The sequence below is a fragment of the Vicugna pacos genome, chromosome 14, assembly GCF_048564905.1.
Source record: "Vicugna pacos chromosome 14, VicPac4, whole genome shotgun sequence".
NCBI lineage: Eukaryota > Metazoa > Chordata > Mammalia > Artiodactyla > Camelidae > Vicugna > Vicugna pacos.
This window is the reverse complement of record NC_133000.1, coordinates 7,815,264-7,870,394: the sequence shown is the minus strand read 5'-3', so window position 1 is coordinate 7,870,394 and position 55,131 is coordinate 7,815,264. Positions and strand designations below refer to the sequence as shown.

Genomic DNA, 55,131 nt, shown 5'->3' with positions numbered 1-55,131 from the left:
GTGATACATGAGAAACAACATGAACTTAGAAATTTGCAAAATAATATTTTGGTGTAATAATTTTACATAATGTAATAAATGCTCATACTTATTCATGTGGTATCCAGATTGAGCATCAGATATTTTTTTCTGGCTCACTTTTCTGCAAAACTTTTTAATTAGATGATCAATTTCTATACTTTTAGCAACTTTATTTTTAGTAGATATACTTGAAAGCAACATTGGTTCCTCTTGCAAATGCAAGATTACAAACACTTTTTGATAATTTTCAACTTTGAAAAGGAGCTTTCTGTGTATGCAACTGTTATTGGAGCTATTAAGAGTAATTTAGAGGCTATGATAGCTTTGTGGGGATTATTTTGGGATATTCTACTGGGATAAATTTCTGATAAATTATATCAAAATATCTTTTATTACATTAGAACTGATGATTGTTGAGGAATAATTTTTCTAAAAGATTTTACTCTCTGTACAAATGCATTTCACATAAGTGTGAGGTTCACTTTGCATTAATGGATTTACATAAGGCCACTTTAGTTATTTCCTCTGACATTTCCCTCAACATATGGAGTTGCCCATTGCCCCTTCTGCTCCTGGCGCCACCAACTAAGTGGCCCCAGGTCCTGTCCTGGCCACCCCGTCAGGAACTCTAAACTGCCCGAGTCACGCACAAGGGTCCTGGGCCAGTGGCGAGCGAGGAGCCTGCACTGCCCACTGGGCGCCAACCACCACATGTGTGCGCTGCTTACTGGCGCATCTTGCTGCCCTTGTGGGCATCACACTGTGCCATCAGCATCATCACAAACCACAAGTTCAAACGTAAAATTATATTAAGAATTTCAAGACAGTCAGAGAAGAACATTAAACCAAGCACAGGGCCCTTCTCAACACAGACCCTGCCTGGGAGTCCCGACACATAGCAATGATGATTTCTGGTTTTCCACCCACTAGTGGTTTGGACTGGAGTATTTAATGCACTTTTTATTGCCAATCTAGTAAGTAATTTGTCTTATAAACCTGCCATTTACAGTCCCTCCTTCCAGAGGCTTTCTGCAGCTCTCTAAGCCGGCAGTTGTCTCTCTTCTTGTAAATCAGTTGGCACCTTTTCTAGGAAACCAATGTAAACTGAACTCTAAAAAGTCATAATGACTTAAATTAGTTGCTGGCTCTTTCTGAGCCCCTAATGTTCCCAGGACTGATTAGCTTGGGCACAGGGAAGCTATGGACTCATTCAGCCATTTAGAACAAGATGAACACAACTTCCATCCATAGCATAACTCAGGGTGCAGGTCCTGCAATGACCCTGCCTGTTCAAACCACCCCCCAATTCCCTGCTGTGAGCCTTAGGCATGTTATTAACCTCTGCGGGCCTCAGTTTTCTCACTTATACAACAGGGATAATAGCATACCTGCAGAGATAGGGTTTGACAAGTGTTTATTATTGTTATTCAATTCTAGATAAATGAGGCTCAATTTCTAAGCTTATAGCAGTGACGTTCCTAAGAGGACAGAAATGCTAGCTCTGACTCATAAATGTTTTTGGTAAAATGTAGAGGACGTTCACTACTGCTTTCTGAAGGAGCCGACCAAGGTGCAGAAACAGAATCCAGTTCAGTGGGGCCATTCAGAAAGTACAGCTGGGTGAAGGCCGCTGTAGGATCAGCTAAGGGTGTGTGAGTGAGTGCGTGTGTGTGTGTGTGAAAGAAGGGCTCTGAGTCTGCATGTGTTCAGCCCTGTGCTGACTTGAACTTGGGCTTCGAGTGTCCACGTATACAGCCCACAAACCAAACACACGTGACTACACGGCTTCCGTCTGATGACCCGGGTTGCTCCCCTGGGTCCCAGGGCGGCTGTCAGCAGCGCTCCGGTGCGACAGCACTCGCAAGTCACACAGATCAGAGCCCCACCTCTTCCCCGCACAAGACAAAGAACAAGCATTTTCTGAAGTTGGCTTCTTTTTTTAACTGGGATGAGGCTTTTGAAACACCTGCTGTTTGGTCGTGAATTTGAAGCATAAAACATCAGGGTTTGGAAAAAAGGAATTCTGAATTGAAAAAGAAATTCACATTTAGGTGTCTTCCACTTTTAGTATTGGTAGGTACTAAAAGGTTAATCAGGGCTGATTAACCAACCCTGTAGACAAATAGATAGGCATCAAGTAAAAAAGTTCGCTTCTTCCCTGATGGATTTCATAGAAGTATGACCTATTACAAGGTAATTAAATCTTCAAAATGATGAAATTAGAGCATTTCATTAAATTCTCCCATGAGGTGTGGTGTTGAGGCCATCTGAAGGTGTCTCTGCTGCTGAGTGAGCAGCCTTAGAAACGGCCACCCCGCCCTCCCCACTCTCCCCTCGCCACTCGCTGGGCCCCTTCTGCCCTCCCAGCCAGGACCGGGGCTGGCTGTCCAAGGTTGCCCCATTCTGTGCATAATTCACTTTCCCTGTCTTCACTGCCAGCTGTCTTAGTCAAGGTCCCCTGAAAACCAGCACAAGGGAAAGAGGAACCACTTTGATATTTTACTGCAGAGGGGATGTCATGTAAAGAGTTGGTTCCAGGGGCACCGGAAGAGCTGAGAAGCCAACAGAGGACGATGACGAAAGTCAGCATGTAGCAACAGCAGAAGCCACTGCCTCCTCTGAGCTGCAGGATAAAGGAGAGGCTGGCAGGCCCACCCAGTGGGCACTGGGGCAAAGAAAGAGACACTGGGCAACGCCCCAGACCAGTTAAGCCAGAATCCCTGCAAATGGGACCAGGCATCAGTGGTTTTTTTAAAACTCCCCGGGGGAGTCCAATTCATAACCACACATGAGAACTCGGGCCTGAAGCATCTAGTAGAATCTGTATTGCTACGATTATATGTACCCCAGACTGAGAAATGCTGGGAGAAGTGCTTCTGACACACCACTGCTCAATGTCCAGAAGCAGAGACCGAAGACACCACTAAATCAGGATGCCAAGCAGCTCTACAACCTTTAAAGGAATATCCAAGAACTGGACTTGATTTACAGGACTTGGCTTCATAGGTAAATTTTAGTAATTGCTCTCTAAAATAGACTATTTTAAAGAGCCATATTTTGCTTAATCTCTACTGAAAAAAATTGATTAAATATTACACTATGTGCCAATTCCAGTAAACCATTACCTAGCACAACTGATGCACAAGGCATTTCAAAATATATAAATTGCCTACAGTAGAATATCCTGCTTAATAACTCCATTAACGTGCACATATTAAGTGTGTGCTAATTATTTGTTGAATGAACTAATCATCAAAGGAAGATTAGTGTTCAATGTGATATTACTGTGATTTTTAATTGTATTTTAATTCTTTTCTAATGGAAAATCCATGATGATACATATAATGAATCTGTTAACTAGAAACAAACATCTTAATATGATCTTTTAAATGACTGAGAAGGCATTTCAAGATTTTGTACAGCCCTGGGGTAATCGTTATGAACACCAGTTATCACAAATATTGCTAAGGAGAAGTCCAGTTGGCAAATCTCCAGGTGACAGAGTTCAACTGAGCTTCAGTAACTGAAAAAAAGAGTTAGCTCTTTTGACAGAACCATCTGTAGTTTCTACCCCTCTTCATTAAGCATTTAATCACACAAGAAATGTTTCTTAAGCAATTAATATACATTCTAGAGAAAGACAAGACAACTATGATGAGGTCCCCTCCGAGAGCACTTACATAATTGAGTGGAAGACACTGGACAACCACGCCAGTCTAGACAGGAGAGAGTGGGTGCTGATTCTAACGTTCAGTGAGGTTGAGGGTGAACAGGCCAGAGGACATGAGAATGGAGACATGAGAGCAAACATCAGCTGATTGTGGGGAGTGGGGACACGCATTAAAAGTGTTTGAGGAGAGGAGTGACCGAATCCAAATAGCACTTGATGTGCAGAATGGACACACGCCAGAAAGCCATTTAGAGATTACCAGAAAAATCAAAGTGGAAGGTTCAAAAGAGGACAATGGCAGTCAGTATACAAATGAGGGGTGGATGCTAACGATATTAGAATGAAAAAAAATCCATAGAATTTGATGACTGAATGTCTCCAAGGGCTGACTGGAGAAAAGTCAGGAAACAGAAGGAAGAGTTATGAAGGGAAAGATAATGAATATCCCGCGAGACATCCGCCATGAATGCACTGACAACTCTCACTGTTTGCAAAGTCGTTTTACGAGGATGTTGTCATTGCATAACTGTATCCAGAAATAAAACACTCACTTGTCATTCGTATTCCAAAATGTTGTGAACAAAAATATAAATTCCTGTGTTAACACAATACTCTTAAAGACTTTCAAAAATAGCAGTGCAAGTCATCTTTACATGCATCAGATACGTGCTGTTTCCACTTCACTTTAACAAAACCATGATGGTGAATCATGATGATGTTATCCAGCCTTATAGGTTGATGTTGAAGAGAACCAGATCCAACTGTTCAAAAGTCCATCATATAAACAGTTGTAAGCCTTGGCGGACTTTGTAGATTTGTGCTTTACTGAAGAGACCACTGAGGTGTGAGAGATTAAGTTTTGCAATGGTATTGCAGTTGGGTTGACAGCAGCCCCACAGTTTGTTTTATAAGCACGACAGCGTTTCATTGTCTCTTCCCTTCATGTCTCTAGCTCTTTAGCGGTGATGAGCTGGAAGTCATCACTCCGTCCTAACAACAAGTAAAGAGCTGAACAGACTAAAAAAATCAACAGTTATTCTTGGGTCCACGAGAGGGGAGGACACAGGACAAACTGCTGCCCCCCAGCTGGAGCGGCAGAGAGACAAGTGCAGGGAGTCAGGACTTACCCAGGCCAAGACTCATGAGTGGACACCGCACCAGGAACCAGTGCCAGGGCAGGAAAACCTGAACTACAACTCACAGGTTGCAAGAGGCTCAGTGTGGACAACTCTGAGAACTAAAACTCCAGGAGGACCCAGTCATAGGGGAGTCCCCACTATTTTGTGAGATTTACCTCCAGGAGCTCCACCAGGAACTATCAGAGAAAAATCCCCCCATGATTCTGGCAGGGAGAGGAGAAAATAAACCATTTTGAAATATTCCAGAGCACTCTGCTCTTCTTAACAAAGCCTGTCCTCAGGAGAAACTAGTTAACCCGAGCCTAAGCTACTGGGGTATTACCAAAGCCTAACTAACCTGGGGTAAGAGAAGTACCCAACTCCAGTCAACTGTACACTTCCACATGGGATAAGGAAACATGCACCTCCATCTCACGCTCTCCATCCCGTCCCACCTCAGTCAGGAGAAAAAACTCAGAAACGCTTATGAAGTTCACAGCCCAGGGGCACAGACTCAATGAAAGACTGAGATCTAATCACAGGCCATAGATTGTGTCCCGTCCCCTACACCTCACCACCGCTTGACTAAAGACCTATTTACAGCAGTTCCTTTTACCCAGCACATCATGCCCAGCCATCAAGGAAAAATTACAAAGTATACCAAAAGGCAAAAAACATCATTGGAAGAGACAGAACAAGCATCAGAACCAGACATGGCAGGAATTTTTGGAATTATCAGAACAGGAATTTAAAACAACTATAATTAATATGCTGAGAACTCTCGGGGATAAAGAAGACAGCACAGAAGGACAGATGGATGACGTAAGCAGAGAGATGCAAATCCTAAGAAGGAAGCAAATAGAAATGCTAGAGATAAAAAGCACTGCAACAGAAATGAAGACTGCCTCTGATGCGCTTCTAAGCAGACTGGACAGAGCTAAGGAGAAAACCTCTGAGCTTGACGATATCTCAATAGAAACCTCCAAAACTGAGAACCAAAGACAAAAAACAAACAAATAGAACAGAACAGAACAGAACAGAATATCCAAAAGACTATGGGATAACATAAAAGGTAAAATGTGTGCACACTGGGAATACCAGAAGGAGAAGAAAGAAAGGAAAAGAAAAAATATTTGAAACAATGACTGAGAATTTTCACAAATTAATGTCAGACACTAAACAATAGATCCAGGAATCTCAGAGAGCACCAAGCAGAATAAGTGCAAACAAAAAGAAAACACACCAGACAGAGAATACAGACTTGTGGTTACCAGCGGGGTGGAGGGTGGGAAGGGATAGACTGGGGTTTTAAAATTGTAGAATAGATAAACAAGATTACACTTTATAGCACAGGGAAATATACACAAAATGTTATGATAACTCACAGAGAAAAAAAAATGTGACGATGAGTGTGTATATGTCCATGAATGTCTGAAAAATTGTGCTGAACACTGGAATTTGACACAACATTGTAAAATGATTATAAATCAATAAAAAATGTTAAAAAAAAACACACCAAAAAAAAAAAACAAAAAACAAAAAAACCCCACTCCAGAAAAAGAAAAAAAAATAAAATAAAAACAAAACAAAACAAAAAAAACCCCACTCCATCTAGGCATTTCATTTTCAAAGCACATAAAATCAAAAGTAAAGAAAAAATGCTCAAAGAAGTCAGAGGAAACAACCACTTTACCTACAGAGGTGCAAAGACAAGAATTACATCCAGCGTCTCCTCAGAAACATATGAGAAAAGAGTGAAGCGATACATTTAAAGTGTTGAGAGAAAAAACCCACCAACCTAGAATTCTGTAACCTGCAAAATTATCCCTCAAAAGTGAAGGAGAAATACTTCCTCAGACAAACAAAAAGTGAGGGAATTTGTTGCCAAGAGACCTGCTTAACAAGAAATGTTTAAAAAATTTCTTTAGAGAGAAGGAAAATAACATAGGTTCGAAACTCAGGTAAAGAAAGGAAGAGCATCAGAGCAGGAATTAGCGAGGGAAAAATTAAAGTTTTTATTTTTCTTATTCTTAATTGTTCTAACAGGTAACAGTTTGTTCAAAATAATAATAGAAACAATATATTTGATTATGTGTGCTTATGTGTATCTCATATATGCTTGAATGCTTATACATAAGTGAAATAATGACAACAATAATACAAGGATTGGACAGAAGAATTGAGATTATTTTGTTACTATAATGTATTCACACTACCTGTGAAGTGGTTTAGTGATATTTGAATGTGGACTTGAAAATGTACATTGCAGACTCTAGGACAACCACTAAAAAAGTTTTAAAAAATTAAGCATAACTGATATGCTAAGACAGGAGTGAAAATGCAATCAAAATAAAATGCTCAGTTAAAACCACAAAAGGCAGAAAAAGATTGGAAAACAAAAATGGGAACAAAGTATAAGGACTCTGAATAGAAAACAGTAACAAATATAGTAGATATTAATCTAATTATATCAATAATCACTTCCAATCTTAATGGTCTAAATGCACCCATTAAAAGACAGAGATTGTCAGAGTGGATCAAAAAACAAGACCCATCTATATGTTGCCTATAAGAAACCCACTTTAAATATATAAATATAGATTAAAAGTAAATAATGGAGGAATATATACAATGCTAATACTAATCAAAAGAAAGCAAGAAGAGCTGTATTAATTTCAGGTAGAGCATATTTCAAAAAAAGGAAAGTTATCAAAGATAAAGAAAGGCATGGAGGGGTCGACTCTCCAGGAAGACACAACAACCCTTAACATCACCTCACAACAGAGTATCAAAATATGTGAGGCAAAAACTAACAGAACAGCAAGGAGAAATAGTCGAATCCACTATCGTAGTTGGAGACTTCAACACTCTTCTTTCAGAGACAGCCAGATCCAGCAGGCAGAAAATCAGGACGAAGTTGAACTGAATAGCACCATCCATCAATTGGATGTAACTGACATCAATAGACCACTACATTCAACAACAGCCGAATACACATTCTTCTCAAGTTCACATGGAACATTCACCACGCAGACCACGTTGAGGCCATAAAAAAACCTAACAAATTTAAAATAGAAATCATACAATGTCTGCTTTCAGACCACAACAGAATCAAGCTAGAAATCAGAAACATAAGGATAATTGGAAAATACCAAAATACACAGAGCTTAAGTGAACACACCTCCAAATAACACATGGGTCAGAGAAGAAATCTCGAGAGAAATTTTTAAATATTTTGAATGAAATGAAATTGAAAACACAACTTGCCAAATTTGTGGACTACAGCAAAAGCAGTGCCTAGGAGGAAATTCATAGCATTGAATGTGTATTAGAAAAGAAGAAAGATTTAAAATCAATAATCAAAGTTCCCACCTTAGGAAACTAGGGGAAAAAAAGAATAAATCCAAAGTAAGGAGAAAAAAAGAAAGAAGAATTAGAGCAGAAATCAATGAAGGTGAAAACAGGAAACCAATACAGAAAATCAATGAAACCCAAAGCTGGTTCTTTGAAATATCAATAAAATTGACGGTGATCTAGCCAGGCTAACAAAGAAAAAAAGAGAGAGGAACACAGATTACTAATCTGAAAAATGAAAGGAGAAACAGCACTATATATCTCAAGGACATTAAAAGGATAATAAAAGAATACTATGAACTCTGTGCCCACAAATGTGATAATCTAGACGAAACAGATTAATTTCTCAAAAGACACAATTTGCCAGAACTCACATAAGAAGAACTAGACAACCTGAAAAGACCTGTATCTATTTAAAAATTTAATCAATAATCTTCCAAAACAGAAAGTACCAGTCCAGATTGACATTGTATATCGACTATACTTCAATAAAAAATAAGAATTAAAAATAGTTATTTAGATCTAGAATTTCTGTTTCAAAAATTATTATGCATTTAAAGTGAGACTCTTTTATTGGAACATTGTATCTGAAAATTCTGATTATGACAGCCTTAAATTGGCACCATGGTACCACTCTGTTTTGTTCTGGCCCTTTCCACCATTCTAGCAAAAATAGTTCTTTTCTCTCTCTCTCTCAGTATCCCCATTAGAACAAACAGTATCCGTCCCTCAATCATAGAGGATCCTCCTTTCCAACAGCTGTTAAGCCAGTTAGTAAGAATCCCCTTAGCCGTGGTACCTCCTGTTAGCATCCGGTGACCCCCTTCACTCTGCTTGATGGCTATGACACCCTGGCTTTTTCATGTATTTGGAGTTGAGCCCAGTCTCAGTCCACTATTGCAACTGTCATGACCCCTAGTCATTTGTCTTTAATAAAGTCTTCTTTACTATTAAAAAAACAAAATAAAAATAAAGTTGGAGAGGTACTGATTTAGATTACTGATTCATTTATAGCTTCCCATTATGATCACCTGGTAGTTTTAAAAAATGCCACTGCCTGGATCCCACCCCAAGAGAATCTGAGTTAATTAGCTGAGAGATTTTTTAAAGCTGCCACATGATTCTAATATGTAACCAAGGTTGAAACCTACTGGCCTTCATTAACTCCCTCTCTGTACAGACAAGAACAAAAAGACTCCACAGGCTTGGGGACTTGCTTCAGGTTATAATGCAAATTTGAGAGCAGAACTAGACATCAGAAAAGCCCAATCTGGTTTGAGATCTTCTATGAGAACTCTTCCCTTCCACAATTGAGGCCTCTGTTTCCGCTCAGTAGCGGGCACAATCCTTGCTCCTCGGAGCCATTTCCATTCACCTGTTTCTGTTCCTCATCTCAGGGATGTTCTGATTTCTGGACACACCTTCATGACTCATACTTCTCATCCATGTTTTGCATCCCTCCCCTTCTCCACTGGGCCCACCCTCATAAGTGCTGAAGTCATCTTTAGCCTGTCCAGCCTCAGTGTAATGCCCTTCCCTGGACCCTGGACTAACACTCTCCAGGCTTCATCACCTCCGATGGCTTTGCTTCTTCACCCAGCCCTCCTATACAAACTGAAAATGCTTCATCTTGAATTCTGACATTCCAGTTCCTGGCCCAATCCCTTTGTCCTTCCATCTTCCGCACCTTCTCGCATCCACTGAATCTGTCCTTGACCACATCTGCGTAACCCCACAGTTGTCAATGAGCACCCATCAGAATCTCTCAGGAGAGCCCCCTGCCAAACCTTAAGTGTTGCAGCCATCTCCCCAAGGGCACCTCGGAGGGTGCGGACGGGAAGAAAAGGCCTGGTTATCTGCATTTTGAAATCACACCTCAGGGCCCCCCAGTCCTGAGCCCTGCTCCACCACCCATGGGTGCGCCAAGGCCTTCCTGTGCTTCCTGGCTTCCCTCGCCTCAGCTTCCCTTCCCTCCTGGTGAACCGCTGCAGCCAAGTCCCTGCACTGCCGGAAGCTTGCAGCTCTAATCTTGTCAGTTTGATGGACCAGTAACCCCAACGGTGTTTGTTTTGCTGGCTTGTTAGCTTCACGACAGGCACCAATAAAATAAGGACATTTCAGAATGGTACCAATTTGGAAGGAAATCTGGTTCCTTTTTCATCTTGTTGTTTTTTTACTAATGGAATCTTTTCACCTGACCTGGCAATCATTAGCTCTAATTATATCTCCATTTCACTGCTCCAAGGCTTTCTACTACTGCCCCTGTCGATTGAAATGTTTTATTTTGAAGCCTTTGGGCTACTTACCAGAGACTCATATACTCATAATTTAAAGAGGGAAAAAAGTTATAAAACCTTCATGTCTTAAATGCAACAGCATGGCCCTGAAACACCATGGAACTTGCAATTTAATAACTTGGAACTAAATTAGCAAAAGCTTTGATTCACTAGGAGATCAAAACAGGTTGAAATGCAGCACATTTATGCTTAAGGCCATAATTAGACAACTGCTACAATATTGAAAGGAAAATGAATTTTACAAACTAATCAACTGAGACTTAAAAAAGGAAAAAGGTCAGCTTATTCTAGTAATTTATTACGGGACAATGTTTCAGTTACAAATAATTTATATCAAATAAAAAACTTATTTAAAATGAATTGGCTTTACCATAAAATAGGCATATTGAAAGATTATACCAAAATCAGAAACTCTACCAAAGATTTTTGAATCACAAAAAAATTTAGTTAATAGGCCTTTAATTATTTACCAACTAAATAACAAATATACAAATTTCAGTGTTTTGTCTGTCATTAGATGATTTCAAAAGAGCAGATGGTGCAACATACTGATATAGAAACATCTTCTGCCAAATTATGTTCAGGATTCTATCTATCCAACATTTGTGAAATTTGAATCCTTGAAAATAATCTAGTATTATTAAGTAAATGTGGGGATTGATTTGTTGTTGTTGTTTAGGACAGACTGTGAAGAACAGACTATGAAGATGTATATTCAAAACCACAATTAAATAACTAATGGGGTTCTGGGTAAATCATTTGACTATAATAGTCCCTGATTTTATGTTACTGAGCTCTAAAAATTTGATTAACAAGATATCATATGCACATTAAGAGTAAGCGGACTTAGTCTAGGAAAAAATACATCTAGGGTAGGTGCTTTATTTACTGAATACTTACTATGTTCAGCACTGCACTATGATGGACGTTACTTCCATTTCATAGATGAGGAAATTGAGGCTCAGCAACATTTTGAACTTGGGTCTTGCTGACTCTTTTCTCTATGCCTTTCTGACTCCAGTAATATGTAGATTGAAATTTTTTTCTTCTCTAACCTATCGGATCAAAAAAGGGGCTGAATATCAGTCACCAAGTCTTTGCCGGTCTGTAGCAATCATGTAATGAAACAGGAATTCATCATATTTTAGGCATCCTGTTACAGTCATTAGTGACATTTCCACTCTTTACTCAAGTTTCCTTGTGGGTTTTCTTGACATTTTTCTCCTTAATATCAAACAGTGGGGGTTTACCAGAAATGTATGTGACAAAAATGGTTCAGAAAATGTACTATGACAAACAAAACTCCAACAATATTTAATAGTTATAAAAATGGAAAAAGGTACTGGGTCTGAGCAAAAAGCTACATGTTTTAGGAAATTATATTTGGAGATGATATAAAGGGATTCTTTCTAGATGAGTTTCCTGTTTTTATTTGCAGATAAAGAACTTGACCCAATAACAAGTCTTGCAAACAAAAAAATCACTGACTAGTTGAGGGACACTGTGAATAATGAAGAAAAGAGTTGTAATCCTCTCAGTGATTAATCGAGAGAGGTGATGATGGAACAGCAGTTTCCTGCCTTGCAACCTAGAAAGGCAGGTTATCAAAGGTTATTATCTGTATGTTATCATTCCTTCCTCTGAATACACAGAATTGAGCTGTCTGGCACCTAATACACAGCAGTTTCTGATTCTTAATGGTCCATCCCTACTAAATCAGTCTCTGGACAAAGGTGGTGTCAGTGAGCTAAGTCTGTTCATTCATTTATTCCATTATCCATTCCCACATTTATTGAACTAATTAACATTTATTAAATAATTTTTTATATCAGACACTGGGTTAAATACTCAAAACAAAACAGACATGGCTTCTGTTTTCCTCTCTAGAACCAAGGCCCTCCTGTCAATATTGATGCATGTCACCCAAACTAACATTTTCCTTCCCAGGCAGAAATTCTGAGCATCATTGTTCAATATTAAATATTAAATGGACATGTTATAGATGGAACGATACAATAATTGCTCTATTAATTCAGGAAGAGCAAAGAATGAGTTATAGGCTATGTAAAAAGAAAAGTAATTTAATTCCAGCACCTGAATTACGATATTCAGAATTGTAGAATTCTTCTGTTCACGCGAGTCCTTGAAACATTTGTTTTAATCAATAGTTTTGGTTTAATAATAAACTTAAATGCCAGTTATTTCTATGGATTTATAGAGCTTAGAAGATTCTTAAAAAACTGTTTATTCTTCTAATTTAAATATTTTGGATATCTCAAGTATGCAGTTAATTTACTTAGCAGAACAAGCCTTTCTTTATAGACCTGCACTGTCCAATACAGAAGCCATTACCCATAAGTGGGTACATACAGTGTAGCTAGTCCAAACTGAGCACAAGATGTGTTATAAGTAATGGTAAACACACACCAGATTTCTAAGGCTCAGTGCCCAAAAGTAGTATGTAAAAATCACGATCATTTTTATATTGATTACATGTTGAAATTATAATATTTTGGATATGTTAGGGAAAATAAAATATAGTATTAAGCTTTATTTTCTGTGCCTTTTAATTTTTTTAATGTGACTACTAGAAAACTTAAAATACATGACTTACATTGTATCTCTGTTGGAGGGCACTGTAATAAATAATATAAAGAAATGTTTCCAAAGCATTAGTAGATTCTAATTACTCTCTGTGGAAGTCAAAAAATAAAACGAAGACTGTCCCTGAATGAATCCAAAAAACCATCCTTCCAAACTAAGGCAAAATGAACGGGCATAAGTGTTTGGCCACCCAGCCCCCACCCCAACCCCGCACTCCCATCCCTTCCCCTCCCACCTCACCACCCCTGATTCAAGGAACCCTGAATGTAGAGCAAATGCAAATATGGCAGAATTAACCCAGAGGCCTGGGAACCACAGCTTACCACTTAATGCCCCTGTAGAGCTGGCCCCACAATGGACTAAGATGTAGGAGTCCCAGGGGAACGGTCTCTATATTTTTAAAAAATATGTGTAAAGCAGTGAAAAATCCTGAATTCATGAGAGTAAAGTGTCAATGGAAAAACAGAAAGCCCTGGAAGTGGGTAAAGAAAAGGGGACCCATAAAGTCCCATCTTTCTAGCCCCTCCCGCTGCCCGCTTCCCAGCAGAGTTCCCGGAGGGACCCGAGAGGCACCCTCTCTCTTCCATAGGACTGTGGCAACTCAAAGTTAGCGTGAGCTCACCAGATAACTTCGCTGAATGGTTCAGAGGTGTCAATTCTCTTGGGTTCTTTGGCGTCTCTTGTCTGTTTCAGTGTCTGAAATTCCCTCTCAGCTCAACCGTAGGGACTTAGCCTGGGGCACCCTCCCTCAAAGTTCACTCCTTCTGCTGTCAGACCCCTTTCTTCACCACTCAGATCACAGTCTACATGGTTTAATCAACTCAAAAGAAAAACAAAATTAAGAAATGTATCCAGTCATTTGATTATGAAAGAAGACAAAGTTGCAGGTAGATTTATTACATACAATACTTTATCAAGGGACAGAATTACTTCTACACTAAAGGAAATTAAAAATTGTAGTAAGAAAATAATTTTTAAACAACATCCACTGTTCATTATTTAACAGTAATTAACAAAAAGAAAGTAGTCCAACAAATAGCAATGGTTAAATAAGTTGTGATAAATAAGTTGTGATAAATTTGTTGGAAAGTAGTCCAAAAAATAGGAATGGTTAAATAAGTTGTGATAAATAGTAGAATTATTCTACAACTATTAAAATTCATGCCTTTGAAGATTAATGACAAAGGAAAGGTACACAATGAAAATTAATAAAGACATTACTTATAATATGATCTCACTCACTTATTATGTAAAATAAATTACATAGGCTAAGTTAATAATGGCTACCTCAAGGTGGTGAAATTACAGGTAATTTTTTTCTTTACATATACCTTCTGTGTTTTTAAATTTTTACAATGAATATATATTACTATTATAATCAGAAAACATATATACATAAAATAAACTATTATTCTCTGGTTTGCACTTTTTGAGAGAGTACCACTAAAAGCCTATCTTTCGTGGAAAAAAAATCATGCCACCTCTGATACATAATATAGTACAGTATTTTTATCTTGCCTGATACAATGTTGGCTTATCTATAAAACAAACATTAGGCTCATCCTCAACTCCAGTGTCATAGACTTCCCTATCAGAAAACCAGCAAGACTTATTTAAGGGGCATAAAGGATAAGACCTAATTAGCCCTTTGTAAAAATAAGTAGCATGTTTCAGTGTAAAAGTTCAAAACAAAACTCGTTCAAAGCTAGTTCCACAGAAGTAGCAGCAAAAATATAAAATAGACCTCAGCAATCACAGAAATGAGTTTTCCAGTGTTATCAGCCCAAAAGCTTTTGACCCTATTAAGTATTTTTAAAACTCAATTCAAAGAAATTGTGGCACATTCTAAAGAACGGAAAGTGGAGTCATTCCTCTTGAAATGAGTTATTATTTCATTCTTACTCTCTCAGGAAAGGTCACCTTATTCATTCCAAGGTCTGCTCTAAATAAAAGAGTTTATAGTCAAATTAATCATAATGTTGCTCATAACAAGTACTTTTCCCTCCTTTCTGCCTCCTCCAGCCACTGCAGTATAATGCATTTCACAGTCGATTTATGCTTCCTCAAGGGCGCAACATTGCATGATTCATGCTTATTTTTCTGTACACATTTAGTGAAGATTATGTGCAGGCCCTCGACAAGACCCCAGTGACACAAAGCCCTGAAGGACCTGGGGTTTAGAGAGCACTTCAAAATATAAAGAAATATTCTGTATATTTATCTAAAATATAGAGTTCTATAATTTGATCTGCTAAGCATATCATTAACCAGATATGTAAATTAATATTAGCAGCATTTGACAGAAACACTGCTTTTCAAAGAAGCATTCCAGCCTACAGCCTTTTGTCATCTGTTCTCTATTCTGCCATCTTCTTTTTTAAGAGAAATTTGATTCAACAGAGACCATTAGGCATATTATGGCATTTGAGAGATGGTTACTTGAGACTTAACTTTTGATTCCAACACTTGCAATTATGACAAGATAAAGATTACACTTAGGACTGGGCACAGATAAAAATATTCCTAACCTTGCCATTCAATTTCTGTAAAAATGTTAAAGAATGGTTCCCATTTCTCGTACTTTTTTACAGAATGTGTTACAGAAATGATGGCCCCTGTCAGTTTTTTTTATCATATCCATCCCCGCCCCGCAAAAGAACAAATCCAGGCACTATCCACATTATTCAGTATTTTTCAATCACCTATACTCATTTCAAAACCTCTGTCATAAGCCACAAAAATGTTTTCTGAAAGTCAAATATATAAAATCTACAGTTTCACAACACTGAGAAGTACAAATAGTTAACAGCTGATGAGTGTGCATAATTGAATAGGAAAAATTTCAGGACTATTTGTAACTTCTTCTGCCTTTCTTAGAGTAGTAAAAAATAAGAGAAAGAGAAATAACAAAAGCAAAAAGTAGAAAAGCTATGAAAGCTAGTAAAGACTTTCGGGCGTGAAAAAAGCTACACTCATTACACAGGGTGAATTCTTCTGGACAAAATCTTCCCAGACTTTCGGGACCTGGGAAGCCATTGTTGTCAATAATTTTCCTGTAATGTTTCATGGATGGTTTGGGCACAAACTGATTTGCAGCGTAACGATAGAGGCCAAACTTCGGAGCTGTGCGATCATTAAATGAATAAGCAAAGTATCCACAAAGATTGATACCATCCAATATGTAGGCTAGAAAAACAAAAGGACAGGAGAAAAGTTAAAACATTTTGTGCACAACACTTCACTTTTACATAGCTCTGCTTCATCAGAGAGACTTTCAGTACCATTTAATAAAACTTCAGATTAAATTAGACTTAATCAGAAAAGGCTTCTTTTATCTGAAAACAGAGACAAATACCAAGACAAATATTGAGCTACCTTTAGCATAGTAGGTGTTACATAATTAAACCTACTCCGATGCACGTGGGTTAAATCTTTAAGCACCTGAAGCAAGCAAGACTGCCGTGAAGTCATCTGAGACCTAGGACATAGTCTGGCCTTTCTCCACCCAGAGCAGCTGCTAGGGATTGTCTGTCTTCCACTTTTAACCAAATGCCTTTATCCCTGGGGAAAGTACTAGGTAGCGCTTGTACTTTGTCCCTGTGGCTAGAAATGGTCAGCACTTGTTCTGAGGGCAACAGTGTGTGTGTATGTCGGAGAGCTTCTATCAGATGTCGTGCCCTCAAGGTGTCAACCTTCAAGAGGCCGCTGTTCTGGGGGCTCCTTACCTTTCAGCGCCTCGTTTACGTAATTCTGCATGTAATACATCCTCAACTTGTCTTGGGCTGCGTGCGGATCGTCGTCAATGCCGTTGGATATGATATACACGGGGAGGTCTCCGTACTTGGACCTCAGCCAGTTCAGCACCTTGCGTAACCCCCAGGGCACCACGGCCACCTGACCGGGGGAGTTGAGCCAGGTGATGTCGGTCATTTCTTGCACTGCCAGGTAATCGTTGTATTTTACCGGATCTTCTTTTTCCCAGTCTACAAGGATGGTGGTGTAATGGCTTAAAGCCAAAAAGTCAGAGGAACCCCGGATTAGCTTTTTTTCCTCGTCAGTGAAATAAGGCAGGAGGAAGCTGTTTCTCTGGTTCAGCCAGTCCCTCATCACACGGGGATAGTCCCCGGAACCGAAAATGGGCTCGGCCAGCCAGCCGATGTCAAACTCCAGAACTCGCTCGGCCACCTCTTGGTCCTTCGGGGAGGACGGGCAGGCCGGTTCTATCCAATCCGCCTGCAAGGCGATGGCTATTCTGCCGTTCTGAGCGCGCCTGAACCTCTCGTCGTAGGCGCGCCAGGCCAGCGCGTGGGCCTTCAGGAGGTTGTGCCCCGCGCTGTACGTCATGTTCCGCGTGGACGGCTCGTTCATGGTGATCCAGAACTTGACGTGCTGGCCCAGCTCTGCGAAGCACAGGCTGGCGTACTCCGCGAACGCCCGCGCGGTGCGGGGGTTCTCCCAGCCGCCGTGCCGGGCCAGCGGGCGCGGCAGGCCCTGGTGCGGGGCGGCGGGCCGCCACAGGGCCACCACCGGCGTGATGTTGGCGCGCACCAGCTCGCTGGCCACGCAGCGGTAGTAGCGCAGGACCGTGCGGTTGACCTGGGACTGGTTCCCCAGGGGCAGGATCTGCGCCCAGTCCAGGGAGAAGTGGAAATGCGAAACGTGCATTTCCTGGAGTAGGGCGATCTGGGGCCGGATGGCCGCGAAGTCAACGCAATAGGATTTCCTCTTCTTGGCCACAACCCCGTCCACCTTTATAAGCCTTTTACTGCGGTGGACGTCCCACAGGTAGACGCTGGGGTCGGTAAACTGAGACAGAGTGGTGTCCACCTGGCAGGAGGAAAGTAACTGTTAGCCTACAATGGATAGTCCTAGAAAAGTCGTTCTATGCGGGTCTGTCAACAAAGCCAGCCAGCAAGATGAGCAAAAGTAGAAACCTTTCTAGCTGAATTTTTAAACTATTTTTCATAAATAGTAAGTTTCTGGGGAAGAAAACATTCCACTTTGATGCACATTTGTTTTACCCGTAGTCCTCTCTAACGCTGGAACTCTACTTAAACATTAAAAAAAAATCTGAATTTTTGGGTTCACTTCAGATGACTAACGTTAATGATCCTCACATATCTCTGGTCTGTGTTAAGCAAGCAAAGTATCTTGGATGTTTTTCATTTAACATAAGAAATCACTAATGTTATGAGACTTTCAAATAAAAAACTAGACCAAAAAATGATAAAGCTTAAAACCTGAGAGTCAGAAAATGAGATGGTATTTAAAATCAAATTGTGCTTCTTTGGGAGGGGAGGGGTGATTAGGTTTATTTATTTTTTCAATGGAGGTGCTGGGGATTTAACTCAGGACCTCATACATGCTAAGCAGGCACTCTATCACTGAGCTACACCCTTCCCCTAAATTAGGCTTTTTAAAATCATGTTCTAATTGAATTTTGCTCTAGGTAAAGGAAATGCGAAATAAGGATAACTCTTGCCTTTTATTGGCAAGAGTATCAGTCACAGAGTTCAGCAAATTCAGGCTGACTGATAGCAGAAAGTGATAGAGAATGTGGAAACAATATTATCATCCACTCATAATGGGACGTTTCAACATAGCTTTTTAAAAATCTCTGAATTATTTTCCTGTGATGATCATGACAATAATGGTTCTCAAGATCTCTGAGCTATAAGCCTCCAAAATGAAAATAGGCGTTTTGGAAAAGTGAGCAGATTGCAAAATCAGTCACAAACTCCTCTCCACGTGCAAACTATGACAGGAATGGAAACTGCAAGTTCATCCCAAAGACCTGCCGCCAGAGCCAGTTTTCTCCTCACATAATCCTGTTATGGTTCCTGGGTTTGACCCTCTATGGGGTCAAAACTCCAGTTTTGAATCTCTAGCAGAGGTTTCCTTGCATTTTTCAGGCCTGTTGCAAATGAGCTTCTGCTCCTCCAGAGGGGTCAGTGATGTGTTTATAAAGGAAAGGAATAAAAAACAGCATGTCAGAGGGAAGTTACTTTTTCTGGAGACCTGTCCCTTGTTGATCACGCATGCGCACATTTCCTCTAACGCTGTGGGAATGCTGTCTGCAGTACTTTTCCACTGTGATGCACCCACAAATCATGTTTCCTCAGCTTTGCAAGAGAAAATATTCGCATGCTCTTTTGAAGTGAAAGTGTTCATAGCTTGAAGGACTTCTTTCAATTATTTTTCTAGCACTCTGAGTTGACTAAATTTTTAACTTTTCTACCATAATTGTTTCAGAACAACAGCTTTTATTCAGCCCATTGAAAACAAGTATGAGAGACTAAAGTATAATTTCTGAGAAAAAAAATCTATTTCTTAAAAATACAGGACATTTAGAAATAGGTGTTTAGGCAAAATTCTATATAACCTCCATTAACTTGTTGACTTATTTCTTAATAAAAAAGAAATAATAAAGTTGAAGCCTTCAGAAGAAATGAGTACAATGTATGCATTCAGTATATTATAGAAGAAACTTTCCCCTAACAGTGGCCAATATTAAAAAAAAAAAAAAAAAACAAGGCTCTACATCTTGTATTTACCATGGTTATGGGAAAACAAACTTCTCACCTAGGAAATTAGGTCCAAGGACAATGACAATCCATGTGAATAAGCCTAAGGTCAGACTGCCAACAGCTGGTGTATTAATGGGATATTATTTTTAAAGTTTTTCAGGTGAAATGCATGCCTCATTCATATCGGGGGTTTGAAATACTAGCCAGAAGTGAAGAGGTAAATTTCAGTAGTTAACATTCACTTCTCAGGATTCTAACACATGAAAAGTATAGAGACCTACTTATAAATTAACACATGCACATATGCTCCTTAGAACTGCCCTAACAGAAAACCTGTTTTTACTTTGTCAGTTAGGAAGTTAGCTTGGGAGGGGCACTACCAAAACAGTGCAAAGCCCAAGGTTAAAAGCAGGGAGAACAAAATAGCAATTGCAGCCTCTTCCCACTAGAGAGCTTCTGGGGGAGTTCACGTCCATGGTGGGTTTGCATCTGGCTAGGTCAGCACAGGAAAAGACCGGAGGCTCTGCGAGGAGGGGACGCAGCAACCCTGAGCTGATGAGGGGAAAAGGCAGTGCATCCTGAGAGAAGAGATGGCTGACACCAGAGCAAAGTCTAAACACCTGCTTCCAAGGAGCAGAAAAAGGATTCTCTCCCATCCCCCTTCCTGTCCGCTGCCATACTTGCTGCATCTGACCAGCGTCTCTTCTCTCTCGAGGAAATAGGATGTACTCCTAAAACTTTCTCACTACTGACCAGTTCCAAAGCAAACACAGCCCCTGGATGGGAACAGAGCAGGAGTGAAAGGGCTCCCCGCAGCATCCCCACTGCTCCCCGAGTTCACACTGTCTGCACATAGATGCTGATGGAGGCGTCTCTTCTCAAAGGACTAAGCTGGGAACTAGCCGCCCAGGCTGGGCTGCTATCAGAGATCCAGGTGGAGGACAAGCCCGCAACGACTAGGGGCTCAGGGCCCAGCAGGAAGCAGGGCTCGGCAGAGGGTCAAGACACAGAACAAGGACCAGAGAGCCACCCGCCCCAGCACAATTGAAGGGAGGAAGAAGCACGGACCCCGGGCTGGCCTTTCCCCTTTGTCCCTCCCTCCTTCAGATCCCGCTCGAACTCCACTGTGGATCCCACTTACAGGAGAAAAATTAGGATGGGGAGGTTCCAAATAGCAGTGGTTTGAGGCAGAATGGGAGATGGAGCAGCAAGGAAAACCCCAAACTGAGCAGAGCGGAGCTAGGAAACCATGTTATTGGGCTCAGACGTTCTTGGGAGCACAGCATTCCTCACTGCCTTTTAAATGTAAGGAAGGGATGGAAGACCAGACTGTCCCTACAGCTAGCTGGAGGTCTGAAAAAGGAGTAAAAATAATGCAACTCAGCAAAAGAAGCATGAAGGATGGTGTTGATTTATTTCCTTATAAATCAAAGATTTCAATTTGGTATTTACCAAAAAGCAGCAACCCATTTCAACTATAAGGTCTTTCCTCAGATCCAAGCATTCTTCCAAATACTTCTTTTGAACTGAAGGGTCACAGAATGCACTGCCCTAGAAGTTCAGGGCATGCACAGAATGCACATGCCCTAGGAGTTCAGGGCATGCCTCCTCAAAATCTGCCCCTCCAGCATATTGATTATTTTGAGCTGCAGGCACTTGAAAAAAAAAAAAAAACAGCAAATGCAAGGGAAAGGCTTCCTCTGAACTCCCCTTATCTGCCTCCAAAGATAGACAGATCCTCCAAAAGGAACTCAGAAGGGCTGTCATAAATCCCTTCATGGGAGTTTCATCAACCGGGGAAGATCAACCCTCGTCAGAGGAGAGGAGATTGGAAGCCAACATCACACTCAGGCAAACTTTGTCACAAACTAGCATAGCTCCCATCTGTTCTTCTAAGGGCGCATTCATCTTTCCTAAAAATCATTCACCTTTCCTAAAAAGCACTGACTTTCCCTTCCCTTTTCCCTATTAAGATGGCATTTAAGCCTGAATGCTAAGCCACCTCAGGAACTTACTCATTTTTCTCAGAGTATCTCCCATGTACACATGAGGTATACATATTAATAGACTTCTGTTTGTTTTTCTCATGTTAATCTATCTTTCATGACAGGGGTCTCAGCTAAGAACTCAGCAGGGTAAGAGGAAAAGTTATTTTTCCTCCCCTAGAGAAGTAATGGATTGGCTAGAAGCACCCAACATGCTAAACCCCATTGCTCTTCAATGGATACCGAATTTGGTCTCTATTTTCACACTCAGACTCTGTTCCCACCGCCACCCTGCTCAGTTACACCATGCTCTGTTCACTCTGTTACTTCTTTTGTGTATCCATCATTTTCCCTCAAGAGACTCCTTTGAAAGCAGGGCTCATATCTGCCTCATGTCAGTGTGCACTCTCCTCAACGGAGCACCCCCAGCAATTAACACAGGGCTTTGTACACACTAAGCATCCAGGAAGTGCTCGCTAAAGTATTCAAACTTCAGAAAATAAATTCCTTTGAAATTGAGAAAATTAAAGATAATATTGAGGACCAATATTAGACAGAGATTAATCCGTCTCTAATATCAATGCAGAGCAGGTGCCCAATAAAAATTGGTTGACCGTTTTTAAGAACTTCCTTACCATTTCAATGACCATTGCTAGAAAGGGCATTCTGATCAGTGAATCACTGAGCAAAGTTTTCACGCTGGAGGTGTTTCTGAAAGCTCAGGTTTTCACGGCGTCATGCCCCAGGAGGGCTCTGCCTAATGCCCCTGCCTCAGCCTCGGCAGCTCCACTGAGGCCTCAGATGACCTGGAGTCTGTCCTGTATCTTGTTCATGGGAGAACTCAGCAGCTTTAAAAAGTATTGAAAAACCACTGCATTGAAAGAGAATGTTTTATCTTTTTACTAAAATCTTATGAGAACTTAAAGATTCATATATTTTTAATTTGTTCCCCTTTGGAGCTGATTTAAAATAAAGTGCAAGAGGAAGCTAGAAAGATTTTTGGAGAGAAGGGGGCAGCATTCCAAACCGCGCCCTTAATGTGCTCATTAAGGCAGCGTGTTTGGCCTGAAGAGTGGCCCATATGCCATGACACCTAATAAGGAAGCTCTACTTACTAGTGAGAGGGCTTGGTGAGACTGCTGATTGGTTTTGTCAGCTGACTTACTTGAATGTAGTTGTCAACAATTCCCCAAGCAAAGTCACAGGGAAATGTCCCTTCTAGGGGTTGGTTTTCAGGTAAAGGAGGGAAGCCATTTTTCTCTATCAGCTTTTGGTAGAACAAGGCTGAAGACTTCGGCAACAGCTTCTTGTCCTGGCTGAGGAAGTCGATGTAGAAGAGTCCACGTCGGATGCTGTAGCCTCTGTGCCACTCGAAGCCATCCATGAGGGACCACGCCGTGTACCCGATCACGTCCACGCCGTCCAGCCTGATGGCTGCAAAGGAAAGAGGACAGGAGCAACGTGACCCTACGCTGGCCTCACAGCTCAAGAGCATTTGAGGGTTTTACTACTCTAGGAAATAAGTTATGTATAATGCTTACTTTGGGGTAATCCACTGAACTTCCTCACTGACAAAACGCTCATATCAAACCTAGAGAGCTCTATAAATAAATGTCTTCACAAATAGGCTTGTCTCCAATTATGTTTTTATTTGGACTTCCCTTATTTATAGTGTGTGCTCTTCAGGCCAGGATGTCTTGTTCTACCTTCTAGCCTAAGTACCCAGCCTTGTGCCTGATGCAATAAATGAATTGTCTTTAAAGGAATGAACGACTTACTCTTTTCTTACGTGGATGTTCCTTTGTTTTAAAGTGTTTTACTCAGTACAAGCAATAAGAACCCCAAAACTTGTACAGGGATCTAGATATCTTGGGATTTACTTAATCTTTAATACAATCTAAAAACCTAGAGTAGTAACTATGCAAGTAATTTTAAACATTATAGCCCAGTTTCTCATTTACAAAATGAGTTTTTAAAATTAATTTAAGTTCCTCAAGGCCTCAAATGAGAAAGGTTGGTACATAAATGCCTTTCTACTATTGCCAAAATGAATTTCCATATTCCAATTAAAAACTATAAATTCACATGGTTTATTACAGATCATCTTAAAGATTGTTTTTCCAGTGGATTTTGGCAGGAAATTAAAATTTTATACGCAATCCTACCTTTTAATGTTTCCATTATGAATTTTTTGAGGTAATACATAGATTTGGCGTCATCTCTCTTGGTGGTCCCTGAAACAAACCAGCCATTTTCCACAATAAATATTTGAGGATGGTTATATTCAAGGTCAATCCAGGAAAGGAGTTGTCGCAGGCTGGGAGATTCCAATTGGTGGAACTTCATGTGAGGGTCCAGCAGTTGAAAACTCAAGGTTGGTCCAAAGGAAAGAGCAAAAAAGTCAGCTGTTCCCTTGATGGACTTTTTCTCAGATTCAGTAAATTCAGGCAGAAGAGAGGAAAGGTTATTCTTCATGCTCTCAGGATAGTCCCCATCAATAAATATGGGTTTGGCAAACCAGCCTAGGACAAAGTCAAGCGATTTTTGACATTCTTTGATGCTGTGGTCGGTCATTCTTCGAGGACTGATCCAGTGGGAGCTTAAGGCAATGGATACCTGGCCTCCCTGAGTGGGGCGGAAAGAAGTATTGTAGAGATGCCAGATTTTAGCATGAGCCTATAAGGAGAAAAACCACAGTGAATTTCTCTCTGATTGTGAGGAGAAATACAGCGCATGTTTGAATCCCCAATTTTTGTTGTGTCTGTTTCTCATCAAGCCTGAACGAATGACTAACCCCACGGTGTACAAGTCATCTGGAACCAATAAATAATTCCCGAGGTAAGTCAGCCCACGGTGAGCTGCTACCATGACGGGAGTTATTTCCATTGTTTTTCAGCAGCCAGTGGAAAAACGTGAATTTCTCATGTTTAATGTGTAGTTATTATTCATACTTTGAAAATTCATGAAATAAGTATTTGTTATAGCATCTTACTACTTAATTGACTTTGGATTATGTACTTTTTTAATTAATAAGCTTCATGGAAAGAACCAATCCTTCATCTGTGATTACACCAGGAATTTCTAAGTAGGATTATATTTTTTTATCCTAAGAGACTGGGAGTTTTCAAGTTGATTCCAGTTGTTGGAGTCAACTTAATATTTTGTATTTATCTCTCATAACTAAAATTCTAGCACATGCTCTCACAATTTTTGTTCTCTACAGTGCAATAAATTAAAGAACCAACTCCAATATCTAAACTTGGCCCACCCTCCAGAACTCTGGGACACTGCTGGCTTCCCGCCGGACACAGGGTGCAAGATAGAAGCCAAGAGCAAAAAGCTTAAACGTAGCTTCGAGGAGATCAGATGTCCACAGTTAGCGCTCAGCTGGGAGTTTCCTACAGCAGTGAAATAGGCTCTGCTTCCATAAAATCAACTTTAGACTCCTATAAAATCTTACTGACTTCTGATGTCTTACTTTCATTTGTTTCTTTTCTATTTACAAAGAATAGTGGGGTTTTTTCCTCCCTTAGTTGAATTACGTTTCTCTTTACTTTTAAATTCCTTGATTTACTCTCCCTGTTTTTCTCCAAATACAAGAGCTGTTTATCGGCCTTTTGCTCTCCTAATATATTGTCTTTGCAAACTTCTCTGTTTGACTCATATTCTCCCAATGATCATGCCAATTTTCATTCCACTCCCTCGGCCTGAAGAAGCTCTTGCACTCTGTATGCCAAACATCCTCTTTCTATTTCCTTAATATTCTTCCCTTGGTTCATTTCAGTGCAAGTGTCCAAGAATGGCCTCATCATCATTCTTACGCGTTCAGCCAAACATTTCAATAGAATAAAGTAGTGCATGTCTTTCATTTTTAGTTTCTTAGTAAACGACTACTAGGTTTCATTGCACTGAATGTTTTTTTTTCATGACCTGAAGCATCTATATATAGCATAGAAGGAAATGGAGAATAAAATACTGATCAGAAGAACAGTGGCATTTGCCCATATGATTCAAGAAACTGGGGCTTAATTGTGCTATGCTGCTGGCTTTGTGATGTCTCCCCCGTCTCTGTGTCCCTCACCTCCACGACCCTATCTCTCCCTTCCCCGTCAACAAGAAATCTCTTCAGTGAACAGTTAAGCAGAAAAGAAAGGGAGCAGCCCAGACTAGTACTCAGGACATCAGACCAGGGGACTTTCCCAATTCAGCCCACGTGAGGTCTACAGAGTCAGGTCCTAACCTAACAGACATATCCCTACAGAACAAGTACCATGATGGGGAGAGTCAGGGTGCCAGGCAAGAGAGTGGGAGCAACCAAGAACTTCCTGACCTGGGTCAGTTTTGCATGTAGCTGAAGTCAGAGTCATCCAGTAGAACCGTCTGCAATCACAGACCAGTCTTCTAACTTTGAGGACTTGGACATGGCTCAGAGGAGATCTGGCAAGGAACAAATGACCTTGGCTATAAGGAAGTGCACACGTGGTGTTTGATGTTAGATAAAATTCCTGCTCCATCACTTTGTGCGTCTTGGACCACATTACTTAACCTGGGCAGGTAAGACTAACTTTCCTGTGTCTCTCACAGGGCTGTAAGGAGGATCAAACAAGATACATTTTGTGAAATACCTAACAGAGTTTCCACACGGTAGGGTCTCCATGAAGCTCATTCCTTCTCTCCCTAAAGGATCAAAAGACCAAAAAGGAAAACACAGCATGTAAAGGAGACACCACTTGCTAAGGAATTCAGCCCATAGCAGTGATGTGATGTAGTGATCCAACTTGGAGTTTGGATTAGAAGAATCTTAAATTTGGATCCCAAATCCTCTATCTATTACCCATGTAAGCTTCAGGTAATTCTTTGTACAAAAGGGGATGGCATCTATTCTCCTGCAGGGACATTGCAAGGATTAAATGATATGATGCAAGTGAAAGCGGTTATCAAGTAGTCAGTTATTTGGGGGGAGTTCAGTATAAGTTTGTAGCAGTGGAAAGTATGTAGATTCATTTTATGCGTCAGCTCGACTGGGCTAAGGGACCCCACTCCAGATGGCTGGTAAACCGTTTGTCAAGAGTTTACCTAAGCTACTCCATCGTGTTCTGCCTTGGCATCCGTCTCTTGTGTCCTATGTGTCTGGCAGGGCCCTTGAACTGACAGTCGTCCCCTCATGAAGCACGTCCCCTGGAGGACAGCCTGCAGTCACAAGCAGTGTAAGTGACTGATCTGACTTCCTCTACAGTCTTTTGTGGTCAACAGGTCACTCCTGCTTCTTAGCAGCTATATGCCTTACGTACCCCTAAGATAAGACCCCTGTGGGGCTTACCAGGAAAACCCTCTTTTGGTTTGAAGTGATCAATCTGGACCTGGCCCAGAAACACCAGAGCACTCACACACGGGCCCTATTAAAGGTAAGCGTCCTGGGTCCTGTCTCTGTCCACCGCCTTGACCTCCCTGTGTGGTCCTTCAAGGTGTGCCATGTACTTCCTCCAGGACCTGTGAGTGACAAGCTTCTCTATTTCAGTTTCTCCTGTGGTCAGTTATTGAACTAAGGCTCACCACGGACACCCTGTGCTCCACTTAACAAATGTTAAGGGTGCTTCTGGCAGAGATTAGCATTTGAATTGGTAAACTGAGTAAAGAAGATTGCTCTCACCACTGTGGGTGGGCATCATCCAATCCCGTGGGCCTAAACAGAGTGAAAAGGGGAGGGAAGGGTGACTTTGCTCTCTGACTGAGCTGGGACATCCATCTTCTCCCGCCTTTGGATGTCAGCACTCCTGGTCCTCAGGCCTTTGGACTCAGATCAGGACTTACACCGTGGCCTCCCCTGGCCCTCAGGATTTCAGATTTGCTCTAGAACTGCACCAGATTACCTGAACCTCCAGCTTGCACACAACAGATCGTGGGATTTCTCAGTCTCCATAACCACATGAGTCAATCCCTCATAATAAATCTCTTTCTAGGTATCTCTGTATAACCCGCTGGTTCTGTTTCTCTGGAGAACCCTGACTAATATAAAAAGCATCTTACATACCATTTGGCTTAAACACTCACCCTACTCCAAAACCCCTCACTGAATCTGTCGTTTGACCGCTCTCCACAGCAGCCCAACTTGATGGTCATTCCAAGTGTGGCACCTTCTCCAGTAAGTTTTGTCACCGCCACCACCACCCCCACCTGCCACACTGAGCTCTCTTACATCACTTCTCTTACATCACTTACTGCAGGTGACAGTGCCTCCATCCCTACTGCACTCCTGGAGGAGTCCCTCAGCCCCTCCCTGGCACACAGGGCCTCCACTGTCTGTTACCCTGAACTGAACTCTGCTCCGTCACCCCCTCAAGAGTTCTTTCCACTTTCTGATGGTGGATTTGAGTAATCAAACACTATGAGGCTGGGTGTACAAAAGCCGCCATCTTGAACATTGCAGCCACTTAGGATGATCAATAAGGAGATGGTTATGTATGGTTTTGCATTGTTTTCGAATTATTCCAGCATGTTAAACTTACAAGCTTGTTATCTTAAGATTGAGATTTAATAAAGCTATTGACAAGGACTCAAGGAAATAATTAAAGGTATGTGCAAGAATGTTCATCTGAATACGATTTCTAATAGCAAAATATTGAAAAACAATTGAAATATCCAATATTCAATTACATTTACGCCCATACATGCATGTTTTAATACATTATGGTGTGACTAAAAATACACTACTATTCAAACATTATAAATAAAACAAAAGAATGTCTATTAACATGTAAAAAATGTTTCTAAAATGCTAACTAAACAAAAAAAGCAGGTTACAAAGCAATAAGCAGAGTTTAATAGAATTTTTCTTTTAAGGAAAAATATGTATATTAAGATCTGGAAGGATTTGTACCTTGTTAAAAGAGGTTTTGTGGGCAGTATAATTGTCTTCATTTTGCTTACCTGTATTTTTTTATGTTTTACACATGTGTTGCTTTAGAGGTAAGGAAAAAATTTAAAACCAAAAAAGGAAAATGACTCAAGGGAGCTGGATGGCAGGCCCTGCTTGAACCGTTCAGGCTGGTTATTTGAAAGCTGTGATCTGATTAACCCCTGCCTAAGTGCCCTCCAACCTGCGCAACAGTCTCTGCCTAAATCCCCAGGTCCTAGACACACTGAACGCTACGTGAAATCCTGAACTCCCCGAGGCTTCCTTTAACAGGTGCAGGCCTCTCATGTTTTAGATACTCCCAGTCCCTCCAGCCTCACCCTCTTTCAAAACTCAGCCCAGACATCACCACCTCCAGGCAGTCTTCTCTGACATCCTCCCCCTCCCCACCCTTAAATATCCATTCCATGTGTCTCCACAGCTGGCCTCCACTGAAGACCTGAACCATACTATGTTGAATTCATTTAAGTGTCTAAGTTGCAGGTCTTTTGAAGGCACTGACTAGGTCGCTTCTCTCTCTATTCTCCGATTCTAACAAAGTGTCTCGTGCAGAGTAAGTATTCAATAGGCAGGTATGGAGGGAGGAAGGCTGGCAGTAAGAATCAGATCAAAGAGTCTGGGACAGAAGCAAACACTTTTCTGAGCCAGAGCAGAAAAACTCTCTCACAAGATACACTGGTTGCATTTCATTTCTGACACCTTGAGAGACAGAGAACTTTCAGGTACCCACCATCAAAAATCAATAAATAAATTAGAAAGGATTTGGCATGGTAGGCCTCTGAGAATAAAGCTGCATTGCCTCAAAATGCACTAATGATCCAATTTGGGGCACAAGACATCCTTCTCACTTCCTTCTGGTATGTGATTACTTCCTTCCTAGCCGCAGTCTGTATTTTGTTATCTAGGGTCTGAGAAATCTAGAAATAAAGGGACTTCATATTTCTTTCTACCAATGCACTAGTATCACCAAATTTTGGAAGTCAAGTAAAATACTCTGAATCCCACAGCACATATAGATATCTCCTCTCTGGCTAAACTGTAAGCTCCTTGTTACTCACCTACCTGTATCCTTCCCAGAGCCCAACACGAAGGTCCCCACAAATGAAGTATTTTAAAAGAGTGAATGAAGGGGAACATCGGAGGTGAGCTCCACAGCCACCCCCACCGTCTGCCCTGCACCACGCCCCTGACCTCGGCGAGGGAAACGCAGCCCAAGCAATGCACAGCAGCCTCTCTGCGCTGAGAAGGCAGAGGCCAGTGATGCCTGCTGAAGCAGGGCTAAGTCTTGAAGAAGAACTGCACAGAGGAAGGGCCCAGAACTCTGCATGGGGATTTTCGAAGGTTGTTGGCTAAATATGCATAAGATAAGATTTCGGAATGCTTAACAAAGAGCGGCTGCCAAAGGTCTGAGAGCAGAATATGAAGGTTGTCCAGGACTGGGGACACGGCAGTTCAGGAAAGCCACAGCGGAGGAGCACAGCTGGGCCTTCAGGCGTTCAGCTGAGACCCGAAAGGCCACTCCTGGGGAGTAAGAACAGAACTGAAACAGACCAGCTCTAACAAAAACTAAATCCAGTCTGGCAGGTCCAAGAGAAGCCTCTGGTAATTTAACTGCCTGGCAGAACAAAATACCACACCCTTTAAAGGAATACAGCATAAGCTAGATTCCCTACCACATGTCATTTATATGGTCTAGGGTTTATATCCAGGGTTTTATAAATTGCTACACATTGAAAAAGCAAGAAAATGAAAATCTTAATAAAGAAAAAAAAGGTATTCAAAACAAACAGCAGCTAAAGCCAAAATGACCCAGAAGGATTTTAAGATAGTTACTAAAAATATGTTCAAGGGTTTCAAGGTAAAGATAGATATAGAGCAAACAAATATAGAATAACAACAGAGAAATGGAAACTGAAAAATGAAAAATAAATACCTCTGTTATTTATAGAAAACATGATTATCTATATAGAAATCCTAAGGACTCCTGAAAAAAACCTACTAGAACTAGTAAGTGAATTTAGCAAGTTAACAGAATACACTGTCAAGATACAAAACTCAATTGTATTTTAATATATGAACACCAAATATTTGGAAAACAAATTTTAAATACAATACCACTCCCAACAGCACCAAAACCATAAAAACTTAGGAGTAATATAACAAAAGATGTGCAAGACTGCTACACAAAACAGTGTAGGAGAAATTAAAGACCTAAATAAATGGAGAGAGATAATCATTTTTAGGGATGGTAAGACTCAATATTGTTAAGTTATCCATTCTCCCCAAGTTGACCTCTATATTCAACACCATCCTATCCAAAATCCCAACACAATTTTTGTAGAAATTGACAAGTTGTTTCTAAAGTGTGTATGATAATTCAAAGGACCTAGAACGTTAAAGTAACTTGCAAACGGAAGAACAAAGTTGAAACATTCACACTATCTGATTTCAAGACTTATTATAAAGCTGTAATAATCAATATAGTGTGATACAGTGACAAATATGTCAAAGGAGAAGAATGGAGAATTTTAAAAGCCCATGGCCAATTGATTTCCCACAGATGTACCAAGGCAATTTTATGGCAAAAGGAAAGCCTTTTTCAACAAACTCTCCCGCAACAACTGTGAAAATACGTGGAAAAAAAGCAAGTCCAACCTTACACCTTGCATAAAAATTCATGTGGATCCAAATGTAAAAGCTGAAACTATAAAGCCTGTAGAACAAAACACAGCCTCTTGATCTTGAGGTAGGACAGGATTTCTTAGAACACAGAACGCACTAATCATAAAAGGAAAAACTGATAAATTGGACTTCCTCGAAAGTAAAATCTGCTCATCAAAAGTTAACAAAAAGAAAAAACACCGAGGGTAAGTATTAAAATATGTATATGAAAAAAGAATTATATCCAAATAAATACAATAATCCTATCAACTGATAATAAACAAGAAACCACCTCCCTTCCCACCGTGGGGGGGGGTGGGAATTCGAACAGACATTTTCCAAGAGCATCATTGTTCAATATGCACATGAAAAGGTGCTCAACACCGCCTCATTAGGGGCATGTAAACTAAAGTCAAAACCAGCAACCACACCCACTGGAATGCCCACGACTGAACAAACTACTGTTTCAAGCAGCAATATGGATTAACCCCACAAATATTACATAGTGAGGAGTCTGGATTTTGTCCTGAGTGAGAGGAAAGCCGCTAGGTAATAAAGCATAGCGGTTAAGAGCGTGGATTCAGTCAGACTGTTCTAACTGTATGCTTCTTAGTTGTGTGACCTTGGACACATAATCTCTCTGTGCCTCTGTTTCCTCAGCTGTAAAATAGGGTTAACAGTAGCACCTTATCTTTACATCTTTATAAGGATTAAATAAGTTCAATATATGGAAAGCACTTAGAATTGTGATAGTTCATTAATGATTATTATTCAAGTGTGGTGGTAGTAAGTTTGGTTTATGATTTTTAAAAGGTCACTGGTTGCTGTGTAGGGAATAGACTCTAGGAAGGCAAGATGGGAGCGAGGAGACCAGTTAGGCAGCTAGCACAATGGTCCAGGCAAAAGATGATGCTGGTTTTGGACCAAAGGAGATAGCAAGGAGAGGCCAGATTTAGGCTATTGTTGAAGATGGACTCAGTAGAACTTGCTGATGAGCTGGCTGTTACACATGACTGATGCGGAGGAGAAAGAATCAAGGACAACTGAGAAAGCAACAAAGTAAGGGACTGGGGAAGGGAAGTGGTCAAGTTCTGTTTAGGTCAGGAGTTTGTTATCTCAGTGAAGATGCCTGGTTGGGAGCTGGGTAAATGAGTCTGAACTTGGAGAAGACAGGATGGTATTAATCATTCAAATGTATTCCAGAGGTAGTACTAAGCAGGTCACTTTTTTAAATCATTTCTTAGATTTTTTTAAAAAATTAAATGGAATAATTCTTAAAGGATTAATCTAATCCTTCAAATAATCTTAATTAAATGGACTGAGATGAATGGTAAAAGAACTGAAAATGCAGCCCATAAACAGAAAATCATTCAAACAGCTAATCTGTGTCTACTTCCTACACAAAAGAGCCCTCAAGATGTTGTGTTAGTTCTAAATTAAAGGTACACTCTTTTGAGAAAGGTCAAAGGACTAGACAAATTGCAGGGAGAACTGAAGACTTTTTCCCCACTTTGGCATCCTTTTGCCACAAGTTCAAGAACAGTATCACAATTACACATCTGAGACCTTTCTTAAAAGTCACTGCTACACTGGGCTGTTACGTAAATACTCCGATTGGCCTAATGTTCGTGATTGTAGACCAAAGTATTCCTCTTACTTCTATCAGCACAGCCCCGTGGATTATAAACTGCTGTTCCTTCAGGTAGAGTTTTCAGGCAGCCTCCCACAAAACAACCAACTAATAGAACATATAAATAATTTCAAAAAAAAAACAGCCAGCTATAATTTTTATCCACAAAAATAACCAGTAGTCTCTGTGTAGTCTCCTCAAAAGTTGCGTGGGACCTGCCCCTATCACCTAGGCGGTCACCTGTGCCCAGGGTCTCACGTTCACCTTCCCTGACACCCAGCCATACAAATATATGGAAATAGGCAGCAGCCGGGCTCGCTTGACTTTATTTTGTACTTCTTAGCAAATTAAATAAGTAGAATCTCTAGCTCAATCACCAAGCCTTACAGCCTCCCACAAATTAACAATTTCATATCTCATCACCACTCACATCCTGATGTCTAAAGCAAGTCACCTGGCCAAGGCCAGCGTCAAGGATGGGGCTGAATGCAAACCCAGAGCGGAAGACACAGCAACATTACTGGGCAAAGGGTGAGGGTACGATGAAGAGATGACAAAATTGGGGCTTTAATTCAGTCCACATCACGTTGTAATTCACTAGAGCTAGGCAATGAAAAGGAAAGTGTTGAAGATAACAGCTCATGTGCAGTACAAAGCTAGACTAACAGTCGGCCTGAAGAGTTGAAGATATTTGCTGGAGCTACATAATCAAATACCTTTACTGATTTATAAAGGTGACTAGTTTGATAGACAGCTTAGTTCTCATGCCAATAAATTTATAGTCATTCATTTAACAATCATTATTGAACACTTACTAAATCTAGACACATAAGTACTGGGAATACAGAAATGAACAAAATTGCAGGATTAGATGAATGCCACTACTTACTAAATACATAACACAGATAGAAAAACTGACCCCCAACGTTCCAAAAAACATCCCAAAAGAAAATATATGACCCTGATATTAAGACCTCTCCATCCAGATCTGATATATTGGTATGTTCTATAGCATAACATTTTGATTTCCAATCTATAAGATCTTCAAGGTGAATCTGATTACTGCGTATGATTGCTAAAACTATCATTCAATCCTATGGAACTAAGTCTGAGATTAGATCTCCTCTAGAAATCACAGGAAATCATGGCATCTGCTAGTTTTGAGAAATGGACAATAAGTTAGATAACAGATTTCTTTTCCTTTTTTACTGTGGTAAAATATACAGAACATAAGATTTACTTTTTTACCAATTTTTAAGTGCACAGTTTGATAACGGGTGTATGAAGCACCTACTTTGTACTGTCATACTAGGTTCTGGAAACACTGAACGTGGATAAGGCACAATATCTGCTCTCAAGAAATTGTTAGCGTTATCCACTGGTCTTACAGGAAAGCTGTACAAATAAAATACTGTTTTCTCTTCTTCTACTTGAAATCGAATTACCCAAGCCTAGCCAATGAGACATCTTCCTTGAGATTTTTCTACTGGAGTAGAGGCAAGGGTGTCTCCCAAGTCTGGAGTGGAAGGAAGTATATCCGGAGTTGCTGACAGGGGAAGAGATCCTTGCAGCGGACGTGAAGAAGCCGAGCTGACCCAAGCACGCGCACATGCGTGTGTGCACAGGCGCAAGAAGGCGCGCACAGGACCTCAGGTGCACACGTGTGTAGTGAGGGAGAAAGACTGTCCTCCTTGATGATAATGGCGATCTGCAAGTTCGATTCCCAGAGTCCCTGGAGCTCTTCCCCAGTTCTGAGAATTACTCTAGTGTCCTTCTAATAAAGTCCCGTTTCTTCTTTAACCTTTAAATAAAACCTAGCTTTAGTTGGGGTTGGTCATTGGCAAATATAGAATCCCTTAATACACATATAAACAAATTTGAGATCCTGTAAGAACTCACTCAATTAAAGGCATGCTTTTACAACTCGGCAAGATAAAGACTAAGGTAGATTTTTTTTTTTAATCATGGTGTAATTTTAGAGTTTTCTTACTTATGATCCTTTTGTCTTAATTTTTCCAAAGTAGGTTACATAAAAGGCCTTATTCAGTTGTTTTTAAATTAAAAATTCCTTCAAATGAAAATCTTTTCATAGCTCACTGTGTAAATACATCAATAAATCAGAGATTAGGTTTCTTGCCTCATTAATTTATCTGTACAGAACTAATCAACATCATTTAAATCACTCTATTTAATACTAAATCACGCTGATATGAAAATCCTTCCAAATCGTCGATGCTAGGTTGCTAACAAAATATCTGGCCTGTGACTAGAATCTGTCTGGTCCATTAATCACAACATTATCAAAGACACAAAGGAATTCAAATCCCTGGGCTTTGCTTCTGTTTTTCTAACAGCAACAAAATGAGAGCTGTGAAAGGAACAGGTAAGGCGACATCAGGCTAGATGAGAAAGAGCGACAAGAAGATAAAGGACTCTGATAAGGGATGTGTTCACAAGATCAGCAAAAACATCCTAAGCTTCATCAGTCAGCCAGGCTCTTTTCGGTAAACATCTGCTACTATAATCAGCAAAGTAATTCTATAATGCCCTCATGCAATGGCTACTCTCTGATTTCAATGAGATTGAGGAAAGAGTTTTTCTTCCATAATAGTCACCTTTACTTTCTAAATATTTACCTCTGCCTCATCACCTAATTCTCCTGCTTTGAGTTATCAACAGCAGATGCCAACTGACTGTCTCTCTCTGAGACTTTAAGATCATTTAACAGTTCGCAGGCTCATTTACAGCTTTCTGCTTTTTAAATAACTCAATTCCCTTGCAGTAGAGAACACTTTTCACCTAAAGAGAAAGTGACATGTGAATGTGTGAGGGCTTCTACATTGTCAGACAGGATAAGATTACAGAAATATGAAATATGCTTTATGGAGTAGCCGATAATAGAAAGGAATCCGCTGGCCCTTTTCCCCCTCTTTTTTTACCCATTTGCCTTATGTGGTAGCAGTTTCAACATGGTCTTAAGTCAAAGTTTTTCATACCACAGATTCCAGCCGTGAAATCAAATTACACATAGCCACAGCAATTTTGAAAATTGAAATAAAATAGAACTAATTAGAAAATATCAGAGTGCCCTGCCTGTAGTAAGTAACTCCTGCTGTGAATGCATCAAACATGTAAAATGCTTTTCTTAAGGCTGGGGTCAAGATCAAAAAAATTTGAAAGTCACTGGCCTACATTAAGGGATATTTTCATTCTGCACGTGTTCACTGAGCACCTACTTTATACTTGGCCTCATCCTGGCACCTAGGAATCCAACAGTGAACAAATCAGACAAAGCCTCTGCCCTCGTGGAGCTTCCATCTTAGCAGGAGGAGAGACAACAAATTTTAATGAATGTAAATTTAAAAGAATGTTAGAAGGTGAAATGTAGTATGAAAATATAGAACAAAATAAAGGAGGCCTGGGTGCCAAGGAGAAAAAAATGCCTTTTTTTTTTCCTTTTCGGTGGCACTCACAAGAATCTTGATTTTCCTTTCATTGACTATGTCGTAGTTTAAATCTTTTCATTTTCCATCTCAATAGGACAAAATCCATATGTGCTCCTATTAGGCAGGAATCCTTTCCATTAACATCTGCCCTTACAGAACTTAAAATACCCTAATCCACAGTAAGTAGCAACTCTAACAAAGGCTCACTCCCTTCTGCACCCCATAGAGTCAGAATCAGCAGTAGGATTAACCTGGCCAGGCCCGCCCCTGGCTTCAGCTCAGAAAGACATTGGTAATCCTTCTGCCCCATTTCCAAGTCTAGGAAAATTTTTCCTTACAGTCTCCCTTTGTGATCCTAAATAATCCCCAAAGATTATTCTTTATCACACACACACAAAAAGCTGGTCCCCTCGGGCTTTGGTTGGATTCATTTACAAATGTTCATCGAGGGTGTTAACTAACACGCATAAGCTTCTGGGCCCTGCAGTGTTGAGCAACTACTAAATCCAAAGAATGTGTTTCTGTCTGGGGATCGAGTAAGGAATGGCAGACTGCGTTTTCACAGCCACTCTTATGCCAGAGGCTGTGTGTTTGTTTGCTTTGTTTTGTTTTGTTTTTTAACTGCTCTTCCAAGGTCTTCTATTCTGAAGCTAAAAACCCAACCCAAGAAATTCATGGTCACACATTTCATCGGCAGTATCTATGAATTTGGTGAACTCCTCTCTCCTCCAGGCCCCGGGCAAGCACTTCCTGAGCCAGGAAGGGGTCCTCTCTACTCCCACTAAGTCCGGGTGCTGGGAGAAGCATTTTAAATGGGTGTCCAGGGTGTGCCTGGTTTGAGAAAGTGGCTTCTGAGCAAGGGCCCAGAGGAGGTGAGGGAGCTGTGGATCTGGAAGTAGGGTGGGGAGACCATTCCAGGTAGAGGATGGGGCACAAATAAGGGCCCCAAGGCACAGCAGCTAGCCCTTCCTGCCACTGGAAGGCAGTGAGTGAGGGCGCAGGAGCCGGAGTGGAGGCCAAATGTGTTTAACACCTGTGAGAGTGTTTCTAGAACAGAGAACTCGAATCATAGCTGCTTGACCCGTCTTCCTCTATGACGAAAGGGAAAGTTAAAAACCACAGGGTTTAAACATCAAAGGAAAAGGAAAAAAAAAAGAAGAAAAATTTTTCTATCAGATTGTCAATGACATGGTTTTCATTCCCCCGTCTTCTTTATTTCTCACAGAGTTGCAATAAACACCAGGAAACAGCTACACACAGTTTCTGCTGTAACCCCTCGTGACAGATTGTTTGGTTTCTTTCACTTTTCAGAAATGAGAATTGTGAGGGGAAAAAAAGAAGACCTCTGAATTGAAACACACTTTTTCACGACTATTAAAGGATTTATCACGTAATGATTATTTCACTAAGCAAATATTTACACAATGAGCAAGTCATTATGCAGGAGATAACGAGGGGTCACAGCACAGGTAACAAAATGATTATGACCCAAGAATGAAAGTGTCATAAAAAGGATTTTTTAAAAAACACGATGGGGGTTCAGAGAAAAGAAAGATTCTTTCATGTTGAGGGAAATCAGGGAGGTCTTCACGTAGGAGGTAGTTTCTAAACCATAAATTGAAAGATGCATAGGTTCTCAGGAGATGGAAAAAGGCACTTTCAGCAAATCACTGTGAGCTAGAAAGTGTGTGATGCTGTGCTGAAATAGACTTTCCAACCACATCCCCCACGGTCCTCAAAGGTGTGACCTTGCCACTTCCCCCACCAGGAGATCCGTGCCCCTTTCCCTGAGTCTGGGGGTCGTGACCGCTCTGGCAGAAGTGACACTACGTAACATCGAGGTGAAATCAAAAGTCAGCACCACCTCCTCCTAGTTCTCTTGGGATGCTTGCTGGAGGGGAAGCCAGTTGCTACGTTGGAAGTCTGACAGACCTGAGGCCACCATCATCACGAGGCTCAGGGGTATCTGGTCAACAGCCAGCACCGCCCAGCTCGGTGGAAGCTTAAATGACCTGCAGTGCCCAGATGAGCACTGCCCGGATGAGCCCTTCCTTAATTTCGACCCAAACATGTAAGCAAAATAAAATGGTTATTTAAAGTCAGTAAGTTTGGGCATACCACACAGCAATAGTACGCGGAACAGACATCTGTGGGTTAGTGCTTGTTTTCTTAATTAGCAGTGGTGAGTCTCTAGACGTTAATGAAGGTTAAAGATATTGGTGAGACGTTAGGCCTCATTTTCCTCCATTTCAGAGTGCTGATGTGTAGACTAGGATGAACTCATTCTTGGTCTAGACATCACCAGCACACCCACAGATGAAACCTGCGCTGTGCCGAAGGCAGTATGGAGTAACTTAATGCGCACTGGGAACAGGGGTTTGGAAAACCTGGGTTCTGATCCCAGCTCGATCAACTAAACTCTCTGAACCTCTCAACTAATTTGTCTGTCCCCCAAAATACACAAAAGCACTTCAGAAACTGTAAGGCATTAGTCAGTGGTACAGGTTTTTCAAAATTATTTTCAACTAAATAAATTCATTCCTGCAGTTTAAAATCAAACAGTACCAAAGGCTTATGAAAAATAGTGTCTTCCCCCCTCCTCAAACTCCCACTTCTGCTCCCTGCAGACAGCTACATTTAACTTTTAGCTGCTCCTTCTAGTAATTACCATCATATTCCTAAATAAAATGCTTCTTCCAAACCTGAATAACTCCTTATAATGAAGAGTTAGCTCTCACGTCCGCCAGTTTTCTTCCTTTGTTCTCCCAAATGTCGGTTGTTATTCAAATCATCACTCAATATTCACATCAAGGTTCTTATATAAATATTGTTCATTGCAGAGCCAAACAGGACACCATTAACATTTCCCCTTTTATGGGGACAGCTTTTTAAATTTCCCTTGAGTAAATAATCACCTCATTACTAAACTTGCATAATATTCCATGTGTGTTTTAATGCTTTTGTGATTCTCCATCATATTCACTCCCATACTGTCTATTCTATTAAGTCTACTTTTTCACTGGGAGCTCTCCCTTCCCTGCTAGAACACTCCATTCTCTTGGCTACATCTGGACTAGGTGCTGTCTAGAACTATTCTCATCCTAGGATTTTTCTTTATTTCTTACGGATTGGAGCCATACTTTTCTAGAACCCATTTCTTCCCATTTATTTACTCTGTAATTTTGTTGGTGCATGGCTTCCATTAGCTTCTTAGGGAAAGCAAGCTTTCTAAACCCCTCTGTAACTGTGCATTCACTGGGCCAGGACCTCAGAAGGGTCTTCAAAGCTAAAGGCTTGTGTTCTGCAGTTTGAGAGCATTTTCTTATATTATTTCTTTTATAATTGCCTGCTTTTCATTTCCTTATTCCTTTTCTGTAACTCCTATTAGTTTGATGTTGAACTTCTGTGTTTGATCTTCTAAATTTTTTTCCACTTTCTTTAATATTCCCAATTCTTTGTCATTTTGTACTACTTTGGGAGTATTTCTTTTACTTCACTTTTCAATCCTTTTACTAAACTTTTTTCAACAATCACACTGTTGAGGTTCAAGAATTTTTTTTTAATATTCTCTGACTGTTCCTTTTTCAGTTTGTGTGTATTTAATTTCCTGCATGTGTTTTTCTGGCAAAACAGGACCATACCTCATCCCTCCTGACAGAGATTTCATTGAGATAACGCTCCCCAAAGGACACAACTCCTTCTACGTGGCCCACTTCACTTGCGTGAAACAACCTGTTCACCCCACTAGGCATCACCCTCTGCAGCAGGCCCCCCAGCAGATCACACTATCAACCCATGTGTTACTCTGAGCTTCCTCAGCAGAATTGCATCTGTATGAAATAAAATCCAGGGTTACAAACTGTGTGCAGTTACAGCACGTGACTCGAATAATAGGTACAGGCTCTCAATGATTGAGTGATTGAGCTTATTTATATAGAAGTCATATATTTCTAAAATCAGTGTATTACCTGAAGTTCATATGAAATTCAATATCGCCTTCTGAGGTCACAGACCAATCATTTCAATTCTCTGACTGCTACCCATGTTGGGTCTCCTGAAGACCTCCAGTCCTGCCCTTGCCTTCCAGCTCTTTCTCAGATTGTCTTTATGTATCCTGAGGCATCCTTTTAACTACTGTCACCAGCATGTCCAACTCTGTTACCTCTTGCCCTTCTACTGTATCTCTCCTCAGACTACATTCTTAAAACTTGGATTCCTAATTACTGCTGGAGGAAAGCGTTCCAGGAGACTGCATGCTATTTCAAGTTCATCATCTCCAACAGGGGATCCCCAAAAAGAATTTGCAATTATGATCATGGAGCAGTCATCAGGTACTTTGAGGGATCATAGAAATCAAGGTGCTTGAAAAACGAAAGTGTTCTTAGTTTTAAAAAGGGAGAAAATATGAATTTCAGAAACAACAGATCCATAAGCAAAATTACATAATGGCTTGATAAAAGTACATCAGTACTGAGGAAGAGAAGATAATGAGGAGGCAACAGGGATTCATTAAGTAAGTGCCAAACTAACCTCGAATAATTTTTTGCAGTATTATATAAGTTATCTGGGAACACAATAGACTCTCTATGTAATAATTTTGACAGTTGCCAGGCCTTCTTAGGATATTCCTGGGGTCAAGAAAAGGAAAAGCAGGGCATATGTAAGACAGTACTGTTGCTGTACGAATAATTAATGCTTCAAGGACTATATTCTAAGAGTATTCATTGATTAAACAAAAATGTACCAGTTTCTTATTAAGTGTCAAACATTGATAGATGTTCGAAACATTGATTAATGGGAGATGCCCACTTGAGAGAACGTGACTAAAAATATCCCACAGGGTTTACTCATAGCTCGTACTATTTCTTTTCAACATTTTTATCATCGAAAAGATGAAAACTCACTTGGCATTCATCTGAAAATTGGGAAATGCTTGATTCAAAAAGAATTCTCCAGACCAAAATGCTACAAATGTGTGTGATAACTGGCAAAATTAAGTTTTAAAGTGATGGTAATATTATTTCTTTTTTAAACTTTTATGCAACTTAAAACAACAAAAAAAAATCCATTTCCTGCCTTACTGCTCACCTCTACTGTCCCCAGTTTCCTCTCCAGAGGTAACCATCTTTGACTTTTATGACCTTTTTCCTCTGAAATTTACACATTCCCATACCTCCCTACTTCAGACAGTATCCACTGACTTACTGTTACAGTAGGTGAGGATTTAGTTCTCTCACACAGGCAATTCTGTTATACAGCAGGTTTGGGTTTGAATAACCAATATTCAGTACTGACATGATTCTACCAACATGGCTATTACTTACAGCTGAGCATTATAATGGTCATTAAGACTAAATTTTATTTCCTATTTTTGTTTTCCTTGAAGTTATTAATTGCATGGCTTTTTCACTTCCTCAGTTTTCTTTGTGCCTGTGGCTAATTCTTCCCATACTTTCCAATAGCCTCTCAGCACAAACTTCTGCAAGGTCACGTCAGCCTCCAACACTTGACCTGGAGACACACTTTTGGAATCTTCCACTCTCCTGGACCGGTTGCTCTTAGGTCTGCTGCGCAGCTGATTTCCTAGGTCTACAATTCATCATCTGCTCCTGGGTTAGACCTACTGTTCTGAATATCCCACATCTTCTACCTTCTTGTCTATATCCTGTTACATGGAGTTTATCCTCCAATAACTTCCTAATAAAGTGTTCATGGAAGATGTATTCTCTGAGTCTTTGAATGTCCTGAAATCTCATTATTCTACCCTCACGAATGACTGATAGTGTAGACAAGTAAATTCTTGTTGGAAATAATTTTCGTTCCTTTCTTCTCATTGGCATAACTCACTGGTCTTTGTAGTAGCCATGAAAATGTGCCACTCAAGTCTCCTGCTGTGAGGAGCATGTGACTGATGGCACCAGCTGCTACCCCTTTGACTGTCCACAGCATTGGCCCTGAGGCCATGATTCTCATAGCTGCCCCATTATGACTGAACATGGCAGGGCTACTAAGGCAGACCCATTCCTGCAAGCCATGGACCCCTACGAAGGTAGTGTTGGCTCAAGGACTCCTCATTGGCCTGGCTAGATCTTAGACTTAAACTGGATATCTGAGACTCTTCCCACCCCACCCTCCTTCCTACCCAGTCTTGTTCACAAGTGTCAGACATGCATTATGGTCTAAAGGTGCATCTGCCTTCTCTGACTTGCTCCCCTTTATCCTTCACAGTTGTTTCCCCTCAATAAATGTCCTGCACACCTAATGCTGTCTTGACATTTGCTTTTCAGAAGACTAAACAAATGCAAGTGAGGTTTCACTTCCCAGAAGGCAAAGAGAATGCCATTCTGAGTGATACTTAGGGGGCAGATGGTCTCCTGGCACAAGATGGTGCCCTGATTGCTAAATATTTCCCCAGTAGTAACTGGGGAAATGTCCTGGTGGAGTGGAATTCTGCCATAGGTGCATGACCCAGGCATTCCAGTGCCTGTAGGCGAGGGAATTGGCTGGTTCCTGCTATATTGTATTGGGTCCCCACACAGAGATATGAGAGCCAGAGGGTCTTATTGGTAGCTTACAGAGAGAGCCTTATCTCCTGTAGTGGAAGCACAGACACAATTTAGCATCAGACCTAGGGCCTGATAGGGCTACAGAGTTCCAGAGATGTTTAAATGCTCAGCCAAGGCAGGTCTGTTATGCCAAGGTCAGAGCCCTGACTGGGAAAACCTGGGACTCTGAAACTTGGAAGGTAGTTGTCCCTGAGAAGTTGGGCTCTTCAGACCCCTAGGTACATCTGGAGCGCACAGAGGTGGCCTACCCCCTCCCTAGTGAGATACAGCACTTCCCTATGCTGAAGGGGCCTCTCCCCTAAAAGCCAACAGTGCCCTCTTTAGGAGCTGACAGGCCTCTAACTAGGGTTAAATCCCAGCATAACCCACCTGGATACAGCTGAGCCTGATAGAGGAAAGGTGTCACATACCAAAGTGGCTTCAAGATTTAGTATGGACTGGCATGAACTGGAGGAGTACCTTGAGGGTCCTTGACCAAAGGACTGGAATATAAGACAGGACAAGACAGAGTATTGATTAGGAAGCACTCTCTCCAGAAATGTGTTTAAATGCTCTGAGAAGGACACTAGGCGATGGGGCAGACTTGCTGCTAGGATGGCTCTGAGAAGCCCAGAGAATGTGATGGCCAATCCTGAGTGGGCAGAAATGCTTGAGTTGCCCTGATAGCTGACAGAGGAAAGAATAAAAGAAGCCAAGAGAAGGAGGCCTGATGGAATGAATATATTATGTGAGGCCAAACCCACCCACCAGAGGTCAGCACTTCACAGGCATGCCAGGGAAGGAGACACACCACTCACAGAGGCCATGAGGACGAGGGGGCCCCAGCATCACTAAGAAATTCAGTGGTGGCACGCACCCCACTGCAGGCCAGGGCTGATGGTGAGAGAGGTAATCACTGAGCTGGGCTTGTTACCATCCAGGGGAGTGATGAGACCCTAAATAATAGAGATGAGGCAGCAGGTAGTGCTTAAAGCCAGAAGCCAAGAGGCCCAAATACTGCAGCAATGGCATGGAGGAACTGCCAGCCTCTGCAGGGAGTTGTGAAGATGGTTAATAGAGCAAAATAAAAAGTCATCATCCCTCGCTGGGTTCCCAGATTGCCGGTTTTCAGATCTATAACCCACTGACTAAAGAGGTGACTGTGAGTTCCTAGGAGAAAGGATCCTGAAACACCACAGCAGGTATGATCTGTAACAATTTCCCCAGTTCCAAGTTCAATATGGAAATTCACGTCCTACAGTTCCAGGAAATTTTTATGAATTACTTCCTTATTTCCTTCCTCTTTATTTCAGTTATCTGTTGCTGCAAAACACACCACCCCAATTAGGGGATCTACAAGGATGTAGTTGATTTTGTAGGTTAACTGGGCTTAACTGGGCAGTTCTGCTCCATGTAACGTAGCAAAGGTCACTCATATAGCTGCACTCAACTGGGATCCCAGTTGGGCTGGGAATGTCCAAGATGGTGTTTTCTCTCACTAAGTCTCTCTCCATGTGGCTTAATTTTTTCAATGATCTAGCCCAACCAAGTACTGGCTTTTAAGAGAGAGTGATCCAGAAAGAAGAGTTCCAATGTCAGCGTAGTGATCAAACTTTTGCTTGCATCACACTTGCTGCTGTCTCACTGACCAAAACAAGTCACATGTTCTAGCCCATAGTCCATGTGGGAGGCAAGTACACAGGGCATGATTACTAAGAAGCATGGTTCCATGGGGCCCCCAGGTATAACTACTACATCCCTCAATTCTCTCTTCCTGGAACTCCTATTATTTGAATGTTGGACCTGTAGCTGGTCTACTGATTTTCTTACTTTTTTTTTTTTTTAACTATTTTCCATTTCTTGGTCTTCTTGCCCTATTCCTAGAGAGATTTCATCACCTTTATCTTCTAATCCTTCTATTAAATTTTTCATTTCTGCTATAATGTGTTTAATTTCCAAATGCTCTTTTTTCCCCTATTTTATTGTATTATCCTATGATTTTCTAGATGCAACATATTCTCTTAACTCTTTAAGAATTTACTGAGGTTTCTTTTTTTTTTGAGGTTTCTTAAAATTTATTTATTGAGATATAACTGACTGTTTTAGTTTCAGGTATGCAATATAATAATTCAAAATTTGTATATATAATGAAATGATGAGCATAATCTAACCATAAGTCTAGTTAACATTCATCACCATACATAGCTACAATTTTTCTCTTGAGAGAACTTTTAAGGTCTACTCCATTAGCAATTTTCAAATACACAATACAGTATTATTAACTATACTCCCTATGCTGCACATTACATTCCATGACTTACTTTATAACTAGAAGTTTGTATCTTTTAACTGAGTTTTCTTTTTTTCTTTTAGCTTTTCTTCCCTCCTTGTATATTCTCAGTTTCCTCCAAGTTTTCTTTCCAAAAAGTTATGCTTTTTTTTTCTTTGTTTGAATGGGTCTCTATTTTTCATGTTAGAGGATTTCCTCAGATCCTGTTGATTCTTGATTACCAACTCATGTTTAAGAATGAGAAGCAAAAACTCTGATTGGAAGGTCTGAGCACATGGGTGGGGCACGTTGGCTTCAAGCTTCTCTGTGAGGGTTCTGTCTCTGCCATTTGCTGTGGAACCTGGAGGATCAGCATCTTAGGTCTCTCTGCAGGAGCTCATCAGACTCCCTGGAGAAGATACTTCCAGCCTCTCCCTGGAAAGTGGAAGTCACATGACCAACATGCTGAGAGACTGGTGGGAGGAGAGGGCTGGGGCAGGATTGGGGGGGTGTCTCAGCTTTCAGTCCCATAAGTTTACTTTGTCTTTATGTTCAATATGGTGCTCATGCCCTCAGATGTGCCTGAAGTCTCTCCGTTCAGACACCTTCCATTTTATACACCCCAGAGAATTCACTTTGAGTTTTCTTTTTGAGTAGAGAAGGGACAGATGGCCAGCAGTGGAGATCAGGGGAAGAAATTGAGCAATCTAGTTGTTTCTTACACAGCTTTCAACCAGTTCTTATTCTAGCACCCACTCCCTTCACCTCAAGTTCCAGAGTACCTGGCTTTGCTACTCTCTGAGCCCCTGGAAGATTCTGCAATTGTAGGATTGGTTCTTGGCTTCTCCCACTGCCAACTTCGCAGTCAGGCTGCTCAGATCCACTGAGTCAGGAATCCTTGTCCATCTGCTTCTCAGGTTCCCAAATTGTGCCACTGCTCTGCTTTCTCCACTGTGGTCTCTCTTCCCCTCCCTTCCCTCCCTCCTCTTCCCTCTTCTTTCCTTGTTTTAACAGTTTCTTTATTAAAGTTTAATGGGGTTCCAAGAGAGAAAAAAATTGATTGGGTAAATTCAGTCTTCCATCTTTCCCCAGAAACACTGCTTATGATTTCTCCGTCACAAAAGTAATAACATTTTGCTTATAGAACAGTTAGAAAAATCAAGATAATCAGAAAGAAAAAAAGTCACTCGTAATCCCACTATCCAGAAACAAGCCACTGTTAACAGCTTCCTTTTTGCCTTCACATTTTCAGGTGGGGAGGGCAGGGGACAGTGCATTCTTTCATTCTGGCAACAAATATCTGCACACTCCCTATGCAAGGTCAACATGACTCCTGGCGTCTCAAAGCTGAGGTCTTTGGGGGGAAGACACACAAACAAATCATTTCAATAAAATGTGTGAAGTATTATTAGAAGGACAGTACAGGATTGTATAAGAGCAGAAAGCAGGGATATCAAACCTAGGCTTGGGCATGTCAGGGAAGAAGCCTGGGGGAAAAGGCAGCAGCTGGCGAGAACCCAGCACAGCCAAAGAGCTAAAGAGCGCTCTCTGCTTACTCACACTTATTTACACAACAGAGATACAAAACAAACATAATATTCCAAACGGCATTCTTCTCTTAATAACATACCATGTGCAACAGTTTAATCACAATACATCAACTTTTTAATAGCCAAATGCTTTCCCACTACACCTGTGCACTGCTGTTCCTTTAACCCATCATCCTAATATATTTATTTTCAGTTTTTAAGAATTACCAACTGTGGTAACCCTCTTCTTATCTTTGCACATTGAGGTTGAAATTTAATAAGATTAAAAGTTTAAAAATAAACAACCAAAGGAGGTGACAGGGGAACTCTGGCTTAACAGCAATTCACATGGGGAAAAATTAAAAAGCCTAAGAGGTTTTAGCCGACTGCAAACTAATCCAAGTCCGCAGGGAGGTGACAGCCAAAACCATCGATGCAGTCTTGGACGGCACTGACGGGATTCAGTGTCCAGAACAAGACGAGTGCGCTGACATCTGGGCCAGCTGAAATTTGTCCTGCATATCAGATCTTCAGCAAGGCCTTCAAAGAGCCTGGGCTCACCTCTCCTGCTCCGTGTCCTCCCCCTCCTTTCCTACCTGAGTTTCAGCCATTCCATGTGGCGTGAACTGCGCACCGGGAAACACTGCTCCACCTGGCCTGGCAACACCGCTGCCTCCCAGAACCCAGGACACAGAATGCCCTTCCCACTTTGGGTGTCCTCAGTCTCTCCACCATGGGCAGCCCCTTGTTAAGGACAATGGACACAGGCAGGTCCCACAGACAACCCTGTTCTGCTCTGTTCCACAAAGACCTACCCCTCTGGGGAGACAGAAAGGTCAACTCTTCCCCCTCCCTCTCCACCTTGTCCCCAAGTGTCAAAGGATGAAGAGGCCTCCCAAGGGTCCCATTCACATCCCCAGGTTTCAAGGATGCTCCTGCCTGCCCCACAGCAGGCTCCCAAGAAGGAGCCCTTACCAAATGCCCCCTCCCTCCAGTTCTCAGAGGTGCAGCCACAAGGGTGAATGGAGAAGAAAATACTGAGGAAGTACACAGTGGCCTTGTCAGATAGTTGAAAAGCTGTCTCATCAAAAAGCAATTTGTTTTACTCTTTGAGATTTATGAGGGCAGAGACAACCAGGGATGAGTCCTGTACAGAGGCAGGTTTCTGTTCAATATAAAAGACAAGTCGAGTGGGCAACTTGAGAGGAGCTGGGTTCCTCTTGCAGCAAATAGTCAGGCAGAAGCTAGAAGACCCCAGAAGGACCACTGCAAGGAGTTGGTCTTGAGAAGAAATTTGACCTGGGATTTCCCTGAACCTTCTAATTCTAACATTCTAATTACCATATAATAGTGGACTTAATAGACAGAGGGATATTATTTGCCTTGGAAATGCACAAAGCCCACATACCTATCTGGGCGGGAATTTTCTTCCCTGTCCTTCCTCACTCTTTAATAAAAACTCCTTCCCAGATACTGGGTGAGAATGCAGACTGTAAAAATTCAATTTACAAGACAGAAAAAAAAAGGACATATTGAAATTAGTAGAGATAACTTTATATACATATTTATCCATTCATTAAAAATTGTATCGAATATTTTTTCTGCTCCAAGGACTGAAATAAGCACTAAAAATTTAAAAGTAAATATGATACACAGTTTCTGACCTCAGGGAATTACAAATGAGTAAATGATCCCTTTTGCCTGTTATGCAAAATGGGAGTAAGTCAAGTCTTTGAAGTATAAATAAGAGTTTATCCCAAGATAGAAGGAAGAAGAGATATAGAGGTTCTTTAGATTAACTCTATACTCAGAACATATCAAGACAGAGTACATAAAAGATAGATTATGCTTATCTGTTTAAGTATAGATTACAAGCGTCACTTTGCAGTTTCCTAAGAAGATGCGGCTCTTGGCGAAATCAGTAAGTGTGTATTTTTACTGATCCACTCTTTGTTTCTTGTCCTCCCAGTAGGCCTGTATTTTATTCTCTTCTTACACCTAAAATTTCGTTTATACCTGAGAATAACACTTATTGAAAGAAACATACTTTTTGTACAAATTAATTATAAAATTCTGGCTTGGAGCGATCATATTGTTTGAAGAATTAAGATAACTCAAGACTTCTGTGTGCAAAATTAATAACTAACTACATATTTAGGTAACATGGTTGTGCATTCATTCATTTTGCACTTAAGAAATGCATATTGATATGATTTGAATGCTTAGTAGTCTGTATTTTCCCTCTTTTCTTCAACTCAAAATAATTGGCCTTGTTAAACATTGCTATGATTTTGAAATTAGTTTGTTAGTTCTTTTCCTATTCTTAAATTTTTTTCTTGGACTTGACTGTAACCTTCAAAAAACACTGTGTTCAATCAGGTATTCAAAAGGGAGTGAGTCAAGCTTTTCAGGACATACTTTAACCATTGCTGATTAAACACACTATTGAACCCAATAGTCTATAAAATACATTAACAATCAACCCAGTTGATTATTCCGGCCATGTACCAAAAACATTTTAATGAGAGGAAAATCAGTAAAGTGCTTCCCCAAAGTACATAGCATGTATAATTTGAATACTTGGGGAATGAAAATTCAACGAGATAACAAAGTCACTTCCAATATATGCTCCTAAAGTCAACCAAGAGAATTCCCCCACCTCCCATTCTGAAAACATCTTCAAAACATTGCATAGTGACCATAGATAGTTTCCAATTGTTTGAAAAATTTTACGATGGAATCATAAATTTTTACTGAAAATATGAGATTCTGTCCCATACTGATCCTCCTATCTGATGATGATTTGGTACTTCCTGTCCCACAGGAAAGTGGCTAGGAAGACTGTCAAAGAGAGCAGACCCTAGGAGCATCAGTTTACAAAGGCAAAATCAGGCTATTAAATAGTCAGAAGCCACTTACTGAGCACCCACCAAGGGCAAGATGGCATTTAGGGCAGATGAAGTCAACCTGGTTCCCTTACTTAAGGAATTGCCTGGGTAGTGAAGTGGTCAAAGGAGGCAAATGGTTAGACAAAAGCAAAAGTGTGGTAGGTGACATCAGAATGAAGCACTTTGGGGAAAGAGGGTGGAAAGGGATAAACTGGGAGTTCGAGATTTGCAGATACGAACTCATGTATATAAAATAGGTACTGTATAGCATAGGGAACTATATTCAACATCTTATAGTAACTTATGGTGAAAAAGAATATGAAAACAAATATATATATATATATGTTCCTATATGACTGAAGCATTGTGCTGTACACCAGGAATTGACACATTGTAAACTGACTATACTTCAATAAATAAATAAATATATATATATATATATATATATATATATATATATATATATATAAAAGAATGAAGCACTTTGGGATTTCTTAGAAGGAAGAGATGGCATTTGGGTGTGGGGCCAAAGGAAGCATGTGAGCTGGTTCTTGAAGAAAAAGTGTGATTTTAATAAAGAAGGAACCTTATCTTGTTCACACGCAATGATATCTTTGAGAATATCCATCATTGCACAGTGCAAGGGGCGAGGGCAGAAGCAAGGACATCAGCTAGGAGGCTATTCCAGTGATCCACGCAGAATTTGATGGGAGCTTGGACCAGCAGCTGTAGATAAAAAGAAAAGTGGCTGGATTCTGTATACATTTTGAAGGTAGGTAGGGCTATAGGATTTGCTGATGGATAGAAAATAAGATGTAAGAGAAAGGAAGGAGTTAAGGTTTGGGGCCCAACACACTGAAAGAGTAAAGTTGCCATAATGGAGATGGGGAAAATAAGAATTTGCTTTTGGATATAAGGTATGACATGCCAGTTAACATTGAAGTGGAGAGGGCAGTTGTCTATCCAAGCCTGGAGCTCAGGGCAGAAGTTCTGGCTAGAGACTCAAAAATTTGCACTCATCAGAATATAGACAGTATTCAAAGAGTTCACTGGGAGGGAATCCAGAGAAGAGGCCCCAGGGGAGGGAGCCCTGGGCACTCCAATATTTAGAGGCAGGGTGAGGAAGAATAAGTGAATAAGGGGACTGGGAAGGAATCACCAATGAGCTGAGGGGAAAGTGAGAGACAGTGAGATTCTGGAAGCCAAGCTGAGAAAGTGTGGCAAGAATGAGAGAATAGTGGCTGCACAAGTGCTGTGAACAGATCAGCTGAGACAGGAACTAATGCTTAAGACCAGCCACGTCTGCCCTGCACACAATCCCCAAACTAACACCTCCCAGCCCCACCTCCTCAAGCAAAAGAAGTTGTCTTTCCCCACAGGTTCCCTGCATAAGCATTTGTAAGACTCCCTGGGAGGTCCATGTGCATCTTCAACTTGGGTCTGGTCCTCTCAGAAATCCACGGGCAGAGCAAAAACTCAGAGGCACCACTGACTCCCACTGACTCCCAGCTATAGGCCTTACTACTAGTTCTTCAGGGGCCATCAAGAACCTTCTTTCAACATAGAAAACAAACTTATGGTCACCACAGGGGAAGGGGCAGGGAGGGATAAATTAGGAGTTTGGGATTAGAAGGTACTATCATATATAAAATAGATAAAACAACAAGATTCTACTGTTCAGCACAGGAAACTATATTCAGTATCTTATAATAACCTATAATGAAAAAGAATATATATGTATAACTAAATCACTATGCTGTACACCAAAAACTAACACAACATTGTAAATCAACTACACTTCAATTTTTTTAATTAAAAAAAAAAAGAACTGTCTTTCAAAAGATGTGAAGGCACAGCAGTCCCTCTTCAAGTCAGAGAGAGGAGAGTCTTCTTTCTGGGTTATGCTGAGATGGAGCAAAGCAGCCTGGACTCCCAGGGCTCCACAAGGAAATCTCCTTTTCAGTTCTGGAGCACGTGTGCGCACACACACACACACACACACACACACACACACACAGTCTATTTTTAATCTAGGTTTACCCCAGTACCAAAAACCCACAAAAAAACACGGAGACCTCCATTCTGAGCAGAGCCTCCCACCCCATTACTCATCTTGCAGTTTGTCTGGCCTGCCTCCCATCCTCCAGGCCATCAGACAGTGACTCTATGGGGAGAGACCCCCCCCAGTTTCCCCAGGGGGTCTCCTTAGTCCACTGGTACGTTAGTGGGAGCACAGAGTGGGGCAGGAAGGGGTGCTGGCCAACGTCATCCCTCACCAGCACCAGATCCTAAATGCAGATGTTTATGCAGTGGCCCCTACCAACAATATCTAAGCCCTGGCTGAAATGTTGTATTACCAAAATATTCCATCACCAAAAGCTGGGGAATATGATTTATCTTTTCAAATAATATCAAAACCTCCCTATCCTCCTCCCTCTATCACATGCACCAAGAAAGAATATTGAAATCAGAATGAAAATATCTCATATGAAAAAAATAATTTAAGATACCATTTTTGATCATGACAACTCACTTCTTCATAAGATACAAGAATGACTGAACTCCAAACCAAAGAAATTTGAAAGCAAAATTAATATTTTACAGCAACTATAATTTTGTTTGCAGCATCAGCAAAACCAACTGTCCACCTGTTACTAATTTCTTATGAACACAAAGTCCACTGCATTTCTGGGAAGAATGGTTAGTGTTTGGCAAGTTTTTCTGTGTAAGGATACAAAAATATAACCGAAAAGTTAATCAAAAGGCTGAGTGGACCCAAGAATCGAAAGCATGTTGTCTGTTTAACATACCAGAGTCCCAGAAAGCTCCTGCAGTCCCAAATTCCCTGTCTTATGTCTGAAATGATTGCATAAGTGGCTGTAATATCAGTTGATGACTTTTGCATTTATACAGAGTTTATCACATGTGTTCTAAAAATAGAATGCATGTGATTTAAATCTAAAGTAGTGATTTTGCAGGAATGTCTATGAGGTCCTTCAGCTGGTCCACAAATCTCTTGTTTCCAGTATTAACTAAAATTTGCTTATGTTTTCTTCAAAAGAAGGGTAAGCTTTTCCCATGGTTTTTCTGTTACCAACCATAAACAGGTGGTGGTTAGGGTCTTCTGATTTTTTAAAAGGATTGACAGACTGAAAAAGTGTATTGCCACTGCTCTGAAGTATCTTAATGAAAAACATATATCAATATGGAATCACAAACTTTTTTGTCAAACATATCCAACATACTTTTATGATATGTAGTGGCAAACAGGTTTTGTGGAACTGACATACAATCTAATTAGCCATTATTACAACATTATCAGCAGCTCCAAGCAGTAAGTCAATTCAATAAGCACTACTGTTCTGCCTCAGTTATCTATGGCTTCAATTAAAAGTGTGTAGAAGTGGTGTTCATTTTGAATTTGTTCAAAATATGTGGTTTAATTCTAAATTTCAAAATAGGTCTTCCAATAGGCCCATGAGTCACCAAAATACAGTGCCAAAAGTTATACATTTAAACACTTTTATTAAAATGTTTGCACATACACATAAAATATTCTCTCATGGTACAAAATTCTGTACAAAGTGTACCAGCAAAACTGACATTATAAATGAACCCTCAAAACAATGAGACCTGATCTTGAACACTAAGTAAAGGAGAAAAAGAAGGAAGAGTTATTTGGGAGACAACTTTATTACAGCACATCAATCCTTCCTGCTGTCAAAATGTATTAAGCCTTTCACACAAGGGTGTTAAAAATCAGTTGTGTCAGGCTCATAATCTCATCCCCAAGGAGCCCTTTCAGCTGGAGAGAGCAGCACCGTGGAAGTACAGTTGTTGTAGGACTCAGTCTGTATCACGCTGTGGCTGTATTTTATGTGTTTTATGGCTAGTTTTGTTTAAGATTGTATAAGGGGGTCTTCACACCCCTGCTGATTAAGTAAGGTTGGTGGATGCAGTTCTCAATCCTGCCACAAAAGGAACTTCCAAAGACAGTTTACCTGCTCCTCAGGAGATGTGATTTTGACACATTCGAATCTGCTGCAGTGCGAACTTGTGCCACAAGCAAGATAGACCTTACTGGATTAATACTGAACTCAGGACATCCCTACAAACTCTAGCAGAGAGTAATGCTATTTCCGTGGCTTCCGAACATACTTGTTTCTTTCCTCCACCTCCTCCACCCCGTGGCTGCTTCTGGCCCTCCCTATCTTACCTCTAGGAATCCCTCTACCCTTAGAGAAAGAAGCTCCCTTTTCTCACAGGAGAAACTGATTCCAATTTCTTTTTGACAAATGGGCTCTAAAGGGCACTCACTCGCGCGCCCACTGCGGGGGGTTCCCCGCCCATTCCCAACTCCACGCCACGCCTTCCAGGGAAGCCCAAGGTGCTCAGTTCACCCCCGCCCCCCAACCCGTGGGAATCCCTGGTGACCTCAGATGTGCTCAGATGGAGCTTCATCTGACCGAAGGCTCAGGCAACCCTCTTGCCCCCTGACGCTTGCAGCGGCCCTCGCCCCGGCGTGGCCTTCCGCCTGGCCCCTCGAACTCACCAGGAGGAGGTTGTGTGCCACTAGGTACCCGAGCCGCGGGCTTCCCCGGACGCCGGGGGCCAGGCGCCCGGTGGCGTAGCCGTGCCAGGCCACCACGTACGGGTTGTCGATGGTGATCCAGTACTTGACCTGGCCGCCGAAGTGGCGAAAGCACAGCTCAGCGTAATCCCTGAAGTGGTCGGCTAGGGCGCGGTTGGCCCAGCCTCCGTAGGCGTCCTGCAGGCGCTGGGGCAGGTCCCAGTGGTACAGGGTGACCACGGGCTGCACTCCCAGCTCCCGCAGCCGCTCCAGCAGGCGCCGGTAGTAGCGCAGCCCCTCGCGGTTGGGGGCGCCGGCGCTGCCATTGGGGAGCACCCTCGCCCACGAGATGGAGAAGCGGTAGTGGGAGACCCCGAGCTCGCGCAGCCCTTCCGTGTCGCGAAAGACGTTGTTGTAGCCGTCGCTCGCCACATCCCCGGTGGCGGGAGGGGACGGCGAAGAGGCGCCCGACGACAGTCCGGCTGCCGGGGGGTCCCCTGGGGGTACCGGGGGGCGGTGGGTGAACGTGTCCCAGATGGACGCGCCCTTGCCATGCTGCCGCCAGCCGCCCTCCGTCTGGTAGGCGGCACTGCCCACGGCCCAGAGGAAGCCGTCGGGGAAGGTATCGTGGAGGAGCCCCGCGGCCTCAGGGGCCGGAGGGCGCGCGAAGCGGGTCCAGGTTTGCGCGCCGTCGCCGGGCTCAGCGTGCAGGCGGCGGCCGCCCAGGGCCAGCAGCAGCAGCGGCGGCAGCAGCAGCGGCGGTGGCCGCGGGCGGCGCGGCGGGGCGCGGGCGGGCATGCTGTGCGGGAGCCGGGCGCTGGGGCGCCGCGCCGCGCCCCTTTATGCCCGCGCCCCGCCGCGCCGCCCGCCCCCAGCCGGCGCGCCCACCCCCGCTTCCCCTGGCAATAATTACCTGTGGCCCCGCGCCTCTCCCCGCCCTGGATTGCGGGGCGGCGGCGCAAAGGGCGAACCAGAGCCCGCGCAGGGGGCGCCACAGCGGGCAAGGTGCAGCAAGCGCCGCTCCCGGGCGTCGGAGAAAAGGCACCTGTTCCTCTCGGCTACCAGGGGCCACTGAGGATCTTTCGGCGACACTAGTTCCCAGCG

General features: G+C 41.6%; 1 protein-coding gene across 1 annotated transcript; it reads right to left on the bottom strand.

Annotated features, from left to right (window-relative positions):
• Nucleotides 1-14,126: 14,126 nt before the first annotated feature.
• On the bottom strand, nucleotides 14,127-54,829 carry KL (klotho). Its single transcript, XM_006208995.4, has 5 exons — nucleotides 54,010-54,829; nucleotides 23,742-24,252; nucleotides 22,742-23,010; nucleotides 16,790-17,891; nucleotides 14,127-16,250 (listed from the first exon to the last, which is right to left on the bottom strand). Exons 1-5 carry the CDS (start codon nucleotides 54,823-54,825, stop codon nucleotides 15,913-15,915), a joined length of 3,036 nt encoding a protein of 1,011 aa, XP_006209057.2. The 5' UTR covers nucleotides 54,826-54,829; the 3' UTR covers nucleotides 14,127-15,912.
• Between the last annotated feature and the right edge of the window lie 302 nt (nucleotides 54,830-55,131).

What these genes read in the sequence shown, in the direction of transcription:
- KL (XM_006208995.4), bottom strand. Translation starts at nt 54,825, where the DNA reads ATGCCCGCCCGCGCCCCGCCGCGCCGCCCGCGGCCACCGCCGCTGCTG. An exon ending in CATAATGGAAACATTAAAAG is followed by an intron (nt 23,011 to 23,741) that starts GTAGGATTGCGT and finishes TTTCCTTTGCAG; the next exon opens with CCATCAGGCTGGACGGCGTG. An exon ending in TTGTTGACAACTACATTCAA is followed by an intron (nt 17,892 to 22,741) that starts GTAAGTCAGCTG and finishes TCCTCCTGCCAG; the next exon opens with GTGGACACCACTCTGTCTCA.